This window comes from Coffea eugenioides, chromosome 9 (genome assembly GCF_003713205.1).
Source record: "Coffea eugenioides isolate CCC68of chromosome 9, Ceug_1.0, whole genome shotgun sequence".
NCBI classification, from domain to species: domain Eukaryota; kingdom Viridiplantae; phylum Streptophyta; class Magnoliopsida; order Gentianales; family Rubiaceae; genus Coffea; species Coffea eugenioides.
The window spans coordinates 42715065-42787153 of NC_040043.1; the positions used below are offsets into that span (position 1 = coordinate 42715065).

Consider the following 72089-nt stretch of genomic DNA (forward strand, 5'->3'; position numbering starts at 1 on the left):
TAACACGCTACGAGGGTTATTTAAATTAGATTGCACATTCCCCTAATGTGTAAACACACCAGTTGCCACTAATATTAATCAATCAAACAGTTACGGATTTAATTGACTAAATTGGCACGAGATTAATAAATCAAATTGAACATCGGGCCCTTGACATCCAATTAATAAAATAATCCCATGAAAATTAAATCGGACAACATGCAAATATTAATAGATAAAGGAACACGTGAAAACTAATTAGATCTCACAGATTTTCGGGACTGCGCCGTCGAGTTGACCCTTGACTAGATGAAAGACTTAGCCACGCCGCATAATTAAATCACCACATGAGTTAATAAATTGCGAAGGCATTGTTTTGTACTAAAAAGTAAGGAATGAAGGAGGTTTTCCCCGTTGGGGAATATTGTCAAACACCTGGCGTGTGTCAGAGGCCAGTCCCAGGAAAAAGAAAGAAAAACTAAACTAAAGACTAGGCTAAGAAGCTGAACTAAAAAACGGTCCCCTGCCTCCGTACGTTAGTTGCCTTTAAAAAGAAACAAAAGAAAGATATCCAGCGGTCCCCACCGATTGGTCACAAGCTGCCGCCTTTCTTCTTAGTCCTCTTAGGCTTTTGTACGTTGCTTTTTTCTTCAAGAACCAAAGGACCAAAGCCTTTTTTCCTTTCCTCCGTGGTCCCCACCGAAGTCAAAGGCCCAAGCCTTCAAGTTCTCTCTGCCAAAGTCTCCCAAATTTGCATCCAAAAGTCCCTCTTTTTGTATTTATCTGCTCCACTCCTGGAATTGGGTCCAAATACCAAATATGAGTGAATATCAGCAATTAACACAATATTTGTCCGGGATAGAAGGAAAAATTAATAATAAAATTACTAACAAATTATACCCTATCAATTCCCCCCACACCTAAATCATGCTTGCCCTCAAGCATGGGAAAAGTGGACAGACCCCAAAAATCATATATCGATCATCACTCTAATCTACCACATTGCCAAGGGATTCAAGAGAAAATCATATATCGGGCACTAGTAGTTAAAATCCGAGAAACATCCCCCCAGTTAGCCTCTACCGCAAACTCCTTCAGTTTCCAAATTAACTAGTCTAAGGAAAAGGAATGACACACAACATGTATCAGCTAATGGTCCAAATATTCACACAAGTCCCCATATTGAGTCCATAAACCAGCAAGCTCCCCTATTATGTATTCTCTCTTTTTTTCGCCCCCTTTTTTTTTTTTTTTATACACATAATAACATTCGACACACGAAGACTTAGTCTCTAGCCGCCGGAGCCTTTTGACGCGAACTCCGACATTTTAGATGAAGGAGCCCGGTTACTCAGCTCCTACCGCTATACAACCACGTACTCATATAAAGTGCCACCTTTTGACGCGAGAATCGACACTTTTAGGTGCAGATTCCCGGTTACTCGGTAGTAGCCAATAGAGGAGTACAGTCAAGCTTATTCACAGCTAATCAAAGCAGGAACGCGAAATAACAGCACTAACAACTAAACATAGGGGCAGCTCGCCTCATTATTGCCAAACATGGAGAACTGGAGTCAATATTGGACCAGTTCACATTAAAATGCCAGCAGTCATTCCCAATGCCTAGAAGAGTTAACACAGAAATCAAAAGAACCAAGCAGGCCGATATTCACCAAGGAGACATCTCGAATCCAACCACACTTAATCCGATACATTATATTTAAGAAGAACTTGGCAAAAGTAGAACTAGAGTCAATAAAAAAAAATTTTTTTTTTTGTTTTTTTTTGTTTTTTTTTGTTTTTAACATCCACCAACAAGATTGGAAGAGAGCGAGCAAAATAAAATAAAAAAAAACGAAAGACGACTAACTAAAACTACTAAGAACTAAAAACACTAAAAACTACTAAAATGAAAAGCTGAAAAGCACAACTTAAGATCCCCCCCCACACCTATAGGACACATTGTCCCCAATGTGACAAATAAAAAACAAAAGTGAGAGGGAAATGGACCGAACTTCCCTGAAACCGGGTGATAGCGGAGGGCGAGGTGGGAATGGAGGTGCAAAGCCTGTATGCATCAGGAACTGTGCCAAATTCTGTGCTATGCCGGCGACATTAGCGTCGACGTTGGTCATTCGGGCCTGCAAATCCTGAACCTGCTCTCGGAGTTGCTGCCATTCAGAAGTCCCACGGCGTGGAGGTGGTGCAGAAGATGACGGCCCAGCAGTGTCCTCGGCCGACCCATGAAAGGAAGAGGGTCCTGGTCGGGGCGTAGGGCGTGCACCCGGAGGTCTAGGTGGTCCAGGAGGGATGAACTGGTAGGAACCATCAGGCAGGCGCTCGATGACTCCCATCCTCTCCAAGCAGTCTGCGTCCAAGAGCTCCATCTCGCACGCCAAATGTAGGTCGTGGTCCTCCAGGTCAAGAACCCCCAACTGTATCGCCAAGTGAGTGATGTATGACCCAAGGATGAGGGGTTTGTTCTTCTTGGCCAAGACGGTCTTGAACTGTGCGGCCAACCAACACCCCAAGTTCACCTTGACATCGTTCTTCATACTCCAGAGGAAGAAGAATTCAGGGCGAGAGAGTATGCCAGAGCTGTCCTTGCGCCCCGAGTAGCTGTAGGCTAAGAACCGCTGAACATAGCGGGCACTAGGGTCCTTAAGAAAGGAGCTCCTAGATCGGGAAGGATCGTAACGCTGCTGGTCGACGGACATTTCTTCCCACACGTCATGGTAGTGGGAGAGGAACGGCTCTATGTAGTCACAAGCACTCTCGGCAAACTCCCTACTCCCAGCATACTCTCTAGTGGCAAACCCAAATGCCCGATTGAATTGGGTAATGGAGAAATTGAACTCTCGACCCATGAGCCGGAAATGAATGACCTGTGGTGTGTCAACGGTGTATCTCGTAGGTAACTCGAACTCAAAGGTGGAGTAAAACTCCCGAGTCAGCTCGACAAAGGCGGGGCATAAGACATCTAGATATGAGCGCCACCCGATGGCTGTAAACAGTTGCTCGACTTTCTCTCGTATGCCTAGACCCATGACGGTTAATTTTTCCCAAGTCTTACTTGGTGTAATACGCCGCTCGCAGACCTTAGCCTACCTCTGCTGATCGGCGGGTCTAGTGAAGGTTAGGTGCCCCCCAAAGTGAGTAGGGGTATCTACCTGAGCACCCCTACCCCTACCCAACCGGGTCCGAGCACCAGAAGAGGAAGGTAGGTTGATAGGTGTATTCACAGGGATGGAGGCTTGTGGAGCAGGCTGAGAACGAGGGGTCCTAGACCTAGAGGAGGATTTCGGTCTCACCATTTCACCCACAGTCAGTTGGAACAACAAGATACAGAATTGCCCACAAATTTTTTTACCAATTTACCAACAAGGGCACCCAATGACCACAGGTTGCCCAACTATCACCCACAACTAGCAACTGGCAAAGGTTATTTAATAAGCAATGAGATTATCCAAGTCACCCAGTAATCAAGCAAACGTTATCTATCCAAAAATTCCAACAAGCAGCCCAATTAATGAAACAGTTATAAAAGATCAGAACAGATGCTACCCACGGCCCTCAATGCAGCAATCACAGTAGAGTATGCAATTCCAAGTTGACAAAGTAAGTCAAACTGCACAGGATTTCAACCCAATATGCAATATCAGAGGTAAATGAAGCAAAACCCCCTCCCCCCCCAACGAAACCTCAACAACTCCTCCAGCAATGTAAGCAAAATAGGCCTCCCACGTTAACAATCGTCTGCAGTTTTTCAGCTCAACCCAAAATTTAATAAGTGGCACCAGATGGCCAATCAAAAGCACAATTGCACCCAACCTAAAAGAATTAGCAATACCAAGCAAAAATAATCCAACCAGTACCACTGGTGGAACTCACACAATCGAGGACAGGACCTTCACAGGGCTAACTCTTGACTAGCCCAGATAGTACCAATTGATTTGGAGAAATTTTGGGAGCAAAGTTCAAATACCTCCACTGGGACTACCCCAGGCGGCAGTCAGAGTAGCGGCGTTGAAGCTGGTGGTGGGCGGCTGCTTTCGTGCGCCGAGCGTGGCTGGTAGTCGACGTACAGGCGCGGAGGGGGAAGCAAAGAGGGAGGCGTGCTCCTCGCTGGTTGAAGCGGCAGTGGCGATTCGGATGGCGGACGCGGGAGCGGCGGCGCGCAGCGGCAGCTTGGGTCGCTGTCTGTCGCCGGCCTGCGCGCGAGCTAGTGGCGGCGCGCAGCTTTAGCAACGATGGCGGCGACTTGGCAGAGCGCGGTGGCGCGGCGTAGGCTGCTGGCGGCGGCGAGCTGGGGTGTAGATCTGGCGGTGGCTGCGCTGCTCGGCGAAGGACTGGGCAGCGGCGGCGCGCAGCAGCAGCTTGGGCCGCGACTGGCTGGGGTCGCGGGCGGCAGTGGGTAGCGGACAGCGGAGGCGCTGTCTGGCGGGCGGCGATGTGGGCTGGTGGATGTCCGCTCGACGATGGTGAAGGGCTGCAGTGGAGGCGGCGGCGACAATCGCGGCGTGCGATTTGAAGCGGCGGCCAAAAGGGGAAAGGAGACGCAGCGGAGAAGGAAGAAAGAATAGAGAAAGAAAGAAGAAAGAAAGAAAGAAAAGAAAGAAAGAAAGAAGAAAGAAAAGGAGAAAAAGAAAAAGAGAGAAGTTGCTCTTTGAAATAAATTTTTTTCTTTTTTTTTTTTGAAATAATCTTTCTTCTTCTCTCAATGAAAGGCATAATAATAAAAATAATAATACTAACAATAATAAAAATGACATATTGTTTTCAAATCCTTACCTTTCCCGCGAACGTGACGCGGGCACGTCATAAGGCCAAGAGAGCTCCCAGAAGTTTCAGAATTTTCTGATCGTGAGCATCCGCACATCACCACGCGGGCACGTCATGATGGCAGGAGAGCTCCCAGAAGTTTCAGAATTTCCTGATCGTGAGCATCCTGCACATCACCACGCGGGCACGTCATAACTGAAGGTCGCCTACAAACCAGCAAAAACGAAAACTAACACCCAAAATCAGTCAAGTTGAAGGAAAACAGATTCAAACAATGACAGGAAACCAATAAACAATTAAAAGAAACAATTGGGTTGCCTCCCAATGAGCGCTTTTCTTTAATGTCTTTGGCTAGACATTGTCCAAAAATTTCCTTAAACTAAGCAAGTAGGATCCTCCAAGTGCATCACCTCCACCCGTTCAGTTGGAGCCCCTTCATAATACGGTTTGAGACGATGACCATTCACTACAAATTTCTTCTCAGCTTTCAAACTTTGGATCTCGACTGCACCATAATGGAAGACATTAGTCACAACAAAAGGGCCAATCCAACGAGAACGTAATTTACCTGGAAATAACTGCAATTTGGAGTGGTATAGCAGAACTTTTTGCCCACACTCGAAAGTCTTCCTTGAGATCTGTTGGTCATGAAAAATTTTATTTTTCTCCTTATAAATTACCGCATTCTCATAAGCTTCATTGCGAATCTCCTCCAACTCCTGTAATTGTAACTTCCTGTGGATTCCGCCCTCCTCAATATCCATATTGCATTGCTTAACTGCCCAAAATGCTTTATGCTCGAACTCTACTGGAAGATGACACGGCTTACCAAATACCAACCTATAGGGAGACATCCCTATAGGTGTCTTGTATGCCGTCCGATAGGCCCAAAGTGCGTCCTCCAACCTGTGGCTCCAATCTTTCCTATCAGGGCGCACCATTTTCTCCAAGATGGACTTAATCTCCCGATTCGACACCTCCGCTTGACCATTGGTCTGAGGGTGGTATGACGTTGAGACCCTGTGGAGTACACCATACTTGCGAAACAACGCAGCTATGGTTTTGTTGCAAAAGTGCGTTCCCCTGTCACTGACAATAGCTCTTGGCATTCCAAATCGCACAAAAATATTAGACCTGATAAAATCTGCAACCACTTTCGAGTCATTAGTTCGAGTGGCCTTAGCCTCCACCCATTTAGACACATAATCAACTGCCAGCAAAATATACAGAAAACCAAATGAAGTAGGAAAAGGCCCCATGAAATCTATACCCCAGACATCAAAAATTTCTACAAAAACCATCGGGACTTGGGGCATATGATCTTTACGGGCTATATTACCTACCCTTTGACAGCGATCACATGACTTACAAAACACATAGGCATCCTTAAACAATGAAGGCCAATAAAATCCACTTTCTAAAACCTTATGAGCAGTTCTCTTGGGTCCAAAATGACCTCCACAGGCAAAAGTATGACAAAAAGTTAAAATCGATTGAAATTCCATTTCACTTACACATCTCCTCATCACCTGATCTGCACATCTCTTCCATAAGTATGGGTCATCCCAGATGAAATACTTGGCGTCGCTCTTCAATTTATCCCTCTTCGATTTTTGCCAACCTGCAGGAAAATTACCAGTTACCAAATAATTGACTAAATCAGCATACCAAGGCAACTGAGAATTTAAAGAAAATAAGTGCTCTTCAGGGAATGCATCCCTCAATGGTTCATTATCATCTCCAACGGGTATACGACTCAGATGGTCAGCTACTAAATTCTCTGAGCCTCTTTTATCCCTTATTTCCAGGTCAAATTCCTGTAGTAGCAATATCCACCTGATGAGCCTCGGTTTTGCATCTTTCTTGGTCATCAGGTACCTTAATGCTGCATGATCAGAAAATACAATCACTTTAGCACCTAACAGATATGACCTGAACTTTTCTAGAGCAAAAATTACTGCAAGAAGCTCCTTCTCAGTGGTGGAGTAATTCAACTGGGCTCCATTCAATGCTCGGGATGCATAGTAGATGACGTGAGCTGCCTTCCCTACTCTTTGCCCCAGTACAGCCCCAACAGCATGATCACTGGCATCGCACATGATCTCAAATGGCAACCTCCAATCGGGGGGCTGGATGATTGGGGGTGAAGTCAACAATTCCTTCAGCTTGTCAAAGGCTCTCTCACACTTGTCATCAAACTCGAAGGCTACATCCTTTTGCAAGAGTTGGAACAACGGGGCCCCAATTTTTGAAAAATCCTTGATGAACCTTCGATAAAAACCTGCATGCCCAAGAAAAGAACGCACCTCCCGCACATTTGCGGGGTAAGGTAATGCAGAAATAACGTCTATTTTAGCTCTGTCAACTTCAATGCCCTTAGATGATACAATATGACCCAGGACTATCCCGTGTTCAACCATAAAATGACATTTTTCCCAATTAAGCACGAGATTAGTCTCTATACACCTTATCAGGATCAATTTCAGGTTATCTAGACACGTATCAAAACTATCACCATATACACTGAAATCATCCATGAAAACTTCAATAATTTTCTCCACATATTCAGAAAAAATACTTACCATACATCGTTGGAAAGTCGCAGGTGCATTGCACAACCCAAATGGCATTCGTCTGTAGGCAAAGGTCCCGAACGGGCACGTGAAGGTTGTCTTCTCTTGATCCTCTGGGGCAATTGCTATCTGAAAGTATCCTGAAAATCCATCCAAAAAGCAATAATAAGCCTTACCAGCTAAACGTTCAACCATTTGGTCAATGAAAGGGAGAGGGAAGTGGTCCTTTTTAGTGACGGCGTTCAGCCTACGGTAGTCTATACACTGCCTCCATCCAGTGGGTTTGCGCACTGGCACGAGCTCACCCGTTTGGTTGGCTTCTACCGTTACTCCTGCCTTCTTCGGGACTACCTGAACCGGACTCACCCAAGGGCTATCAGATATTGCAAAGATGATCCCCACATCTAGCAGTTTTAGAATCTCTTTCTTTACAACTTCCATCATGAGGGGGTTGAGCCTTCTTTGAGCCTGCCTAACAGGTTTGGCATCGTCTTCTAGCCTAATCCGGTGCATACAGATGGCCGGGCTTATCCCCTTAATGTCTGCGATTGTCCAGCCTATCGCCTCTTTATGCTCCCGAAGGACCCGGATCAATTTCTCTTCCTGGATTTTTGACAGTGCCGACGAGATAATCACCGGGAGTGTCTCATTATCACCCAAATATGCATATCTCAGGTGCTCTGGTAGAGGTTTCAACTCCAGTACAGGTGCCTGCACCACAGATGGCAATACCCTCTGATGAGGCTCGGGAGTAAAAATAGGTAAGACTTCATACCTTTTCCTGGTGGTCTGCAATGAGTGTAATGCACCTATTGTGCATTTTAAATCCTCACTCCACTCCACCTGAGGAGTTGTCTCCAACTCGAGGTGCTTGGTTAAAGCCACCTCCAACTCATCCCTGCCATCAGTTTCAAACACTTCCTGCACTACAGGATCAATAGCACTCACAGAGAAAACTGAGCTAAAGTTGGAGTTCGAGGGGTATTTCATAGTATCAAAAATATTAAAATGCACAATTTCCCCATCAAACTCCATGGACAAGGTACCCTTATTAACATCAATTTTCGTCTGTGCAGTGCTCATAAAAGGTCTACCCAATAACAAAGGTGAGGGATCAGGGGAGTGATCATCATCCATATCCAGTACATAAAAATCAGCTGGAAACACCAAATCATTAACTTTTACCAATACATCTTCAACCAACCCATCAGGATATGCATTAGTTCGGTCAGCTAATTGAATGATAATTCCAGTTTCTTTTAATGGACCTAATTTTAGAGAAGCATAGATAGACTTAGGCATGACATTAATTGATACTCCCAGATCCAACATGGCCCTTCTGATCACAGTATTACCTATCCTACAGGGAATAGTAAACATACCTAGGTCCCCGCACTTCGGTGGGAGCTTTCTCTGCAGGACCGCTGACACATTCTCCCCAACAATAACCCGTTCATCCCCCCTCAATCGCCTTCGGTTGACACACAAGTCCCTTAGGAACTTGGCATATTTTGGTACTTGTTTGATGGCGTCTAAGAGGGGGATATTTATCTCAACCTTGCGAAAAACCTCCAAGATTTCCTTCTCCTTATCCTGCTTCTTTGATTTTTCCAACCTGCTAGGAAAAGGAGGCGGGTTAGTCTTAACTGTAATCATTGGGTCAGGAAGTACCTTTGGATCCGCACCATTGCTGTCCTCTTTCTCTAGCTCATTCTCGATCTTCTCCTCGTCCTTGTCCTTGGGGATCACAAGCTCAGGCCCTTGAACCTCCTTGCCACTCCTCAGGGTCATGGCACTCACATTCTTCGAATTTAATTCAGGCTGAGATGGCAATTTACCTTGGTTCTGGGAGTCCAAACGGTTGATTGTTGTGGCCATTTGACTTATCTGATTCCTTATATCCTGTATTTCGGAGTCTGTCCTTTGCTGATATTGCATAATGGTTGCCTCCGTCTTTTGCTGATGTTGCATAATGGTTGCCTCCGTCCTTTGCTGATTTTTCGCCATGTCTGTCATCACTTGTTTCATCATCTCCTCCAAAGATGGACTAGCGCTTGGGGCCGGAGGCGGTCGGGGTTGGTATTGCTGCTGGTACCCTGGTGGCTTATTTGGCACAAAGTTAGACTGTCTGTTCGGTGTAAAGTTGGGTTGCCTATTCCCTCCATAACTGAGGTTGGGATGATCTCTCCACCCGGGGTTGTAGGTGCTTGAGTAAGGGTCGTACTGCTTCCTTGGCGCGGGCGCGTGGTCAGCCATGTTCACCTGTTCTGCAGTTTCTTCCTGAATCATTGGGCACATGTCTGCAGAGTGGCCTATACCGGTGCAAATCCCGCATACCCTGGCTTGTGATGCATTTCTCACAGCCTGTTGCCTAACAAAAGCAGTCAACTCATTTAGCTGCTGCTGCACAGAGGGTGTCTCTATCTCATTCACCCTACGTATTGGAACATCCTCTCTTGTACTGAATTGCTGTGAGTTCTCTGCCATCCCCTCTATTAACTCCCGTGCTTCCTGAGGGGTTTTGTTCACCAGTGCCCCTCCACTTGCAGCATCAATGATGCTCCTGTCTCTAAAAATGAGCCCCTCATAAAAAAATATGTATGATCAACTGCTCACTTATTTGGTGTTGGGGGCACCTGCGCAACAAGTTATTATACCGTTCCCAATATTCGTAAAGTGACTCCCCTGGATGCTGTTTGATCCCACAAATTTCCTTCCTTAGACTTGCAGCCCTGGACGCAGGAAAATATTTATCCAGAAATTTTTTCATCAATTGGCCCCACGTGGTGATGCTACCTGGTGACAGGTAGTAAAGCCAATCCTTCGCAGAATCTTTCAAGGAGAAGGGGAATGCCCTCATTTTTATCTGCTCCTCTGTGATTCCCGGGGGTTTCATACTATTGCACACGACATCAAACTCCTGCAGATGCTTATACGGCTCTTCACCTGGTAAACCATGAAAAGAGGGTAAAAGCTGGATCAGACCAGATTTTAGTTCAAATGGAATATTGTCATTTAAAGCGGGGAAAGTAATGCATAAAGGTTGCTAAATTAAATCAGGAGCAGCCAACTCCCTTAATGTCTGTGCATTAGCCATTGTTCCTTCCTCCTGGTCAGAGTCACTTGAAGTGTCACCAAACGAATCTGTTGGGTCAACTCCTGGTTCAGAACTCTCAGATGCAGCACTGTAGTGCTCCTCTCTGAGCTGTCTGGTCTCCTTTCTCGTTCTACGCGCGGTCTTCTCTACCTCAGGGTCAAAAACCAAATCACCTGTGCGAGAAGATCGAGGCATACACTAGAAGAAAACCAGAAAATTAGGACACAAAATGAATTTAAAAAGAAACAAACAATAACGCCAGTCCCCGGCAACGGCGCCAAAAATTGACAGGTCGTCAGCCTGCGCATTAATAATAATAAAAATGGAACCTAGTTACCACTAAAAGCAGTCAATAATTAATCCTAGGTACTGGAGCAGGGACTCTAGGTGTGCAATGGGTTACTTGATTCACCCTGTTCCCGAAGAGTTTGCTTGACCCGATATACCAGAATTAATTAATTGACAAAAATTACTAAATAGTAGACAGTGGCAAGTAGGGTCGTCTCCTCAGGGACTGGAGATATCTATCTCTTTCAAAGTCCAATTGATAAAGGGGAATTTCACCGGAATGCAACTAAAAACAATTAAACAGTTTAACTAAAAATGAATAAATAACTAGCGCAAATATAGCAGGAATTTAATCAGGAATAAATAAATTCTAGCCAAGGATACAACTACTCAGGCACAGTCCATTCATCCGATCATTGATGCAAGAGAGGTTCACTTAATTTATTAATAGACTAGTTATAGCCATCGAGAAACTCTAATGACCAATTTTTCCTTAATTTATAGGTGACCAAGGTACGACCATTAATCACCCCTAACCAGAAAAGCAATGTTTTCAGAACCGGACCGGACCGGCCGGTTCGACCGGTTGGACCGCGAACCGGCCATGTCACCGGTTCGGTCTAATGCTAAAGCCGGAAGTTCATGGAGAACCGTTGAAACCCGGACGAACCGGAAGAACCGTGTGAACCGTTAAGAACCGTGAACCGGCGATTTTTTAAATTCTTCAACAAAATATCAAGAATGGTGTAGCTAAGATTCGAACCTGGGTCTCCAAGTTTAAATATGACAATCTTACCGCTAGACTGTACTTAAGTTTGTTGAGAATTCTACTTGACTAAAAAATATATTAAAACATCAAGTTCTTCTCTTATTTTTTTTTTCAATTTTTTCTTCTTAACCATTTTTAACCCAAATATCCACAACAAGATTTTCTCAAGTCTTCACCATTATTATCAGGTTATTATCTTTAGCAGATTGTAAACAAGTTGAAAATTTCAACTTTTCTTGTTTTCCAACATTTTAGTAAGTTTAATTTTTTTCTTTTCAAGGTTTTTTTCTATATTATTATCTTTAGTTGATTTTTTGCATTTTCTTCTTTTTCCCCTCAATTTTCATATGTTTCCCTCATTTTTGTTTTATTTTTATTCGATTAATTAAGGATGAAATTTTTGCAAAAGTAGTGCACATCCGTGTAGGAATTGGGTAGGAATTACAAATAATAACATTGGGTTGGTCAAAAATATGGTAGTTGGCACATAATCGAAGCTATTGATAATTGAATTTAAAATAATTAATGGTATAGGATCATTGAATTTAATATAACATGTTAATTAGTAATGTTTAGTAGCAATTAATTTTTTATGTGTTTAACTGTATATTTGTTTTTCAAAAATTTTTAGTTTTTTTTAGTTTGAGCAATTAGATTTATATTTTTATAATAAAATTTTAACTTTTTCAGCTTAAGTTGATGAAATTGTGAAGGTGGTGTGGTTGCTTATCATGCCACTGATAAAAGTTTGCTATTCAAATAGTTTGTCTTAACTTGAACTCTTTTATGGATTTTTTTAAGGGTTGTAAAAGAATTTCAATATTTAATTTATTTATTTTTTGTGTTTTTATTTGTGATAATTGGTGCACATTTGGATTGTATCTATTTATGTTTATAATGAATTTATGAAAACTTGTGGTGAATTATGATATTTTAATTATATTTATCATTCCATGTTTTGTGTATAACTTTTAGAAAATTTATTATTATCATAACTTAAATTAAGTTATGTTGGTAAAGTTCAAGTGTAGAATGAAACCTGCTTAGTACTTAACACTAAAAAAAAAAAAAAAAAAAAAACAGTGAACCTTTGAACCGGCCGGTTGGACCGGTCGGACCGGTCGAACCGCGAACCGGCCATCTCTCCGGTTCACTGACCGGTCCGAGTTTAAAAACATTGCAGAAAAGTACTCCTAGGTACGACCATAGGAATTAATTTTCTAATTGCATTAATAACCAGAAAAACCTACCCCTAATCAATAACACGCTACGAGGGTTATTTAAATTAGATTGCACATTCCCCTAATGTGTAAACACACCAGTTGCCACTAATATTAATCAATCAAACAGTTACGGATTTAATTGACTAAATTGGCACGAGATTAATAAATCAAATTGAACATCGGGCCCTTGACATCCAATTAATAAAATAATCCCATGAAAATTAAATCGGACAACATGCAAATATTAATAGATAAAGGAACACGTGAAAACTAATTAGATCTCACAGATTTTCGGGACTGCGCCGTCGAGTTGACCCTTGACTAGATGAAAGACTTAGCCACGCCGCATAATTAAATCACCACATGAGTTAATAAATTGCGAAGGCATTGTTTTGTACTAAAAAGTAAGGAATGAAGGAGGTTTTCCCCGTTGGGGAATATTGTCAAACACCTGGCGTGTGTCAGAGGCCAGTCCCAGGAAAAAGAAAGAAAAACTACACTAAAGACTAGGCTAAGAAGCTGAACTAAAAAACGGTCCCCTGCCTCCGTACGTTAGTTGCCTTTAAAAAGAAACAAAAGAAAGATATCCAGCGGTCCCCACCGATTGGTCACAAGCTGCCGCCTTTCTTCTTAGTCCTCTTAGGCTTTTGTACGTTGCTTTTTTCTTCAAGAACCAAAGGACCAAAGCCTTTTTTCCTTTCCTCCGTGGTCCCCACCGAAGTCAAAGGCCCAAGCCTTCAAGTTCTCTCTGCCAAAGTCTCCCAAATTTGCATCCAAAAGTCCCTCTTTTTGTATTTATCTGCTCCACTCCTGGAATTGGGTCCAAATACCAAATATGAGTGAATATCAGCAATTAACACAATATTTGTCCGGGATAGAAGGGGAAATTAATAATAAAATTACTAACAAATTATACCCTATCACCTGACCAATCTACGATACTTGGACTTGAGCTTAAATAATTTTTCAGGAATTCAAATTCCCACATTTCTTGGATTGCTCAAAGACTTGAGATACCTCAATCTCTCGTCTGCAGGGTTTGTTGGTGAAATTCCCCATCATTTAGGAAATCTCTCGCATTTACGGTACTTAGATATTGGTTTTCCAAGTCTAGATAACATCCCAATATATAATAACTTGATGAGTAATGATCTGGGATGGGTCACTAAGCTCTCTTCTCTTGAAACCTTGTCACTAAGTAGAGTAGACCTTTCAAATGCTCGAGATGGGTTCGTAGCAGTTAGCATGCTTCCTTCGTTAAAAACACTAGATTTGGAGAATTGTAGCCTTATAGTTCCTCATCTTTTATACGTGAATTTCACATCTCTTTCCTCCCTTGAACTCAGTTTCAATCAATTTCTCAACCACACCCTGCCTCCTTGGCTGCATAACTTAACCAGCCTCCAAGATCTTGGTCTTTCCTATAATAATTTGGATGACAGGGTTCATGATACATTTAGGCAAATGACCTCTCTAGTTAACCTGGATCTGGGAGGAAATCACTTTGATACTTCAACATTGAGATCCATTTGCAACATTAGCAGTCTTACTAGTTTAGATGTGAGTGATAATGAGTTGCAAGGGTCAATACCAAGTGAAATAGGCCAGTTTCCACAACTAACTGTACTAAAACTGTCCAATAATAGGTTAAATGATACCATCCCCTCCAGCCTTTGGCAACTCACCAAGTTACAAGCATTATACATAGGTACAAATGCATTAACCGGTGTACTATCTGAACACCATTTTGCAAAACTCAAAGAGCTAAAGAGGTTGGACATCTCTCTTAACTTACTCTCTCTGCACGTGAGCTCCTCTTGGGTTCCTCCTTTTCAACTACAATATATTTGGATGGGATCTGTCAAAATAGGGCCCCGGTTCCCGAATTGGCTACGCACGCAAAAGGAGATTGAAAAGTTAAACATGGCGAATGCCGGCATTTCAGATGCCATACCCGGCTGGTTCGGAGTGCTTTCTAATGATTTTAGAGGCATAATTCTCTCCGGTAACAAATTGGAGGGATCTCTCAACTCATTTATTTCAGGTATTTAAAATTTGGATCTTTTTGAAGTTCATTTACAGTACATAGTACAGTGGATGACGTTGTTGTTTTTCTTTCTTCTTTTTTTTTTATTTTTATTTTTATGCGACAGTGGCTGATGTTGATAAAAAGGTTGTACAAATGTTGTATCTCGTCCTCAATCACAACCATTTCACTGGCAGTATCCCGGAAGACTTGTGCAAGTTGAAAACTTTAGAATATTTAGATCTGTCCAACAACCATTTGTCTGGAAGAATTCCTTTATGCTTGGGAAACTTGCGAAATTTGAGGATCCTACATTTGGGAAGTAACAGCCTATATGGTCAGATTCCAGGTTCACTGGGTAACTTGGGTGAACTTATTATTCTGCAATTGAGTAAAAATAGATTTGACGGGAAGCTCCCTCCTTCAATGCAGAATCTGAAAAGATTGCAGTCCCTGGATCTGGGAGAAAATAGAATAGCCGATACTATACCAGCGTGGATTGGGGAAAGGTTATCAGACTTGGAGTTTCTGACACTTCAATCGAATAATTTCCACGGAGGTATCTCTAATACACTCTGCCAACTCCCATATCTTCAAGTGCTCAACCTAGCACATAATGATTTATCTGGATCTATTCCTCACTGCTTTAAAAACTTCACCGCGATGGAATCAACTGAACCAGGAACATTTCAGTACTCAAACTATACTTATCATGATCCCGTACTTCATAACTTTAAGGCAGGAATAGAGCTTGAGTACTCAAAAAACATGGAGTCTGTTAAATCCATTAGCCTCTCAGGAAATAATTTGGTCGGTGAAATCCCGGATGAGATAATGGGTCTCGTTGGGTTGCAAACTTTGAACCTTTCAAAAAACCATCTAAATGGAAGGATCCCCAAGAACATTGGCAATTTGAAGCAACTTGAAACACTTGATTTATCGATGAATGAACTCAGAGGTGAAATCCCTCCAAGCTTGTCAAGTATATACTCATTGAGCTCTCTGAATTTGTCATACAACAAGCTATCAGGGCCGATACCATCTGGAAATCAACTTCAGACCTTGAATGATCCATCCATCTATGAGGGAAACATTGGACTCTGTGGGAAGCCACTCCTGAACAGCTGCCCTGCAGGCAAATCGCCAACAGAAAATGGGCCTGTTCTTGACGATAAAGGTCACAGCGAGTCTGATTTCTCATGGTTTTATGCCGGTTTTGGACCTGGATTCAGTGTTGGTGTAGTGGGAGTTGTGGGAATCCTTCAATTCAAGAAGTCATGGCGCGATGCATTCTTCAGATTTTTGGAAAATGCCTATGACAGAATTTGGGTTATGATCGCATCGAAGACTGCTCGGCTACGGAGGAATTTCCATTGAGTAAGTATATGTACAAAAGCACTTAATATTCTGTTTTTTCTTATTCTGCAATAAGGCACCACAATTCAATTGGATGATTATCCATAATTACTTGCACCTATGTTTTTAGGATTATTTACACTATAAATAATCCGATATGAACAAATGAATCCGTGTTACAATGTTCTGTATTTTGTCGTGTTACAATGTGTTAGGCCTATAACCATTCAAGCTGTCGGTGCTGCTATGGAGACTTTCTTCTAGGTGCCTTGAGAAGGAAGATTACTAGTTTTATTGTGTCTTTATGTAGCTACATTTTGAGTATGGTAACTCCAGATGTAAATGTAATACAAGGATTAGTCACCCCCCCCCCCCCCGGCGGTAATCTCCGAGTTCTACATCAATAAAAATGTTTATATTTTCTGTGTGGTTTTAATTAATAAAATTGTTTATATGTACGCACAAAAAATATTGCAGTAATTTGTTTATGCAGATTAATTTAAGCACTGGACTACATGTAATCTTAACAGGGTAATCAATCACGATTTCGCTTTGGTATTACAAGAATGAATTTTTGTAAAAATTACCTAGGTGAGAGGAGAAAGAAGATAGTAAAAGAATGCCATGGATTATCACTTGCAAGTAGCAATTGTATTTTTTTTTTTTGTGTTGAATAATTAAACTGTTATTGTAAAACATGGTTCAATTTTGGAGTTACAATATCTAAATTTAAAGAACCTGCATCGCTTGCACAATGACACAAAAATTGACACCTGCATCGCTTTAAAAATTTTGTGGTATACTACTCAACAATGATTACAGCTCAATGAAAAATATTTTCACACAGGCAAATATAATTTGTGTCCTATAATTAATTCTTAATAAAATTTTGTAGACTAAATTTCGACCTTAAATTTTCAGAACTAAGTCGAAATTTGTTCATACAATCAACAGCTTTATGCTATTTCTGTAAAAAGACTTTGTTGATTTTTTTTTTTTATGGAAATTGCATAAAGATTGATCGAAATACTAATGCTGCAGTTTCTTTCAACTTTCATTCATTCATTCCTGAGGAACATTTTAACCACAAGTCATAAATGGGATTGCCTTTGCCGTCAACTTTGTTAGGCACCCAACAGCTCAACTTAATAAATTAGCATACATTACGTGACTACAGAACGTTTCCAATATGTGATTTTTATGCATTCTTTTCTTTGATCATCAGTTGAGAATTGTACAAAGGTTATCACTCCTTTGTCTCTGACAGAAGGAAAGGAGCAGGATGGCTTATGCCTCTCTAGCAATTCTTCTATACACCCTTGACCAGTTCTCTACTCCTAACAAAGATTTGATTCTTGCAAAAAAATGACCAGATTGAGTTGATACTTTAATCCAAATTATGAGGGGGTTACATATAACTTTTGAAATCACAGGAGAATTATATGAAAAATCGCTAATAATTTGAAGTCCTTGCAAGACCATCTACAAGATTCCACCAAAGAATCCATAATCACAAAGACAGTACTGATGAAAAATCCTGAAGGACAGATCAGAGATGTTGCATACAAGGCACAACCGCACAAGATCCGATTGAACACTGTGTATCTAGTCATGCTTGTCAGTAGAACAGATCGTTATATATTGGGTAAAATACATTTTACTTTTCTATGATTTGATGATTTTTGATAGGTTGCAATTTTATCATTTATTTTATTATTAATTTCCCCTATTACCTGACTTGATGTGGATTAATTATTAGATTATACTCACTTTTCGTAATTTACATTTATTTCAGGGAGTAGAACAAAAATATTACAATCAAGGCTAATTTGATAGTCATTGAGAAAGAGTTCAAGTAGAAGATGTCCAGAGGTATTTTTGGAATATTACAATGCGACCCTCTCTGATAATTTGCGAAATACAACATAAAAGGAGAAGAAGGAACACAGGGCTAGGCGTTCTTTCCTTTGGGAGGCTTCTTCCTCTTCGGAAGGAGAGCCGCCGCACGGTGGCCAGTAACTAGATAGAATAGAAAATTGTGCAGAGAGATGCACGGCTGGAGCTTAGCTTTTGATTTCTCCTCTTTTAGTTTAGTCTTGCTTTTGACTTTTCCTTGGGAGAATCTCTTTTTGGTTGTTTGTCCTGCGTAGGTCAGGGGAGATTAAACAACTTTGACTTTTCCATTTTCCATCCTTGCGTAGTTTTCTCCCGTATGCCTGGACAAGTAAAAATCATAGAATCAGTTGCTGCAACTTTGCTTTTCTTTATTCCTTTGACGAATTGAATTTTTCCAATTCTTGGAAACAATGGCCACAATTGTTGCTGCAATTTTGTTTGGGTCTTTCTTATCCGGAATGAACTAAATCTCCTTTTCTAGTCAAGAAACAACGGAGGCCTTGGTTCGCCTAAAACTGTGAGATCGATTTAATTTTATTTTTTCCTTTATTTATTGGTATTCGCATATTCCTTGATTATAGTGCTTATGATTATTTAATTAATTGATTGTCTTGGATCCGGATAGTTAGTTAATTTGGTAATCTATTATCAATTGGGACGTTAAATCCGTAATTATTTAATTGTCTCAAAATAGTGATAACTGACATAATTGGATTTGTGTCAGGGGAATACGCAGGCTAACCTAAAATAACCCTGATAGTGTGTTATTTGATTAGAATAGAGCTCCTCTAATACGTAAGGCAATTGGGGAATTAAATCTTACGGGCGTACCTAAGATTATTTCTCAATTAGAGTAGTGATTAACGGGCGTACCTTAATCATCGACACAGTAAGGAGGTGTTGACTGTCATCGCTTGTTTGGCAGTTATAACCTATTTATTAGTAAATAATTGAAATTGCCTTTGTTTCGATGATCAATTGCGTGAACCATTGTTGAAGTTATTCCTTGGCTAGATTCTTAATTATCACTCGTTTGATTTTTGTAAATTGTTATTTAATTTCTAGTTGGCTATTTTATTTTTATTATTTTACTTTTAGTTGAATTGCTTAGATTATCACCCCTGATATAAAAACACCCCCCTTGTCACTGTGAATTTGAAAAGGAACAATTACTCCCAGTCCCTGTGGATTCGACCCTGCTTACTGCTATCTACAGAAATTACTTTTAGTTTGAGCAGGTTTTTATTATTGCACAGGCTAACAACCTGTCAATTTTTCATATAATTCTTCCGTAGTTTCAAAAGTATACATAATTTGTCACCTTTTCCACCAAATTTTTAGAACCGTGCTTAACAATTCTGTCATAATGTTACAGCTTTCCACGAAGACTTCAAGTCGTCTCATCAATTTGTCACCTTTACCACCAAATTTTTAGAACCATGCTTAATAATTCTGTCATGATGTTACAGGTTTCCACCAAGACTTCGAAGTCATCTCGTCGATTTGTCTCCTTTGCCAGCAAACAATTGGTTGATGGTTTTCCTTGAAGACTTTCTACTAAACAGGTTTAGAACCGTCACTGGGCTTTTTATCAAAGACCGATACCAAAGAAACCCAATGCTGCATCTTCTAAGTACTACTTGATAATTAACGATATTCCTACTTTATGTACTACTTGATAAACCGTCATGGGACTTCCTACTTTATGTACCATTCCCTATCTCAAACATCTATTATAATACAATATTCCATTTTAATTTTTTTCTTATTCCTTTGAATTCCAACAATTATTTTTTGGGTAGACTATAAAATACAATAGACTACATAATCATATAATACAAAAAATTATTAAAAAATCCATTTTTTAGTCAAAATTTGCTTTTTTTAGTCTGTTAGTAATGTTAGAACTCAAAGGGACAAGAAAAAAAATTAAAATGAAATGTTCATAAAGCATACATAGCCATTTAATAGATGGTGGAACAGGGAATGATACATGAAGTGGAGTAAAAGATCCTTTACGAATGTTTGGGCGGGTAGTCATGGTATCAATTTGTGTTGGAATACATTACTTTTTTTTTTTTTGGGAAAATGACCTGTTTCATCCCTCACATTTCACAAAAATATTCTTTTCATCCCTCACTTTTAAAATGAAGCAATTTCATCCCTGACATTTAAAAATTAAAGCTTTTACATCCTTGAATCCAATTTTCAATCTGAATCAAACCACCTATCAACCTGATTACAAATTTTGGAGGTATAATTGGTAGATTACTTGGTTAACTCAACTTGAATATAACTCAACTTGAATTCCTACACTGTCATTGTATACACTGATGGTTTTATGTACCTATCATATCATTTCAATTTAAATTTAAATACCAAATTTTGTATTTATGATACACTTCTAGACTCGTAAGCGAATATATTAACGGTGCATGAAAAGATTTACCCAAAAGAAAAACCCTATTATTCCAAGACAAATAATGGCCTTTATGTTATAATATTTATTTTTGTGGTTTGATAAATGTTATCTGAATATGATGAAATTGACCGAGTGACCTATCAATTCTATCTCCAAAATTTATTACTGAGTTATTGGATGGTTTGATTCAGATTGAAAATTAGGTTCAGGGATGTAATAGCTTTAATTTTTAAATGTCAGGGATGAAATTGCTTCATTTTAAAAGTGAGGGACGAAAAGAATATTTTTGTGAAATGTGAGGGATGAAATAGGTCATTTTCCCTTTTTTTTTTTTTTAAAAGAGTGACTCATCCTTATCAATTGAATCAATTTATGTTGGTAAAATATATAATAATTAATAAAGCGGGACGTCCTGATCCAAGTTCTCTACCACTAGTTTAATGTCAACGATGTACATCACCTCTAACAATATCCTGAATTGCAAATTGAACCATCTTGGTTACTGAATTTTCCGAATGAAAAACCACTTGATTTCCATGTCCACCGCACCCAGTCTAGTACGAAGTCAACCAGAACATGAAAAGAAAATTGGTGTAATCTAGTAAAAATGATAGAGAAATGTTAATTGCACTCTCTTTTATTAGTCTTACTCTCACTATCATTTTTGTATGATAAAATAAATAATCGAAGTGTGATTAACATTATGATAGATATATATATATATATATATATATTGTCTGAATAACTTCAAGCTGACTTAGTCAGCCATCATGGCGCGGAAATGAAACCAAAGGCAATATTGACTTTTATCACCCGCATGGTCTTCAAGAATCATCAGTTACCAACTCCATTGACCAAACCATCAGTTATCACCTCCATTGACCAAAGGCACACAAATTTGCCTTGTTATCAAGGGGCGAAAACAAGCCTGCTATGTTTGAATTTTATACGTGGGGAAGGTAATATCATATAGTTAAAAAAACTAATTTCTTGTTGATAGCTGTGTCAAAATCTTCTTTCTGCTTTGATTCATTGCAGTTTTTGCTTTCTCAATATCCTCCCAACCCCCAACAAAAACCAAAAAAAAAAAGTTTAAACAGAAAAAAGTTTAAACATCCCTTTGTTCCTTGTTACACATGGAATTCTCATCAATTTGGTACTTCTCCTTCTGGTCTGTGGTCAGCCTGGTTTTCTCAACAGCCGGAATATATGCTTTACGCAGAGCAATCATCCCGGTATCTGATTTGGTTGAGTATTGGATTGGTGGATTGTTGGAGTGTTGGATTGTTTTATCAGTTAGTTGTTCAGCTACTTATGCATTCCTTTGTCGACCTCTATTGGAGCATGATCATACACTTAAAACTTCTCAAAGTAACAAAATTTTCCTGAACTTTAATGGAGGTTTCACGACAGTTCATACTCCTTTAACTTCTTTGGCATTTTTGGCATACTTTACAAATTCAGAAAACAGATGGAACACAGCAATGGCAGCTGCGGTGCTAGTCTCTGCTGTATTATGGCTGCTAGTGGGCTCAAAACCAATTACTCAGGGACTCAAATATTCTCAGGCCATGGGAAACTTCTTAACCGGTTTTGCTGGTCCTTTAAGGATGTATCCTCGTCATACAATTTTCTGGTTTTTCATTCAAGCTCTAGTGCTATCAACTTTATCTGTTCTTAAATCGCCAAGGTTGTGGGATTCACTTTTGAGCATGATATTGGTTCATGCATCCATTCCAAGTTCCCTATTACGGTTAGCTTCTACGTTGAAGAAATTAGAGGGATCATCATCTATGGCAGCACACGTTTATAAACATCGAAAAATCTTCGAAATTATACTGGGATGTTTGGGAACTGTTTTTGTCCAATACTACTTCAAAGCCAAATCTATCCCTCTCATGTTATCTTTCTTGTCTTTGGCTATTGCCTGGCTGGGGAATCTCGCGAACGTCCAGCGCTGCACTGATTTTGGGATTTTTCATTTCCTTGTTACTGCAAGCTTGGAATGTGCTGTGAGTCTATTTGGTCTCCATTTTCATACTTTCCTCGTCGTTGCGGCTGGAATTTTCTTGATGGTCTTGAGGTTGAAGATCGTGGAGGTCGAATTCGTATCATTGAGGTATGATGGCATGCAAGAAAGCGTCCTGAAGGATTTGAAACGTTTGGAGGAATTGTATGACTCCACCATCCAAACGCAGCAGTTGGAGCAACCCAACAATGTTGTCTAAACTTGAAGATGCCATGGGATAAGATGCTTAATAGATGGGTTATATTCTCATGAATTACAGTTGATTATGTTGATTTAGCAAAGGAAACGTTTGTTCTTAATTACTTGTTCTAGGATTAAATACCAAAATGATTTGTGGTCAAAGGGATGCTCATATAAACTCTCTGTAAATTAAAAATCTAACTCTCTGAAATGTTTAAATTTCTCTATCAAGATTTTTTTTTTTTTTGTAGGAGAAAATTCTTACATTAGCGCACAAGACATTAAATATTTGGTTGGAATAGTCAATGATGATTGCTGACAAATACTGTTGGATTTTGTAAAATTAAACGGTAACAGGAGTGATATTACTGCATCAGGATCACTAGGATGATTATGAACCACACACACTATACCATACAATACATGCATGGCAGAATACCAATTTACCTATTTGATAGTTCAATTTTCATCAATTACAGTCCTAGGCATAGTTGTCAAAATCGCGATCCGGATCGTAGGATCGTACGATCCTACGATCCGGATAACCAAAATCGATCCGGATCATATGCACAGTCGCAAATCATATTAATTTTGTACGATCATACGATCCGGATAACCAAAATCGATCCGGATCGTATGCACAGTTGCAAATCATATTAATTTTTGCAGGATCGCATAGAATCGTAGCAGGATCGTATAGGATCGTGTAGGATCGTAGGATCGTAGAATCGGTAGGATCGTACAATCCTACATTTTTTTTTGTAAATTTGTGAAATACGAAGCTCCATTTTGCAAATAAATGAAAATATTTGTGGTATATTTGTAATTTATCAAAGAATTGCAACCTTTAATTGCAATAAAGAGCTTTTGGTAGGATCTTACGATTCTACGATCCGATCCTACGATCCGATCCTGTGAAACTAAAATCGATCCTACGTAGGATCCCGATTTTACAAACCTTGGTCCTAGGTACGATACTAATTCAATCCAATTAGAAAAATTCTTACATTTGCAAAATCGACTAGTGACCCAGCCGCCTGGAGGGTCCCAGTCCAGTGTCCACAAAGCTACTCAAGCGATCCATTTGCTTGCTTCCCTACAAAAGAGAGAACCTCCATGTACCCTCCCCACAATGTACCTACCCTCTCGTCTGAATTGAATTCTCTTCCATTCTTCTGCATTTGCCGATCAGGAGAACTTGAGGAGCAGAATAAACAAGAACTGCATACTCCTATTCCTCAAAAGTTAATAATAATGTCAATCCTACGATTTCAATCGGATCATGCTGGAGCAGCATGGAGATCATGCATAGCTTCAGCCTTCCGAACAGCCTTAGCTTGCACAATTATTGGTTGCATCACCCTCTTTGACCCGCCTTCATTTAAGCATCACATAGCATTTCCCTCTTTCTCCTACGTGACAGCAATTCTTCTTGTCACAGATGCCACGGTGGAGGACACCTTCCGTGGCTGTTGGCATGCCTTGTATGCTTCCGTCTTTGGTGTCTGTCCTGCCATCCTTAGCTTATGGTTAATGGGGCCAGCCCAGCTAACCATTTGCACCACCCCCGTTGCGGTGGCGCTTAGCGCATTTGTGGTGGTGCTGCCTGAAAACAGCCACCTGATATCAAAGCGTATAGCACTCGGCCAGATTGTATGGTGGCCATGACCCCGCCATCCAAACGCAGCAGTTGGAGCAACCCAACAGTATTGTCTAAACTTGAAGATGCCATAGGATAAAATGCATAATAGATTCTCATGAATTACATTGATTTAGCAAAGGAAACGTTTGTTCTTAATTACATGTTCTAGGATTAAATACCAAAATGATTTGTGGTCAAAGGGATGCTCATATAAACTCTCTGTAGTTTTATCTCTTTATGGTATTAACTAGAGTGAAATGTTTAAATTTCTCTCGTACTTCGCAGTCATAAAACTGATAAAAGTTAGATTGGTAATTTAGTTATCACTTATTAAGTGAAAATGTATTGATTCAATTTTCTTCAAGGACTAAAGTTGCAATTTTAAAAGATGGTCATCTTTTTCCCCGGGAAGGCCTTTGCCGTTTGTCTTTTCCAACCATATTACAACCTGGCCAAATTAGAACTACCTGGACTTCAAAAAGGAAAATGGCCAATTTCGTCTTTGAACTTTTTTTATTGGTACCAATTTAATCTCTAACTTTTATTTCTGATCAATTTGATATTTGAATTTATTTTGCAGTTTTAATTAAAGACCTTCGTGGTAGCACCACTATCTAGAATCGATCTGGCTCCTAATTGACAAGAATATTATGGGAACGTCAATCATGAAATTGCAGTAAAACAAATAAATCGTGTAAAAATTATCAGATAAAACATTTAAACTGTGTAAAAAATCACTAGATAAAACTTTTTTAAAGTTTCACCTCGTGAAATTTTATACAATTTACTTGATTTGTTATTATCCTATGAGTCACGTTCCCAAAATACCTTTATTAAATTGATCAAGTAGGAGTCAGATTGATTTAAGACAATGGCACTGCCACGGAGGTCTTTAATTGAAATCGCAAAATAAGTTCACGTATCTAATTAGTTAGGAATAAAAGTTAGAGACTAAATCAGTACTAGTAAAAAAATTTACGGATAAAATTGTCCATTTGTCCGAACAAAAGCTCACATATAAAACAAATGCACGCTGCCACGACTATTGTTCAAGCATATATATGGTCATAGTCATCAGAAAATCGAAAGGGTTTTAGGTATTCATATTGAAACTCCATAAAGCTTTCATGCCATTTGCAAATCAAGAAAAATGGTGTTTGTTGAAATTAAAGCTAACGATAGGAAGGAATTTTCCAATGCTATTCTAATGATGCTTAGCATTGATGGTATTGGGTTCCAGTAGCATCGAGTCCTCTATTTCTCTGAAATTTGATGGTAAATTAAGTAGGAAAAGAGAAGGAAGATCGTGGCTGTTTTGGCCTGATTTTGGCTCTCCAATTGTTTTTGGATAAATTATCTCAATGTACACGAAATCCGGATTCCGAGTATAATTTTGATGCAATTCTGCTACCCAATGGCGTTAGCGCAAGAACAACCATCCCAGCACATGGTAGAGCGGCATCCTGCACCACCACCAGAGTCAGCTGTCGAGGAAAGACTGCAGCTGGAGAGAACCTTTTGCGTTACCTTTTATTTTTTGCCCTAAAATCTTTCTAAAATTATAGTTTGACCACGAACTTTCTTTACAACTTCATTTCAACCTTGGTTTGAAGGGCAATTCAATAGTTTTACATCTCATTTAAAAAGCTTGACTTACTCTTTTTGACGGTTATAGTATTTTAATAGTCTTGGGGTAGGGAGGCGGAGATTGCCCGTCCTCTCCTCAATCTGGTTCCACCATTGCCTATGATTCTTAATGATAAAATCCCCATCGATGGGCAGTTAATAAGGTATATCGCTTTGGGATGGAACATCTCTTTGTGAGAACATATTGACTGCACTATAAATTTTTTTTTATAAGTTAGTAGACAATAGATAATTAGCACTCCAATATCTTAATTTGGATAATTAATTATTTGAAATAATTTTTATTTTATTTCCTAAACATATTTCCAAATCACTTTTCTTGATTAACTAATAAATTACAAACTCTATTAAAAGAAAATCTCAAACTTTGTTTGATAGCACTAACCTTGTTTAAAATCTTTTGTTAAACATCAATTATATGATTAGCGGGCTAATTGTGCCACTTTGCCTCCCATTAGGTGCCCAAAATTCACGCCTAAAAGGTACTATTTTCTACGCAGCCAATGTTTGTGGAGATTAATATTATTCCTTGAAGTTTTCAATTGGAACCTTATGCCTGATTTTTTGCTCATCATATAGAGCAAATTGTACAATACATACATACATATATAAGGTCAAAGTGTAATATACCAATATGCTTATGATATCGTCCCTTTTTGGTAGGCCTAATATCCTCCCTTCTCTTATACCTAGTTTTTTTAAAAAAAAAAATTTAAAAGCCCAACTTCCATCTTTTTAGTTTGTTTTTGCATGACAGAATTATTTTCTTTTTATTAACGGATAATATTGTAAACATGTACATACGGTGGACACCGGCGTCGTAGTAACATAGAACGGAACCCACGTAACCTACAAGCAAGGCTTGGGATGTTTCAATAGCGTTAATTATGATGTGTCATCCTATTCTTGGCCCTTAAGAAAATGGATCAAAAATTTGGTTGGCACTAATATAAGTTAACTCAGTTGCTGGGCGATCTGTAAAAAAGCGACTCATGATTCTAAAGATATGTCTAATATGTAGTGGTGATCGAAATCGAATTTATCCAAACATTTTTTTTATAAAAATAATAAAAAAGGTTGGTTGGGCGTTATGTTGTCTATACTCAATTTATGTTCATCCAATGATTTAGGGGCTATAATATTAAACTATTGCAACCATCAATCATTTTGACATGTTCATCCAATGATTTAGGGGCATATAAGAGAAAAAGCTAATTACAATTTAGTCATTTATCATGTACGTGTAAACTAAGGCTTTGTTTGGACAGCAATTTTTTAAAATTGCTACGTTTTTCGTAAACACATTTTTCAATCACCTTTTTACCTCACATATATTAACTCACTACAGTAATTTTTCTACAAAAAATTTAGAAAAATGCAATCCAAACAAGGTAACTTAGCTTTCGAGTTTTTCCAGAAACTACTATCCCCTCTTATTTCTTTGATTTTATAATTTCCCTGGGAACCAATCAAGTTCTTTACCTTTTCTTTTTTTTTTTTTTAATTTCAACCTTTCAGGTTTAGCATACTTGACAAATATATAATTTTGGTGATCTTCTTGTCAAACATTTTCCCATTAATCTAGACGGCAAAAGTGAGGACCAAAACTGATTTTTATGGCGATGTGAACATGTTCAAAATTTCAAATGACGATCTGAATTAACTCACCCAAATTGTCACCGGAACTACTAACGCTGCTGCATTGAGAAAGGCACCCCATTTCGGCCCATTAGGCAAAAGTTAAGATGATGGGCTGGGCTAAAATTTCCCTCAAATTTTGCTTCCTCCATGTGTATTAAAGGCGGAAGACCTCTGCTTTGACTTGGGGAATTTCAGCCATTAATCTAGCACCAAATGTATTCAAGTGATCCACACGTCTAATCATTAAAGTTGAGATTCTAGAAGTTCTGGATTTTAACCTTCGTTCTCTCTCACTTCTTAAATTCGATTCTTTTTTGTATTAGAAAAAATATAAAAAGGTAAAAAAAAAAAATTATCAGCAGTGGAAGGTCCCGTTGAAGAAGAAGATTACTTCGACTGGGAACTAAATAATTTGAGGGAAGGTCCCGTTGAACATGTTTTAGATCTTTTGTGAAATAATTTGAGGGAAGAGAGCAATTTTGAAAAGCTTAGGACGTCCGAGAGTGGGCAATTAATTGCAAACAACGTTCGGAGATTTGGAAGTTTTTCCTTTACAAGTTTGTATAGTTTTCAAGAGTTCGAGGAGAGGATGGCGTTGTTCACCTCAGCTCAAAGTTTGTATAGCTTTTGCTTTGGGATGAAACAGATTTTCGCAAAAATATTTATTCCTCCACATGTTGTATTTGGAGGATATCTTGAACTTTTTAACAGAAACCTTACGTCCATGAGGCAAATCGTATGTCTTGAGTTCAAGGGGACAAACGATTACTCACCCCCCAAGTTCAAGAAGATAAAGTGGAACTAACTTTTTCTTGTACCTACAAGTGGAACTAACTTTTTTAAAATTTTTAATAAGAGGCTTCAAACCTTACACCGGAGGATCAGTTGGCCCATGCCAAATTCTGATATCAAATTTGCTAACAACTTTTCAATTTGAGAATTGTCAGGTCTGCAGTGGTGTGGACGGTCCACTTTCAAAAAGACATAAAAAAAGTTTTTGGGGTTTTATTTTCAACAATCAATTGCACGCAACCGCTGTTGATGCTTGATCACTTGTATAAATAATACCACCCATCTGACCTCCTTTCATCAAATAACCAATGTACCAAAGAAATCCAATGGGGCATCTGAATTTTCTTGATACTACTCCGTCATTACCATTCTTGTTCTTATTCATAACTATTTTGGTCGCCAGCCAAATTCCATTTGGCTGCACTAGACAAGCCCATTCTTCAAATTTCACCTGCATTGAAAGTGAACGACAAGCTCTTCTTCAATTCAGAGATAGCTTGGCAGATGAATCAAATCGTCTATCTTCATGGATTGGAGAAGACTGCTGTTCTTGGGATGGAATTAGTTGCCACAAAACAACCGGCCATGTGGTGACACTTGATCTACGTAATTTGGAGCAAACCGAATTATATGAAGTACTTCTCGATCCTTCATATCATTGCAGGTCTTGCCTAGCATGTGACCAGTTAAGTCCATCTTTGGTCAATCTGACCAATCTACGATACTTGGACTTGAGTTTAAATAATTTTTCAGGAATTCAAATTCCCACATTTCTTGGATTGCTGAAAGACTTGAGATACCTCAATCTCTCACATGCAGGATTTGTTGGTGAAGTTCCCCATCATTTAGGAAATCTCTCGCATTTAAGGTACTTAGATATGGGTTTTGGAAGTACAAATAACATACATAATGACTTGAGGAGTAATGATGTGGGATGGGTCGCTAGGCTCTCTTCTCTTGAGTACCTGTTCCTAAGAGGAGTAAACCTTTCAAATGCTCGAGATGGGTTCCGCATAATTAATGTGCTTTCTTCGCTAAAAACACTAGATTTGGAGTATTGTGAACTTGTAGTTCCTCATCTTTTACACGTCAATTTCACACATCTTTCTTCCCTTAGACTTGGTTCCAATCAATTTCTCAACCCCACCCTGCCTCCTTGGCTGCGTAACTTAACCGGCCTCCAAGATCTTGGTCTTTTTTATAATAATTTAGATGACAAGGTTCATGATACATTTAGGCAAATGACCTCTCTAGTTAACCTCGAGCTGGAAGGAAACCACTTTGATACTTCAACATTGAGATCCATTTGCAACATTAGTGGTCTTACTAGTTTACATATGAGTTATAATGAGTTGCAAGGGTCAATACCAAGTGAAATAGGCCAGTTTCCACAACTAACTCAACTAGGACTGTCCAATAATAGGTTAAATGACACCATCCCCTCCAGCCTTTGGCAACTCACCAAGTTACAAGCATTATACATTGCTGCAAATGCATTAACCGGTGAACTATCCGAACACAATTTTGCAAAACTCAGAGATCTAAAGGTGTTGGACATTTCTGATAACTTATTCTCTCTGCACGTGAATTCCTCTTGGGTTCCTCCTTTTCAACTACAATATATTGGGATGGGATCTGTCAAAATAGGGCCCCGGTTTCCAAATTGGCTACGCACGCAAAAGGAGATTGCAGGGCTACATATGTATAATGCGAGCATTTCAGATGCCATACCCAGCTGGTTCGGAGTGCTTTCTAATGATACTAGACGCATAATTCTCTCCGGTAACAAATTGGAGGGATCTCTCAACTCAGTTATTTCAGGTATTTAAAATTTGGATCTTTTTCAAAGTTCATTTACAGGACATAGTACAGTGGATGACGTTGTTGTTCTATTTTTTTTAATTAAATTTTTATGCAACAGCGGCTGATGCTGATAAAAAGGTTGTACAAATGTTGATTCTCCTCCTCAATCACAACCATTTCACTGGTAGTATCCCGGAAGACTTGTGCAAGTTGAGAACTTTAATAGTTTTAGATCTATCCGACAACCATTTGTCCGGAAGAATTCCTTTATGCTTGGGAAACTTGCGAAATTTGCTGTTCCTACGGTTGGCAAATAACAGCCTATATGGTCAGATCCCAGGTTCACTGGGTAACTTGGGTGAACTTATTATTCTGCAATTGAGTAAAAATAGATTTGATGGGAAGCTCCCTCCTTCAATGCAGAATCTGAAAAGTTTGCAGTTCCTGGATCTCGGAGAAAATAGAATAGCGGATACTATGCCAGCGTGGATTGGGGAAAGGTTATCAGACTTGGAGTTTCTGACACTTCAGTCGAATAATTTCCACGGAGGTATCTCTAATACACTCTGCCAACTCCCTTATCTTCAAGTGCTCAACCTGGAACATAATGATTTATCTGGATCTATTCCTCAATGCTTTAAAAACTTCACCGCGATGGAATCAACTGAACCAGGAACATTTGAGGTCTCAAACAATTCTTATTTTGTTCCCGTACTTCGAAACTTTAAGGCAGGAATAGAGCTTGAGTACTCAAAAAACATGGAGTCTGTTAAATCCATTAGCCTCTCAGGAAATAATTTGGTCGGTGAAATCCCTGATGAGATAATGGGTCTCGTTGGGTTGCAAACTTTGAACCTTTCAAAAAACCATCTAAATGGAAGGATCCCCAGGAACATTGGCAATTTGAAGCAACTTGAAACACTTGATTTATCGATGAATGAACTCAGCGGTGAAATCCCTCCAAGCTTGTCTAGTATATACACTTTGAGCTCCCTGAATTTGTCATACAATAAGCTATCAGGGCCAATACCATCAGGAAATCAACTTCAGACCTTGAATGATTCATCCATCATCTATGAGGGAAACATTGGACTCTGTGGGAAGCCACTCCTGAACAGCTGCCCTGCAGGCGAATCGCCAACAGAAAATGGGCCTGTTCTCGACGACAAAGGTCACAGCGAGTCTGATTTCTCATGGTTTTATGCCGGTTTTGGACCTGGATTCAGTGTTGGTGTAGTGGGAGTTGTGGGAATCCTTCAATGCAAGCAATCATGGCGCTATGCAGTCTTCAAATGTTTGGAAAATGCCCATGACAGAATTTGGGTTATGATCGCATTGAAGACTTCTCGGCTACGGAGGAATTTCCATTGAGTAAGTATACGTACAAAAGCACTTAATATTCTGTTTTTTCTTATTCTGCAATAAGGCACCACATACGTACAAAGGCACTTAATATAGAAGTTATTAAACTTAAATACTTACTAATTATGCTTAGAGAACACTTACTCACATTTGTATTTTGTTGTGTTACAATGTGTTAGGCCTATAACCATTCAAGCTGTTGGTGCTGCTATGGATCTGGTTTTAGAATGGAGACTTTCTTCAAGTATGGTAACTCCAGATGTAAATGTAATACAAGGATTAGTCATCCCCCCTGTAATCTCCGAGTTCTACCTCAATAAAAATGTTTATATTTTCTGTGTGGTTTTAATTAAAAAATTTTTTTATACGTACGCACAAAAAATATTGCATTAATTTGTTTATGCAGATTAATTTAAGCACTGACTCCACGTAATCCTAACAGGGTAATTAATCATGATTTCACTTTGGTATTACAAGAATTAACTTTTGTAAAAATTACCTAGGTGAGAGGAGAAAGAAGAAAGTAAAAGAATGCCATGGATTATCACTTGCAAGTAGCAATTACCGTAAAAGATTACCTAATTGAAGCATTGCTTCCTTGTATGCTGCATAGGAGTTTCTCAAAAAGATGTTGAGATCCCTGTACAAATACTAGTCAAGTTCTTGAAAGCTGAGAGATTTTCCTTGTCTCTTACCCACAGAAATTCCCCAATTGTATTTTTTTTTGTGTTGAATAATTAAACTTTTATTGTAAAACATGGTTCAATTTTGGAGTTACAATATCTAAATTTAAAGAACCTTCTATTTATAGTTTCGTAGATATTTCATTACTTGCACAATGACACAAAAATTGACACTGCATTGCTTTAAAAATTTTGTGGTATACTACTCAACAATGATTACAGCTCAATGAAAAAGATTTAAATTTTTATTTGCCAAAAAGTTGTGAATTATTGCACCACAAAAAAAAAAAAACAAAGGGATTGTGAATTATGCTTTCTCTCTACAAACAATGACGACTTATTTTGAATAATTAGTTATTATATACTACTAATAAATGTACTCACTAGAGTCTAATGAAAACTCATTTAATGTCTCGTGCATCTTTGCTTGCTCAAAAGCAAATGTTCTATATAATCAGTTAAATATTATTTTCACACAAGCAAATATAATTTGTGTCCTATAATTAATTCTTAATAAAATTTTGTAGACTAAATTTCTACCTTAAATTTTCAGAACTAAGTCGAAATTTGTTCATGCAATCAACAGCTTTATGCAATTTCTGTAAAAAGACTTTGTTGATTTTTTTTTATGGAAATTGCATAAAGATTGATCGAAATACTAATGCTGCAGTTTCTTTCAACTTTCATTCATTCATTTCCTGAGGAACATTTTAACCACAAGTCATAAATGGGATTGCCTTTGCCGTCAACTTTGTTAGGCACCCAACAGCTCAACTTAATAAAGTAGCATCCATTACGTGACTACAGAACGTTTCCAATATGTGATTTTTATGCATTCTTTTCTTTGATCATCAGTTGAGAATTGTACAAAGGTTATCACTCCTTTGTCTCTGACAGAAGGAAAGGAGCAGGAGGGCTTATGCCTCTCTAGCAATTCTTCTGTAGACCCTTGACCAGTTCTCTACTCCTAACAAACATTTGATTCTTGCAAAAAATGACCAGATTGAGTCTCTCTTTGATAATCGGGCAAAATACACTTTACCCCATGTGGTTAGCATTTTTCATATAATCCTCCTATGGTTTTAAAAGTTATATATAATCCCATCATAGTTTGAATTAAAGTATCAAAATGACGGAATTTGCATTCATAACAGAGTCAACTAAAATATTAATGTACCCCTATATAAAGTTCAAAATTATTTATTAACAACAGGGGGTTGTGTATATATTTTGTAAACTATAAAGAGGTTAAATGGTAAAACACTAAACCATAAGAGGGTTATATGGTAAAACATAAAATCATATGGAGTTATAATATCGTGCATATTATGTTTATATTTTTTAGTTATTTCAGCCATTTTAGTTTTTAAATAAGGGTAATTTCGACATTTTCGCTGGTTCCGTTATAAATGGATATTTTTGTCATTTTGACACTTTAATCCAAATTATGAGAGGGTTACATATGACTTTGAAATCATAGGAGGATTATATGAAAAATCGCTAAACCTCAGAGGGTAAAGTGTATTTTACCCTTGATAACTTGAAGTCCTTGCAAGACTATATCTACAAGATTCCACCAAAGAATCCAGTAATCACAAAGACGGTACTGATGAAAAATCCTGAAGGACAGATCAGAGATGTTGCATACAAGGCACAACCGCACAAGATTCGATTGAACAGTATGTATCTAGTCATGCTTGTTGGTAGAAGAGATCGTTATATATTGGGTAAAATACACTTTACTCTTATGTGGTTTCATGATTTTTCATATAATCCTTCCGTAGTTTCAAAAAATATACATAACCTCTTTAATTTGTCATCTTTTCCATCAAATTTTTAGAACCGTGCTTAACAATTCTGTCATAATGTTACAGGTTTCAACAAAGAGTCGTCTCATCAATTTGCCACCTTTTTGGGCAAACATTTAGAACCACAATTAACAATTCTGTCGTAATGTTACAGGCGTCGGCGAAGACTCATCAATTTGCCACCTTTTTGAGCAAACATTTAGAACCATGCTTAACAATTCTGTCATAATGTTACAGGTTTCCACGAAGACTTCAGGTCGTCTCATCAATTTGCCACCTTTTTGGGCAAACATTTAGAACCATAATTAACAATTCTGTCGTGATGTTACAGGCTTCGATGAAGACTCATCAATTTGCCACCTTTTGGGCAAGTATTTAGAACCATAATTAACAATTTTGTCGTAATGTTACAGGCGTCGACGAAGACTCATCAATTTGCGACCTTTTTGGGCAAACTTTTAGAACCGTGCTTAAACAATTATGTCATAATGTTACAGGTTTCAACGAAGACTTCCGGTCGTCTCATCAATTTGCGACCTTTTTGGGCAAACATTTAGAACCACAATTAACAATTCTGTCGTAATGTTACAGGCGTCGACGAAGACTCATCAATTTGCCACCTTTTTGAGCAAACATTTAGAACCATGCTTAACAATTCTGTCATAATGGTACAGGTTTCAACGAAGACTTCAGGTCGTCTCATCAATTTGCCACCTTTTTGGGCAAACATTTAGAACCACAATTAACAATTCTGTCGTAATGGTACAGGCGTCGACGAAGACTCGTCAATTCTGTTACAGACTTACAGGTTTCGACCAAGACTTCCAAGTCGTCTCGTCGATTTGTCTCCTTTTCCACCAAACATTTGGTTGATGGTTTTCTACTAGTTTCCACGAAGACTTTCTACTAAACAGGTTTAGAGCCGTTACTGGGGCTTTGTATCAAAGACCGATACAAAAAAACCCAATGCTGCATCTTCTAAGTACTAGATAATTAACGATATTCCTACTTTATGTACTACTTGATAAACCGTCACTGGGACTTCCTACTTTATGTACCATTCCCTATCTCAACACCTATTAAAATACAATATTCTATTTTAATTTTTTTCTTATTCCTTTGAATTCCAACAATTATTTATTGGGTAGGCTATAAAATACAATAGGCTACATAATAATAGATAATACAAAAATAACAAAAAATTATTAAAAAATCCATTTTTTTAGTCAAAATTTGCTTTTTTTAGTCTGTTAGTAATGTTAGAACTCAAAGGGACAAGAAAAAAAATTAAAATGAAATGTTCAAAAAGCATACATAGCCATTTAATAGATGGTGGAATAGGAAATGATATATGAAGTGGAGTAGAAGATCCTTTATGGAATGTTTTGGCAGGTAGTCATTGCATCAACATCATGATTGGAACACATCACTTTTTTTTTTATTTAAAAAAAGACTCGTTCTTATCAATTGAACCAATTTGTATTGACAAAATGTATAATAATTAGTAAAGCGGGACGTCTTGATCCAAGTTCTCTACCGCTAGTTTAATGTCAACGATGTACATCACCTCTAACAATATCCTGAATTGCAAATTGAACCATCTTGGTTACTGAATTTTCCGAATGAAAAACTACTTGATTCCAGTCTAATACGAAATCAACCAGAACAAGAAAAGAAAAATGATAGAGAAATGTTAATTGCACTCTCTTTTATTAATCTTACTCTCACTATCATTTTTATAATATGATTTTTATTTATTAAATTGTATGATAAAATAAATAATTGAAGTGTGATTAACATTATGATATATATATATATATATATATATATATATATATATATACCGTCTGAATAACTTCAGGCTGACTTAGTCAGCCATCATGACGCGGAAATGAAACCAAAGGCAATATTGACTTTTTCACCCGCATGGTCTTCAAGAATCATCAGTTACCAACTCCATTGACCAAACCATCAGTTATCACCTCCATTGACCAAAGGGACACAAATATGCCGTGTTATCAAGGGCAATGTTTTCAGAACCGGACCGGACCGGCCGGTTCGACCGATTGGACCGCGAACCGGCCATGTCACCGGTCCGGTCTAATGCTAAAGCCGGAAGTTCATGGGGAACCGTTGAAACCCGGACGAACTGTGTGAACCGTTAAGAACCGTGAACCGGCGATTTTTTAAATTTTTCAACAAAATATCAAGAATGGTATAGCTATGATTTGAACCGTGAACCGGCAGTTTTTTAAATTTTTCAACAAAATATCAAGAATGGTGTAGCTAAGATTCGAACCTGGGTCTCCAAGTTTAAATATGACAATCTTACCGCTAGACTGTAGTTAAGTTTGTTGAGAATTCTACTTGACTAAAAAATATATTAAAACATCAAGTTCTTCTCTTATTTTTTTTTCAATTTTTTCTTCTTAACCATTTTTAACCCAAATATCCACAACAAGATTTTCTCAAGTCTTCACCATTATTATCAGGTTATTATCTTTAGCAGATTGTAAACAAGTTGAAAATTTCAACTTTTGTTGTTTTCCAACATCTTGGTAAGTTTAATTTTTTTCTTTTCAAGGTTTTTTCTTCTATATTATTATCTTTAGTTGATTTTTTTGCATTTTCTTCTTTTTCCCCTCAATTTTCATATGTTTCCCTCATTTTTGTTTTATTTTTATTTGATTAATTAAGGATGAAATTTTTGCAAAAGTAGTGCACATCCGTGTAGGAATTGGGTAGGAATTACAAAAAATAACATTGGGCTGGTCAAAAATATGGTAGTTGACACATAATCGAAACTATTGATAATTGAATTTAAAATAATTAATGGTATAGGATCATTGAATTTAATATAACATGTTAATTAGTAATGTTTAGTAGCAATTAATTTTTTATGTGTTTAACTATATATTTGTTTTTCAAAAAATTTTAGTTTTTTTTTAGTTTGAGCAATTAGATTTATATTTTTATAATAAAATTTTAACTTTTTCAGCTTAAGTTGATGAAATTGTGAAGGTGGTGTGGTTGTTTATCATGCCACTGATAAAAGTTTGCTATTCAAATGGTTTGTCTTAACTTAAACTCTTTCATGGATTTTTTTAAGGGTTGTAAAAGAATTTCAATATTTAATTTATTTATTTTTTGTGTTTTTATTTGTGATAATTGGCGAACATTTGGATTGTATCTATTTATGTTTATAATGAATTTATGAAAACTTGTGGTGAATTATGATATTTTAATTATATTTATCATTCCATGTTTTATGTATAACTTTTAAGAAATTTATTATTATCATAACTTAAATTAAGTTATGTTGGTAAAGTTCAAGTGTAGAATGAAACTTGCTTAGTACTTAACACCAAAAAAAAAAAAAAAAAAAAAAAAACAGTGGACCTTTGAACCGGTCGGACCGGTCAGACCGCATACCGGCCGCCTCTCCGGTTCACTGACCGGTCCGAGTTTAAAAACATTGATCAAGGGGCGAAAACAAGCCTGCTATGTTTGAATTTTACACCTGGGGAAATTGCTAAAATGGTCCCCATGACAAACCCTATCTGAGTCTTTCACTGTATTAACAGTTATACACCTAATGCTTAATCATGTAGACATTTTATCCTTTTGGAGGCAATATTTAAACTGTGTATGCTCAAAATCTTTTCTATTCTAACAAGAGTTATATATAGAATAGTTTTCTGCTTCAAACTTAACCAAAGAATCTCTCAAAACTTCATGGAATTAGCATTTGGTGCCAAAAATGACTTAGTTTGAAATTTGGGTTCAGAATGTTATGCAAGCCCTATCCCACTGAGAATATAATGTTGGCTGGTGTTAATGCCGTGCCACAAGTTTAATTTGATTTTCACAACAAATTTTGGATAATATGCCAAACTTGCCGTTCTGAAGTCCAAATGTAATTTGGACTCAAAAGGGGTAAATTTTGTTATTTTAACAAAAATTATTGTGGAATAACATTTCGCTTGTGGCAATGCCAATTGATTTTTGTGAATTTTTTTAGCGAGAATTTAAAAAACTTATCCACTACATTTTCATATTTGTTATTAAAACTTAGAGATACTTTTCTTTTTTGTGGAATTTTAGTTTTTGACCCCATACAATTTTAGCTTCCACCAGGCCTTCTTAGTCCGAAGGTAATATCATATAGTTAAAAAACTAATTTCTTGCTGATAGCTGCGTCAAAATCTTCTCTGTTTTGATTCATTGCAGTTTTTGCTTTCTCAATATCCTCCCCCACCACCCCCACCCCCAACAAAAACCAAAAAAAAAAAAAGAAAAGAAAGTGTAAACAGAAAAGAGATCTGTACCTAAACATCCCTTTGTTCCTTGTTACACATGGGATTCTCATCAATTTGGTACTTTTCCTTCTGGTTTGTGGTCAGCCTGGTTTTCTCAACAACCGGAATATATGCTTTACGCAGAGCAATCATCCCGGTATCTGATTTGGTTGAGTATTGGATTGGATTGTTGGAGGGTTGGATTGTTTTATCAGTTAGCTGTTCAGCTACTTATGCATTCCTTTGTCGACCTCTATTGGAGCATGATCATACGCTTAAAACTTCTCAAAGTAACAAAATTTTCCTGAACTTTAATGGAGGTTTCACGACAGTTCATACTCCTTTAACTTCTTTGGCATTTTTGGCATACTTTACAACTTCAGGACACAGATGGAACACAGCAATGGCAGCTGCGGTGCTAGTCTCTGCTGTATTATGGCTGTTACTGGGCTCAAAACCAATTACTCAGGGATTCAAATATTCTCAGGCCATGGGAAACTTCTTAACCGGTTTTGCTGGTCCTTTAAGGGTGTATCCTCGTCATACAATTTTCTGGTTTTTCATTCAAGCTCTAGTGCTATCAACTTTATCCGTTCTTATATCTCCAAGTTTCTGGGGTTCACATTTGAGTTTGATATTGGTTCATGCATCCATTCCAAGTTCCCTATTACTGTTAGATTCTACGTTGAAGAAATTAGAGGGATCATCATCTATGGCAGCATACGCTTATAAACATCGAAAAATCCTCTAAATTATACTGGGATGTTTGGGAACTGCTTTTGTCCAATACTACTTCAAAGCCAAATCTATCCCTCTCATGTTATCTTTCTTGTCTTTGGCTATTGCCTGGCTGGGGAATCTCGCGAACGTCCAGCGCTGCACTGATTTTGGGATTTTTCATTTCCTTGTTACTGCAAGCTTGGAATGTGCTGTGAGTCTATTTGGTCTCCCTTTTCATACTTTCCTCGTCGTTGCGGCTGGAATTTTCTTGATGGTCTTGAGGTGGAAGATCGTGGAGGTCGAATTCATATCATTGAGGTATGATGGCATGCAAGAAAGCGTGCTGAAGGATTTGAAACGTTTGGAGGAATTGTATGGTGGCCATGATCCCGCCATCCAAACGCAGCAGTTGGAGCAACCCAACAGTATTGTCTAAACTTGAAGATGCCATAGGATAAGATGCATAATAGATGGGTTATATTCTCATGAATTACATTGATTTAGCAAAGGAAACGTTTGTTCTTAATTACATGTTCTAGGATTAAATACCAAAATGATTTGTGGTCAAAGGGATGCTCATATAAACTCTCTGTAGTTTAAAAACTACTTTTTATCTCTTTATGGTATTAAGTTAGAGTGAAATATTTAAATTTCTCTCGTACTTCGCAGTCATAAAAGTTAGATTGGTAATTTAGTTATCACTTATTAAGTGAAAATGTATTGATGCAATTTTCTTCAAGGACTAAAGTTGCAATTTTAGAAGATGGTCATCTTTTTCCTCGAGAATGCCTTTGCCGTTTGTCTTTTCCAACCATATTACGACCCTGGCCAAATTAGAACTACCTGGATTTCAAAAAGGAAAATGGCCAATTTCATTTTTGAACTTTTTGTTGGTACCGCTTTAATTCCAAACTTTTATCTCTGATCAATTTGATATTTAAATTTATTTTGTAGTTTTAATTAAGGACCATCGTGGTAGCACCACTATCTAGAATCGATCTGACTCCTAATTAACTAATTAAACAAGAACATTATGGGAGCGTCACTCATGAAATTGTAATAAAACAAGTAAATCGTGTAAAAAATCACCAGATAAAACTTTTAAATTGTGTAAAAAATCACCTGATAAAACTTTTTTAGAGTTTAATCTTGTGAAATTTAAAAGTTTAATCTTGTGAAATAGTAGTATGTATCTAGTCATGCTTGTCAGTAGAAGAGGTCATTATATATTGGGTAAAATACACTTTACTCTTCTATGATTTAATGATTTTTTATACAACCCTTCCATAGTTTCAAAAGGCATATATAACCTCCTTAATTTGTCACCTTTTCCACCAAACTTTTAGAACCGTGCTTAACATTTCTGTCATAATGTTACAGGTTTCAACGAAGACTTCAGGTCGTCTCAATTTGCCACCTTTTTGGGCAAACATTTAGAACCACAATTAACAATTCTGTCAAATGTTACAGGCGTCAACGAAGACTCATCAATTTGTCACCTTTTTGGGCAAACATTTAGAACCATGCTTAACAATTCTGTCGTAATGTTACAGCTTTCCACGAAGACTTCAAGTCGTCTCATCAATTTGCCACCTTTTTGGGCAAACATTTAGAACCACAATTAACAATTCTGTCATGATGTTACAGGCATCAACAAAGACTCATCAATTTGTCACCTTTTTGGGCAAACATTTAGAACCATGCTTAACAATTCTATCATAATGTTACAGGTTTCCACGAAGACTTCAAGTCGTCTCATCAATTTGCCACCATTTTGGGCAAACATTTAGAACCATGCTTAACAATTCTGTCGTAATGTTACAGGTTTCCACGAAGACTTCAAGTCGTCTCATCAATTTGCCTCCTTTTTGGGCAAACATTTAGAACCATGCTTAACAATTCTGTCATGATGTTACAGGTTTCCACCAAGACTTCCAAGTCGTCTCGTCGATTTGTCTCCTTTTCCACCAAACATTTGGTTGATGGTTTTCTACTAGTTTCCACGAAGACTTTCTACTAAACAGGTTTAGAACCGTCACTGGGGCTTTGTATCAAAGACCGATACCAAAGAAACCCAATGCTGCGTCTTCTAAGTACTACTTGATAATTAACGATAACGTTCTCATTATTAAGTATTAGGTATTCATGGCATAAACTTGCCCAATTCAATCTGGCAATTAATTGGACATATTGAAGCCAGCCTTGGTATGGTTACAGGATCAAAGGATACGTTTATACAACTCAATGGCCGAAAGTCTCATTTAAATATTTTGATAATCAAAATAAGAATTTTTCTTTGGCAAATTAATTCAAGATCCATTTTCACGAGCTCCAATTCAAATTGTCTTCCTCTTTAGCAATTGAAATATCAAAACTCACCGACATGTATCAACTAATAGACTCAAGGTGCGTTTGATAAACATGTATTAACTCGTATCAACCAAAATCTGAGGTCTAAAATTTGAAATTTGAAATTTATTAAGTTACTGAACTATTAAATCTGAATTTGATATGACTTATTATTTGAAAACACTGAATATAGTAAGCCTATTGTATAGTTATAGACAACTGAATATTGAATTTTATATAATTTATAAAATTGACCTTATGTTGATTTATTCATTAATGATGTTATTAAAATGTTATATTTATTGGTAATATATATGATTTAATTTTTTTGAGCATAGATATTTAAAAATAAAACAAGAATGAACCACAAAAATAAATATAAAAATACAATATAAAAAATTTGTCTAAGAAAAACAAATTTATTTGAGAAAAAGAAATAAATTTTAGCACAATCTTCAATAGCTTCTTTTGCTCCCTTGTTAACATCTGTGGATACGATAAAAGAATTATTTTAACATAACAAAAGTACAAAAAAAATTCTTGCATTTTAACACAACTTATCACTTTTTTGTTTGGAGTATGTTTTGTCTAGACAATTTAGAACCACTTAATTAATTAATTAAGAAGTTCTAATTATCTTGAACTTGGGGGACAAACAATTACTCAGCCCCAAGTTCAAGAAGGTAAAGTGGAAATAACTTTTTCTTGTACCTATACTTTAATAAAATTTTAAACGCAGAACTTCCATCTTTCAGGTACGTTTTTGTATGACAAAATTGTTTTATGTTTGCTCTTTTATTTTTATGGATAATTCTATATACATATGGTGGATATTAGGGTGGTGTGCTTATAGCATAGAACCGAGCATGTATAACCTATAATCCAAGCTTTGTGCTTTGGGGGTAATTGGGATGGGTTCTTTTATTCTTAGCCCATAGGACAATGGATAAAAAAAGCCCGCCAGGAAATATTTTGTCTACAAAAATTGTACATTTAATGCAAAGGCACAATCAAGGGTGGCTGATAATACAAGTGTCTTGTAATGGGCTCACCCTTCTTTTTTGGGTTACTTATCCTGTGTCTTAGTGCATGGAAAAAGGGGGAAAAAAAGCTAATTACAATTTTTAAATTGTTTTAATAAGAGGCTCCAAACCTTACATCGGAGGAGGAGGGAAAGGAAAGAGTTTAAGACTCAAATCAATGATCTCATAGTTATGTAAATAATGCCCCGTATCACCTAATTTACATTTTCAACAAAGCTAATCATAATTTTGTCATTTATTATATAAGTTTTCGAGTTTTCCCAAAACACTACAACCATCCCTCATTTCTTTGATTTTGTAATTCCCATTTTTTTGGTTAATTTCAGCCTTTCAAGTTTAGGATATTTGACAGATATTGATTAATTTGATGATTTTCTTGTTAAACATTCTCATATTAATCTAAACTGTAAAAGTGAGGAACAAAACTGATTTTCTTTTAATAATGAAGTGAATCACCAGGTCAATTCTAACACCAAATTGATATCCTACCTACTAAATTGTGTGGCATGTATGTCACGACTGCCTTCCATTCACGGCAGAACAGCACGCCCGCATATTTTCAAGATATCATGACAATGTATGTAGGACTTCCTTCTTTCTCTTGTTTTGGAATGCAGACTTGAAATTGTCCATTTCTCGTCGTTTTTCTTCTAACCTCCACTTTTTGATGGTTGAAAGGCAACTCAGATGTTTTAGTTACATAAAAAAGTTTATTATGATGTTAAATGATGTTTTCATTGGAGGAAAAACAATACAGATCTGCATCAATTTATTTGGGCTAACAAAGATAGCACATTTCTCAAGAATTTGCAGGAAACAAAGAAATAAAAATCATATTCTGTTTTACTCCCCCTTAAATGTTGGGGGAACCTTTGGTTGATTAATCCAAGCTCATCATAAATCAGTTGGTCCATGCCATTGCCAAATTCGGATATTAAAATTTTCTAACAACTTTTCATTCTGGAAATTGTCAGCATCAGAAAAGAGAAAGTGCTCAACAGCTGTGAGACTTTCGCAACGGCTGTTGTGTGGTTTTATCACCTTCTTACGAACATTAACAGCCGCAGCTGATGCTTTATCACTCGTATAAATGGTACCACCCATCTGACCTTGTTTCATCAAATAACCAATGTACCAAAGAAATCCAATGAGGCATCCGAATTTTCTTGATACTACTTCTTCATTGTTGTCCTTGTTCTTATTCATAACTATTTTGGTCACCAGCCAAATTCCACTTGGCTTCACTGGACAAGCTCACTCTTCAAATTTCACCTGCATTGAAAGTGAACGACAAGCTCTTCTTCAGTTCAGAGATAGCTTGACAGATGAATCAAATCGTCTATCGTCATGGATTGGAGAAAACTATTGTTCATGGGATGGAATCAGTTGCAACAAAGTAACTGGCCATGTGGTGAAACTCGATCTATGCAATTCGGAGCAACCTGGATTCGAAATTTATAGTCATTGGTATCATTGCAGATCTTGCCTGGCAGGTCATCAGTTAAGCCCATCTTTGGTCAATTTGACCAATCTGCGGCACTTGGACCTGAGCTTGAATAATTTTTCGGGAATCCGGATTCCCACATTTCTTGGATTGCTCAAAGAATTGAGATACCTCAATCTCTCGGATGCAGGGTTTGTTGGTGAAGTTCCCCATCATTTGGGAAATCTCTCGCATTTAAGGTACTTAGATATTGGTGTTGTTTTAGGTGGAATTATTCAGAATAAATTGACAAGTAATGATCTTGAATGGGTCGCTAGGCTCTCTTCTCTTGAAACCCTGTCCCTAAACAGTGTAGACCTTTCGGGTGCTCAAGATGTGTTCAACGCAATTAACATGCTTCCTTTGCTAAAAGCACTAGATTTAGAGGGTTGTAGACTTACCATTCCTCATCTTTTACATGTCAATTCCACATCTCTTTCTTCCTTGGATCTCAGTGCCAATCAATTTATCAACCCCACCATCGCTCCTTGGCTGGGTAACCTTACGGGCCTCCAAGATCTTAATCTTCGTTTTTGTTATCTAGGTGGTGAGGTTCATGATACATTTGAGCAAATGGGATCTCTAGTTAAACTCAATCTGTATGGAAACTGCTTTGATACTTCAACATTGAAATCCATTTGCAACATTAGCAGTCTTACTAGTTTGCAGATGACTGAAAATAACTTGCAAGGGTCAATACCAAATGAAATAGGTCAGCTTCGGAAACTAACTGGACTATATTTGTTCTTTAATGAGTTAAATGGGACGATTCCTTCAAGTCTTTGGGAACTCACCAAGTTACAAACATTAGGGGTCTGTTTGGTTGGAAGTAAAATGTTTTCCTTGGGAAAATATTTTCCGCGGAAGTAATTTTCCATGAAAATCATTTCCCTTTCATCATTTTCAGGTGTTTGGTTAGCTTATTAAAAATATTTCTTACTTTATTTTTCTGGTGCTTGTTTAACTTTTGAAATATTTTCACTTTTATCTCTATCTTTACTTTCTACACATTATAACTACATACTTCTTCCCATGCAAAATAAGAAAATTTATCTCATTGTTTAACTTTAAAAAATCTTGGAGAGAAATGTATATATGAATAAAAAATATCTCCTTAAACAATAAACAAATTGCTGGCCATTTAGTGTCAAATATCAATCACATGCAATGCTTATTGTGACATATATCTTGCACTCTCACTGCTGAAAATTTCTCTAGAAAAGAATGTCCCTATTATACATAATTAATTACTAGCATAGGATGAGCAGGATGAGGTTTTTTTTTATTTTGAATATACTGGGGGAGGGTTGGGTGGTACGGGGGAGGGAGTGTAAGGAAGATGTCATGGGTTCGAGTCCTTCTGTTTACACTAAAAAAAAAAGAACATACTATAAGATGTTTTCAGTAAGTTTGGAACATACTACTGGCGGGATGCATGCATTTCGGAAAACAACTTCAGTAAGTTTGGAAGGGAAGTTGTTTTCCATAAGATGAGTGAAAATATTTTACATAGGAAAATGTTTTCAGTAACTTTTGTGCAACCAAACACGGGAAATTAGGAAAATATTTTCACCCGAAACAAACGGACCCTAGAAGTAGATAGAAATTCATTAACTGGTGTACTATCTGAACACCATTTTGTGAAACTCAGAGAGCTAAATAGTTTGTACATTTCTTATAACTTCCTCTCTCTGCACGTGAGCTCCTCTTGGGTTCCTCCTTTCCAACTAAGGCACATTACGATGGATTCTATCGAAACAGGGCCCCAGTTTCCAAATTGGCTCCGGACCTAAAAGGAGATTGAAGTGTTATTCATGCAAAATGTGAGCATTTCGGATGCCATACCCAGCTGGTTTGGACTGCATTTTAATTATCTTAAAGCCTTAGATATCTGCCGTAACAATTTGGAAGGATCTCTAAAGTCATTTGCAACAGGTATTTTGAATTTGGATCTTTCACGAAGTGCATTTGCAGGAAATAGTAGCTGATTATTATTATTATTATTTTATGCAGCAGTTGCCGATGTTGATAAAGAGGCTATAAAAATAGAGTCTCTTTACCTCGGTCACAACCGTTTCATAGGTAGTATCCCAGAAGACTTGTGCAGGTTGAAAACTTTAATGGTTTTAGATCTATCCAACAACCATTTGTCTGGAAGCATTCCTTTGTGCTTGGGTAACTTGCGACATTTGGTCGCCCTAAGTTTGTTAGATAACAACCTATGTGGTCAGATCCCAAGTTCACTAGGTAACTTGGAGGAACTTGGTACTCTGCATTTGAGTGGAAATAAATTTGATGGGAAGCTTCCATCTTCAATGCAAAACCTGATAAGATTGCAAACCCTTGATCTCGGAGAAAATCGAATACAGGATATTATACCAGTGTGGATTGGGGAAAGGTTATCGGACTTGAAGTTTCTGAGACTCGAGTCAAATAATTTCCATGGAGGTATTCCTGATAAATTCTGCCAACTCTTACATCTTCAGGTGCTCAACCTAGCACACAATAATTTATCAGGATCTATTCCTCACTGCTTTAATAACTTCACAATGATGGTGTCAAGAGAAGCAGCATCAGCTGACTTGCTAATGAGAAATTATTTTGAATTAATACTTCTAAACTTGAAGGGAGGAAGAGAACTTGAGTATTCAAATAACTTATTGTCTGTTAAATCGATTATCCTCTCAGCAAATAATTTAGTTGGTGAAATCCCTGATGAGATAATGGATCTCGTTGGGTTGCAAATTTTGAACCTTTCAATAAACCATCTAAATGGGAGGATCCCCCAGAAGATTGGCAATTTGAAGCAACTTGAAACACTTGATGTATCGACGAATGAACTCAACGGGGAAATCCCTCCAAGCTTGTCTGGTTTAAACTCATTAAGCTCCCTGAATTTGTCATACAATAAGCTATCAGGACCAATACCATCTGGAAATCAACTTCAGACCTTGACTGATCCATCCATCTATGAGGGAAATATTGGACTCTGTGGGAAGCCACTCAATAGCTGCCCTGCAGACGAATTGCCGACAGAAAATGGACCTATTCTTGATAGTAAAGGTCACAGCGAGTCTGATTTTTCATGGTTTTATGCCGGTTTTGGACCGGGATTCAGTGTTGATGTCGTGGGAGTTTTGGGAATCCTTCAATTCAAGAAGTCTGACAGGTGTCGAGCCTGTGCAATAATAATTACCTACTTGAGAAAAATACAGATTTTGTATATAGCGGTGAGTAGGGTCGAATCCACAGGGACTGTGGATAACTTATTTCTTTTAGAGTCCGAAGTATGGGGGGTTTCTGGATAATATGAAATAACTAATTAACTAACTAATAAAGCAACCAATAGAAATAAATAGAAAGTAATCAATAACCAATACGACTCTAGCCAAAGGTACAACTTTTCAGACACTGTCCATTCAACTGATCATCGATGCAAAGATAATTCAATTACTCATTACTAGATTGGTTATAGTTATCAACAAGCTCTGACAACCAATTCTTCCTTACTTTTTCAACAGTCAAGGTACGACCATTGACTGCTTCTCTAACCAGAAAACAACCCTAGATACGACCGTAGAAATTTAATTATCCAGTTGCATTAAAACTAGAAGAACCCAACCCTAACCAATAAACACGCTAAGAAGGTTTAGTTAAGCCAGATCTTACGTTTCCCCAACATAAAACCAATTATGGTGGTTGCCACTAGTTGTCAACTAAACGAACAATTACGGATTCAATTTAATTAACGTGGCAGTAGGCTATTATATTAAATTAAATATCTGGCCGTTGATACTCAATTAATAAAATACCCATGAGCAATTAATTCAGAAAATGCATGAATAGTAATGAATTAAAAGAAATAATGAAAATTCGATTAGATCTCATAGATATTATGGACCGCGCCTTCGCGTCGACCTTTGGGTAGAGGAGAAAACTAGCCGCTCTTCATCATATCACTCTCCCGTGATTTAATTGATATCATCCAATTATTTACCAATAATCTAGGAGAGGCGGAATAACAACGGACCCGAAGAAAAATTCTATCTTCACTTTGTTTCGTGTTTGTACCAAAAGCAAAAGGTAAAAGCTCCTGTCTCACGACAGGCGTCTGAGATAAACGAAACAAAGACGACAGACTTCAATTCGTCTTCCAGGGTTCGCAAACGAAAGCTACTCCCCAATTGTCTAAAGCTAGTGCGAAAAGTCCAAAGAAAAAGAAGACGTCTGACCCTAAAAAGCAAAAACTAAAAGTTAATCTATTAATTAAAATGTGAATCTCGCTTTCTTTTGGTTTTTGGCCTTTTGTAGCCACCAGGAGCAATTCACAAAGAGTCCCTGCAAAGCTTTGCTTTTTTGGGGTTTTAATCCCATGCGTCTGGTCCACGTGGACCCAACCTCCTAATTGCCCACTTTGCGCTGCAACCAATCTCGCGGGTCTGGCTTTTAGGTGTACCTCTTCAGTTTCTGGCGTGGACACGCCATGAAATAGAGAGTCTTCTGGATATTTGCCTCGTGAAAACACTTTTTACACCAACCACCTATAATTCATACAAATATGAAATATAGCAAAACCTCAATACTTAGCACAGTAAGTAGCCAAAATTATGACAAAATAACAGTGCAAAATGTGCCCAATAATTGCTCTATCAAATCCCCCCACACCTAACAATGCTTGCCCTCAAGCATTTCGGAGCTCAGAAGTACAACCAAGAGAGCAAAGGTCATGTAGTAATTTATACTAACACAAACATCTCAGATCCCTGACAATGTTGCCAAAATTAGAGCACACCGGACAAGTGGTAATTCAAAGAAAATATATGAATACTAGAAACGCTCAAATCAACATTCCGGAATGGCATTACCATAGGCTTGCACATTTATCACATCTCCACCACTCGCAAGTGAACTAAATACACAAATCAAAGGGATTTTAATAAAGTTGTCATGGGGTTTAGGTAAAAGGCGGGATAAGAAGGTAAAAATAGGGTGTAGTGTGTCAAGAGAATGTCTAATATCCACCACATCACCACAACGCTTCATCACAGAAATTTCACGAGCAAGGCATTTTCATTTGCCATTTTCACTGTGCAAGTATCGAAACTCTTCCCCTTTTCTTTTTTTTTTCTTTTGTTTTTTTTTTGAACAAGCGGCTTGCAAGGCGTGGGCACGCCTTGTAGGCCGGAGTCTTCTGCTCACGAGTTTTTTTTTTCTTTTTTTTTTAATGGAGCAGATGTCTTGCAAGGCGTGGGCACGCCTTGCAGGTTGGAGTCTTCTGCCTACCAGCTCATTGCCGACTTCTCCCCCTTCCTTTTTTTTTTTATCTCAGATGCACAGAACACCATACAACTTCTATTCCGACAACACTTGTCACCTTAGATTCATTTGCCTTGCACAAACAACGGAATTCAAACATCTCTTGACGACACAAGATTAAACAAGAAAGTCTAAAAAGGTCATGGGTTATCAAACACGACTAATCAAACAATAGCGAAGGATAAAAACTCAAATAGATTCACTACGGGGAGACAAGATGAAGGCATGGTTTTTAGAAAGTCAAAGAAGGTTAAATCCTAAATGCCCTTATCATTTCAAATGCATCCAATTCAACAAAATGTGGTCTTGACATGTACAAAATAGCAAGTTCTAGAATGCCGATACCATGCATGATACCCACTCAATTAAACAAAAATAGAGCAAACAAGAATAATGTGCTCATATAAGGCTCAAAAGCTCCCAAAAGTTTCAAAAATGGGTCAAGTCCAGTATATTCAACACTCAACAACACTGCCAAGGGAAAACAAAATGCATAGCTAGTATATTTACCCACATACTCATGCACATTGATTGTGTCATTCATCACAGCAACATGCTCCAGCATTAACAAGCATAGAAATAAACAAAAAGCCGACTAACTACAATGTTTTCATTTTTTTTTTCATTTTTTCCAATTTTTTGTTTTTTGTTTTTTTCTTTTTTAGAGTAACAAAGCAAAAAGAAATAATGGAAGCCACTCCCCCACACCTAAAACCTACATTGTCCTCAATGTAGAAAAGATAAATGAAGTATTAGGAGAAAAGAAGAGAAACATCCCTGACCACCGGGGAGGGAAAGCGAGACACTAAGGTGGAGGAGGGTGAGGCGGCTGCATGCACAAGGTGGAGTGGCGGAGGCGGACGCAAGGCGGAGTGGCGGCGACGGACGCAACACGAACAGGAAGGAGAAGACTGAAGCTAAAACAAAGTGAAAAGGGATTAGACAAGACAGGATAAAGAAGAAAAAAAATTAGAAAAGTGGGGCTAGGAAATATTTTTTTTCTTTTTGACTTTCGTTATCGGAAGGGTTGGAAGGCGTGGGCACGCCTTGGAAATTATAGTCTTCTGACCGTCAATTCCAAAACTTCATTTCTTAGGTGTGACGACCTAGCGTGGGCATGTCTAACTGCCAGCTTCTTGCCACAAAATAACAACCCACTAAATGACACTAATACTTAACAAAAACTTCAAAAATATAAGAAAATTAAAACAAAAGAAGCCTTGGGTTGCCTCCCAAGCAACGCCTTTCTTTAATGTTTTTGGCTAAACATCATCATGTTTATTCACGGAGGATAAAATCATGTGGCTCGTCTCAATGCTTCATCTTCTATGTATCTCTGATATCTCTCGTAAATAGAGTAATCCTTGAGCACATGAGGTATGGTCTTCCCTGGATTAGTAGCTGGCTCTAAACAAGTCGATAAGAATATTAGTTCTTCACTTACTCCTCCATCACGAACACTTATTAGTTCGAGATATTTTTTCATCGTAACTCTTAACTTATTCCTGTCATGAAACCCAAAATCTTCTGGTATAATAAAATCGATTTCACTAACAGGAATTCAAGAATAAGAGTTAGGTAAATATTGATTAAGGACTGGAGGAAATGTCACCGCATTTGGAGATTGTTCACTGGATTCATCCACTTGAACCATTTGATGTTGGGGTCTCAATTCTTGCACTTCAACTTTCTTTTCAACTGCATCTTTAGTTTCTTCTTCTTGAAACTCTTGCAGTACCATGTCATTTGTCAGGATAATTGCACTCTCATCCTCTTCAAGGTCGATGTTAGTCTGGGAGAGCAATTCTGACATCGACAATGGCTGTTGCTGTTGATATTGATGTTGAAAATCGGTTGGCTCTGGTGCATAATTAAAATTGGAGTTGTCACACCATCTTTGATCATACCTATTTGAATAAGGGTCATGCCACGTTCGAGATTGGGGTGAAAAACTTTCAAACTTATTGAGATAGGCATTCAGGTAATCTTGATATTCAAAACAAATACTGGTTGAATGATCTGTGGCATAACAAATCCCACAAGTTGCAGCAGCCATTTTGTCTATAAGAAAGCTTAGTGAATCTGAATATTGATCATCAGAACAAACACAAGCCTCATTTCCTTTCGTAGAAATAAAATTCAGTCTATCACCAAAATACGAAATGTCAGCAACCATAAAAAAAATAAAAATAAAAAAAATAAAAACAAGATAAACTCAAAAAGAAACAAATTAATCAGGCACCAGTCCCCGGCAACGGCGCCAAAAATTGGTAGGTGTCGAGCCTGTGCAATAATAATTACCTACTTGAGAAAAATACAGATTTTGTATATAGCGGTGAGTAGGGTCGAATCCACAGGGATTGTGGATAACTTATTTCTTTTAGAATCCGAAGTATGGGGGGTTTCTAGATAATATGAAATAACTAATTAACTAACTAATAAAGCAACTAATAGAAATAAATAGAAAGTAATCAATAACCAATACGACTCTAGCCAAAGGTACAACTTTTCAGACACGGTCCATTCAACTGATCATCGATGCAAAGATAATTCAATTACTTATTACTAGATTGGTTATAGTTATCAACAAACTCTGGCAACCAGTTCTTCCTTACTTTTTCGACAGTCAAGGTACGACCATTGACTGCTTCTCTAACCAGAAAACAACCCTAGGTACGACCGTAGAAATTTAATTATCCAGTTGCATTAAAACTAGAAGAACCCAACCCTAACCAATAAACACGCTAAGAGGGTTTAGTTAAGCCAGATCTTACGTTTTCCCAACATAAAACCAATTATGATGGTTGCCACTAGTTATCAACTAAACGAACAATTACGGATTCAATTTAATTAACGTGGCAGTAAGCTATTATATTAAATTAAATATCTGGCCGTTGATACTCAATTAATAAAATACTCATGAGCAATTAATCTAGGAAACGCATGAATAATAATGAATTGAAAGAAATAATAAAAATTCGATTGGATCTCACAGATGTTATGAACCGCGCCCTCGCGTCGACCTTTGGGTAGAGGAGAAAACTAGCCGCTTCTCATCATATCACTCTACCGTGATTTAATTGATATCATCCAATTATTTATCAATAATCTGGGAGAGACGGAATAACAACGGACCCGAAGAAAAATTTTAGCTTCACTTTGTTTCGTGTTTGTACCAAAGCAAAAGGTAAAAGCCCCTGTCTCACGACAGGCATCTCAGATAAATGAAACAAAGACGGCAGACTTCAATTCGTCTTCCAGGGTTCACAAACGAAAACTACTCCCCAATTGTCTAAAGCTAGTGCGAAAAGTCCAAAGAAAAAGAAGACGTCTGACCCTAAAAAGCAAAAGCTAACAGCTAATCTATCAATTAAAATGTGAATCTCGCTTTCTTTTTGTTTTTGGCCTTTTGTAGCCGCCAGGAGCAATTCACAAAGAGTCGCTGCAAAGCTTTGCCTTTTTTGGGTTTTATTCCCATGCGTCTGTGACAGGTGTCGAACCTGTGCAATAATAATAAATAAAACCTAACTACCACCTGAAACAGTCAATAATCAATTCTAGTACTGGAGCAGGGACTCTAGGTGTGCAATGGGTTACTTGATTCACCATGTTCCCGAAGAGTTTGCTTAATCCGATATATTTGAATTAATTATTTAACTGAATTCACTAGCTAGTAGACAGTGGTAAGCAGGGTCGTCTCCTCAGGAACTAGCGAGAAAATTTATTTCTTTTCGAGTCAGGACAAATGGGGATTTTCAAGATTAAATGCTAACTAAATGAATTAAATGCAGAAAAGTAATTAATTAAAAAAAATAATTAGGAGAGTTCTAGCCAAGGGTACATTTCAGAAATGGTTCATGCACTGATCATTGATGCAAAAATAGTTCCAACATTTATTAACAGATCAATTATAGTTGTCATGCACGCGATAAACAACCAACCCTTCCTTAATTTATCGATAGTCAAGGTACGACCATTAACTATTTTCCTAACCCAAAAACAACCCTAGGTACGACCGTATGATTTAATTTCTGGTTTGCATTAATAATTAGAAAGACCCAATCCTAACTAACAAACACGCTACGAGGATTTGTTTAAGCTAGATCGTATGTTCTCCTGACATAAACCCAATTACGCCAGTTGCTACTGAGATAGGGATAACGAACAATTACGGATTCCATTACCCCTAACTAGCAAAATAGCCTATATGAAGAATTAATTATTGCACACTAATCAATCATTCACACGAGCTATAGTAATTAAAAGCAGGGAATATATAAATATCAACAAATGAGGAAGCGATTAAAGTAAATTCGATCTCACAGTAATTGCAGAACCAAATCTTCAGTTGTCCCTTGACTAGAATTAGGAGGTTAGTCCTCCATTAATGGAGAACAGCCATGCGAAAAAGCTATCTGAATCTTACCAAATTGTTCCTGGCCAAATCGGCCAAGGAAGAAAAGTAAAAGACGAAAATCAAAATCAAAGCAATTGTCCTCCCCTCGGCTAAAAAGGAAAAGTACAAAGACCTAAGTCCCAGCCGAATTGTTCCTCCCGAATTTGTTGCTGCCTTCCACTCTTAATCACGCGGGATCCGGCCTTCTCCTTTTCCCAAAGAGTCACGGCTCTTTTTCTTGTTTTTTTGGCTGAAGTCCTAATCAAACGGGAATCTGGCTTCCCTTATTATTTTTTGTTTCCTAATTGAAGTCTACTAGCAAATAAAACTAATCTCCTAAATAGGAAAAGAAACCATAAAAGAAAATATTCCAAGTTTTCTAATCCAATATTAAAACTAATAATGAAGATTAAAATCTTCAAAATCTTCCTTCAAAAATTGCTTTGAATTCGACTCGGACTTGGAAACCAACCCCAAACGTGCCGCCATCCAATGAATTGGAAAATTGCCACTTTTAATCACGTTTTGCTCTTTTTCCTACAATTGGCACCATTAATCAAATATAAGTAGAATCCGACAATTAAAACAATATTTGGCTAAAATCAAGGGAAAAAATAATTATAAATGTAGTAACAAATTATAACCTATCAGTCTGGTTCACGTGGACCCAACCTCCTAATTGCCCACTTTGCGCTGCAACCAATCTCGCGTGTCCGGTTTTTAGGTGTAACTCTTCAGTTTCTGGCATGGGCACGCCATGAAATAGAGAGTCTTCTGGATATTTGCCTCGTGAAAACACTTTTTACACCAATCACCTATAATTCATACAAATATGAAATATTAGCAAAATCTCAATATTTAGCACAGTAAGTAGCCAAAATTATGACAAAATAACAGTGCAAAATGTGCCCAATAATTGCTCTATCAAAGTCATGGCGCGATGCATTCTTCAGATTTTTGGAAAATGCCTATGACAGAATTTGGGTTATGATCGCATTGAAGACTGCTCGGCTACGGAGGAATTTCCATTGAGTAAGTATATGTACAAAAGCACTTATATTCTGTTTTTTCTTATTCTGCAATAAGGTACCACAACTCAATTAGCTGGTTATCCATAATTACTTGCATTTGATAATAAGCACATAAGTGCTCAAAACTAAGCATGTAGGTTTAGTTATGCTATAATCCTCTATGAACAAATGAATCCGAGTGCTTAAATAGAAAATCAGGATTGAATATTATTATCTATAGTTTCTTGATCTAAGATATCAAAATTTCTATAGAAATAGTAAGATAGTGGATATAATCATATAAATTTTTTTGTTAATATTTCTTGCAAGTCCAAACATTATTTTTTTCTAATACTAGCATATTCGGATACATACCACATAACCTCCATTCAAATAAAAAATTCTACTTCTACATCCCTGTCAAGCATCAAAATAAATTTTCATAGCAACAATGTTTGAAATGTCAATTCTAATTTTTTTCTTTGCTGCGAAAGACATAATTATATACTTGAACCAATTTGTCTTACATAAATTAAATGTAAGTAACTCCTAATCATGCGTTCATGTTTTTTTTTTTTTTCATACCATAATATGTACAGAAACAAAAATATTCTGAGTCTTTGGAAAGTGTTTATTCTGCATCCAATGAGCAATGGAGGATGAAAGGGGTTTTCTTTTTCCTTAGAGAACACTTACTAACATTTGTATTTTGTTGTGTTTCAGTGTGCTATGCCTATAACCATTCAAGTTGTTAGTGCTATTATGGGATGTGGTTTTAGAAAGGAGACTTTCTTCCAGGTGTTTTGAGAAGGAATATTACTAGTTTTTGAAAAGGTTTCAGCGGAAGAAGTTTTCATTCCTGTTTCTTACGCATTCGTCAAGGATATATATACATACAGCCCAAACCGTGGATATCGCTACCGATAGCTACTGATCCTATTTGAATACAAGTATAGCTAAGGATAACACCTAATCAGCTAGATATCTCTTTACCAATTCAAACTGATAACCAACTCTGTTACAGAGATATACATTAACTCTGTTACAGAGATATACATTATCCCTAATACCCCCCCTCAAGTTGGAGCGTGAGGATTACGAACGCCCAATTTGCGAAGAAGAAACTCAAACTGATCTCGACCCAAAGCTTTGGTTAGAATGTCTGCTAACTGGTCATGACTTCGAACATAAACCGTTTTGATCATACCTTTCTGGATTTCATCGCGAACAAAATGGCAATCAACTTCGATGTGTTTGGTGCGTTCATGAAAGACAGGATTTGCAGCTATATGCATCGCAGCTTGGCTATCACAAAATACTCCAGCAGATTGATCATGATGCACTCCCAAAGACAATAACAAACCCTTTAGCCATTTCAATTCACAGACCGTGGCGGCCAAGGAGCGATATTCCGCTTCAGCAGAAGAGCGAGAAACCGTATGTTGTTTCTTGGTCTTCCATGAAATCAGAGAGGTCCCAAGAAAGATGAAATAACCTGTAAGTGATCTCCGAGTTAATGGACAACCTCCCCAATCCGAATCGCAATAAGCTTTCAGTTCAAGATTGCAATCAGCTTTGAGTAAAATGCCTTGTCCTGGACTACCTTTCAAGTATCTGACTATGCGCAAGGCTGCCTCCCAATGCTCTTTCCGTGGCTGGTGCATAAATTGTGCCAAAATATGCACACCATAGGACAGCTCAGGCCGAGTTAAGCTCAAGTAAATCAAACGTCCTACCAGCCTTCGGTATTGATCAGGATCCTGCAGCAAATCACCTTTGGCTAAAGCGAGAGAATGATTCTGCTCCATAGGAAACTTCGAAGGTTTAGCACCCAACAATCCTGCTTCATTAATGATATCTAAAGCATATTTCCGTTGACACAAGAAAATCCCGTCAGCATTTCGAGCTACTTCAACGCCCAAAAAATACTTCAAAACACCTAAATCTTTCATGTGAAAACACTTGCGCAAGTATGATTTGAATGCATTGATCAAATGCGTTTTGTTTCCAGCTATAATAAGGTCATCCACATACACTAACACAGCCAACTGGATCCCATCTCGTATCAAGGTAAACAAGGAATAATCAGACTGTGACTGAAGAAAACCATACCGTTTTAGAGCTTCAGCCAATTTTGCAAACCAACAACGTGGTGCTTGTCGTAAACCGTAAAGGGACCTTCTCAAGCGACACACCTTCCCGGGTTGGTCAGTGTGGAATCCAGGAGGTAGCTTCATGTAAACCTCTTCGGCTAAGTCTCCATGGAGAAAGGCATTATGAACATCCATTTGATGAAGTCCCCATCCTTTAGCTGCTGCCACAGAGAGAAATGTACGGACCGTAACCATTTTTGCTACTGGTGCAAAGGTTTCATTGTAGTCAATCCCTTCAACCTGGTTGTTGCCAAGAATTACCAATCGCGCCTTGTATCGTTCAATGGTCCCATCAGAATTATACTTAATTTTGTACACCCATTTGCTTCCTATTGCTTTCTTCCCTGGTGGTAAGTCAACAAGAGTCCATGTGCCATTTTGTTTGAGTGCATCAATCTCCTTTTGCATAGCTTCTCTCCATCGGACATCTTTAACCGCTTGATGATAAAATCTTGGCTCAAAATTGGTTGTGATGGCTGCCAAGAAAGCTTGATGACCTGGTGAGAACTTTGTGTAATCAACATATTGAGCTAAGTCATAAGACGTACCTGAGAATGATGATGGATTGGCTGAACTTGCAGAGGGGCTTGCACTTTGAACTGCATAAGTCACACAATCCTTCAGCCGTGTAGAGACTTTCTTGGAACGAAGGCCACGACCAAGTGCTGTCACACCTTCTACTGTCTCTACGTTCTCCATTCGAGGTTCAATTGTTACACCTCCCTGCCTTACGTTGGCATTGTCATGCGGCACACAATCTAAACGCTCATGAGTTTCACGAACATGAGCAGGCTGCTCCTTTTCCTTGTCTCTTGTCTGACCTACTACCTCCTCTTCAAGGTAATCATCTATGGAATTATCCGTACAGGTTCGAACATGATCAGGTGTGTGGTCAACTGCACATGGAAACTCATCTTCACAAAATACAACATCCCGAGACACAAAATACTTTCGTGTTTCTAAATCATACAGCCGCCAACCTTTCTGTCCAAACGGATAACCCACAAAGATACACTTCCGGCTTCGAGGAGCAAATTTATCCTTCGTACGACTCAAACTCTGTGCATAACACAAGCAACCAAATGTACGAATTGACCGATAATCAGGCAAGTGACCATATAGCACTTCATAAGGTGTTTTTCCTCCTAGTAATTGAGAAAGGGGTACGATTAATCAGATATCCAGCAGTTAACACACATTCTCCCCAAAATCTGATTGGTAAGTTGGCCTGAAATCGTAAAGCTCTAGCCACATTCAGTATATGTCGATGCTTTCTTTCCACTCGTCCATTTTGTTGGGGCGTTCCCACACATGACGTTTGATGGATTATCCCTTTAGCAGAGAAATATCCCTTCAAACTGACGAACTCACTGCCATTATCACTACGAACTATCTTAACATTCTTAACAAATTGTCGTTGAACCATAGCAACAAAATTTGGCAAAATATGGCCAACTTCAGTTTTATCTATCATCAAATATATCCACACACATCTCGAAAAATCATCAACAATCGTAAGAAAATAAGATGCATTACAAGAACTCGAGACTCGATATGGTCCCCACAAGTCACAATGAATCAATTCAAATGTTTCACTAGCTCTACTATCACTAGAACAAAATACTTCTCTCGTTTGCTTAGCTTTGAAACAAGCATCACAAGTTTCATTTGAACCTAATTGAATCTTAACCCCAGAAATTAAACCTACGACCTTTGAAGACGGGTGCCCCATTCTCCGATGCCAAAGATCACATGAATCCAACGTCCGAGTTTGAAGTGCTTGGACTGGCGTCTCCTTCTTGAAGTAATAAAGCTCCTTGCATCGTTCACCCGCTCCAATCACCATCCTCGAAGTGCGGTCCTGTATCAAACAAAGCTTATCAGTGAACAACACATTACATTTTGAGTCATCAACCAATTGTGATACTGAGATTAAATTGCAATGTAATCCCGGAGCATGAAGAACATTGTCTAATTGAATATTTTGTCCCATCCGAATCGACCCTTTTTGCAATGCCAGCACCTGTTCTCTATTAGGCAAGCCAATGGGGCAGCCTAATATCTGGTTCAAGCTAGATAGACAGCTCGAATTTCCTGTCATATGTTGTGTAGCGCCAGAATCAATTATCCAGATAAAGTTTTCCTTACCAGTCATCTTCTCATTACTCCCTGATTCTGAGTTGCAAGCGTTCAACAAACTCACAACTGCTGCCCATTGTTCATTTGTCAGTCCTTTAAGAGTAGCAAAATCCTTTGTTGCAGCAGTGGATTCTTCAATTACTTGAGCTGCATTAACTCGTGCCCCATTTCGTCCTCTTCCTGACATCTTGCCACGTCCTCTTCCTCCAGTCTGTCTTCCTCGACCCGAACCAGATATTTTAGGTCGATCACCCCACCAATCGGGATATCCAATCAGCTGAAAACATCCGTCAGCATCATGCCCTTCGCGATTGCAGTATTTACAAACGGCACTCCTATCCTTGATTCCTGTTTTGGCCTGAACCATAAAGCTAGCCGCTTCGTTGTTAATCTCTTTTTCCCTGGAGATATTTCGAACCCTTTCTTCTTGGCACATCAAGGAATACGCCTTGCTCACACCAGGCATTGGAGTTGTGCTCAAAATGTTTGATCTCACTGTTCTATATGCATCATCTAACCCCATCAGAAATTGATGAAGTTTTTCTTCTTCTCGTTTCTTTGTTAATTCAGTTGCCACATTACACGTACAACCCCCACACTTGCACGTAAAGATTGCATCATAATTCACCAGTTCTTCCCACAGTCGCTTCAATTTAGCATAGTAACTCATAAGGGAGAGTCCTTGCTGTTTGCAATTTGCTAATTCTGTCTTCAGTTGCTGCACTCGTGCACCATCAGTCACTGAGAAACATTCTTTAATGTCTTCCCACAAGTTCTTTGCAATCTCCCTGTGTGTCAAAGTAGATCGCACCGTTGGCTCAATCGTATTCATCATCCACGATATAAGCATGGAATTCACTGTCCACCAGTCTTCTAATTCATCGGAATCTTCATCTGGCTGTGCTATGGTTCCATCAATGAATCCGAATTTCTTCTTGGCTCTGAGAGCAGTTCGGATTGCTCTAGCCCATTCATCATAATTATCCTCCTTCAACTGTACCTGGGTGATTATATTTCCAGGATTATCATTGGCATACAAGGTGTATGGCGACACTATTTTCTTTCCATCTCCTTCCATGTTTTTTCAATTGACAGAAGGTTCTTGCTCTGATACCATGAAAAGGTTTCAGCGGAAGAAGTTTTCATTCCTGTTTCTTACGCATTCGTCAAGGATATATACATACAGCCCAAGCCGTGGATCTCGCTACCGATAGCTACTGATCCTATTTGAATACAAGTACAGCTAAGGATAACGCCTAATCAGCTAGATATCTATTTACCAATTCAAACTGATAACCAACTCTGTTACAGAGATATACATTAACTCTGTTACAGAGATATACATTATCCCTAATAGTTTTATTGTGTCTTTTTGTGCCTACATTTCGAAATATGGTATCTCCAAATGTAAATGTAATCTGAGGATTAGTCCTCCTCCTGTAAGCTCCGAGTTCTACATCAATAAAAAGTTTATATGTATTCACAAAAAATAAATTGCAGTATTAATTTGTTGGATTAATCCTCTATACACTGACAGTCTATACACTTTTACCATTGGATACATGACACATAATTTAAATTTGAATTTGAAACCTAAATTTTGCATATGTGTCATACATCCAACCGTGATAGTGTATACACTATCAGTGTATATAAAATTTACTCTAATTTATTTATGCATATTAATTTAAGTACTTGACTCCATGTAATCTTAACAGGTAATTAATCATGATTTCACTTTGGCATTAGAAGTAAAAATTTTTGTAAAAATTACATAAGTGACAAGAGAGAGAAGATAGTAGAAGAATGCCACGGATTATCACTTGCAAGTAGCAATCCCTGTGCAAATACTAGTCAAGCTCTGGAAAGTTAAGAGATTTTCCTCGTCTCTTATCCATAAAAACTTGGTAATGGATGGACAAGTTAAAAAATGTTTCTCTTTTGTACAATGGTATAGTACTTTTATTTACAGGAGCAAGCTAGTTTAATTTTTTTTTTCTATATCTCATGCAAGATTTGTGGACTAAATTGCTACCCAATAACCCTTAAATATTTAGAATCAAATCTACATTATTTCTCTTTAACTATTTTTGTTTTAATTTTGATTGAAACTGCATACAGATTAATCCCAATATTAATGCTGCAAATTCTTTGAACTTCCAATGATTTCCTCTGGAAATATATCCAAAAGTCGCAAATAGGCTTGCCATTTAAGTCAACTTTGTTAGGCACCCAAAGGCTTTAACTTGATGAAGTAGCTTCCGTCGTATGACTACACAGCTTTTCCAATAGGGCAAATTACATTTTATCCCCAGTTTAACATTTTTTTTATATAACCCCCTTATAATTTCAAAAACTATACATAATCCCCTCATGATTTGGATTAAAGTGTCAAAGTGACGAAAATAGTCATTCGTAGTGGAACTTTTAAAATGTCAAAATTACCGTTATAAATACATGACACACTAACCTCGTATGATTTTTATGTTTTACCATATAACCCCCTTATGATTTTCAAAATATACACATAACCCCCCTTGATTAATAAATAATTTTTAACTTTACATAAGGGTATTTTTGATATTTTAGACGATTCCATTACGAATGATCATTTTCGTTATTTTGACACTTTAATTCAAATCATGAGGGCTTTTGAAACAATAGGGGGTTATGTAAAAAAAATACTAAACCAGAGGGAGATAAATTGAAATTTGCCCTTTCCAATATCTACACAGCTTCATACGTGAATAATTTTCCACAATGTAAGACCATGTCAATGCAATTGTGTTTTTATTGTACTGAATAAGTTGGTAATAGAAAACATGGTTTAATTTTGGAGTTACAGTATCTAGATTTAAAGAACTTTATATTTGATATTTTGTAGGTATTTCGTACCTTGCACGATGACACAAAAATTGACACTTGTATTGCTTTAAAAAATTTAAGGATAAATTACATATAACCCCTGTGATTATTATTGGTTCTCTCCAGCTTTGGTTCGAGATCTTTTGTCTCTTAGGTTCTATATTGGCTCTTCTGTAATTAATCCAGCCACCTGTCTTGGTTTTTCTTGTTAACAAAAGTTTCGCTTTTTCCTTTTTCCAATTTTTTCATCGCTACCTCTCCCCTGCAGGACTTCAATTGGGATTTTACTGATTTGGCAAGGAGGGCATACATGGAAGAAGAAGGGATATCAAAATTGCCAGAAGAAATTATACAACACATACTTTGCAATTTCCTCTCAGCTAAAGAAGCAGCCCAAGCAAGATTATTGTCTAAGGCATGGTTGACTGGATGGCAAACATGTCCAGTTCTAACTTTCGAGCAACCTTACTTCGAAAGAGAGTTTGTAACTCCTGATGAACGAAAACGTAAACAACATATGTTCCGGGTTTTTGTGGACAAGGTTTTGCTAAATTACCAGGAAAAGAAGATTGGGATACATACATTCAAGCTTCGGATGAGGCTTGGGTATGACTCATCTGACAATGAATCTGTGAATGAATGGATGAAAGTTGCTGCTGGAAATGGCCTGAAAAAGCTTCATCTCTCTGTTGTGTTTTCTTCGTACATATTGCCTCCGACAATTCTTGAGACAAAGTCCCTTGAAGATTTGTTTCTGCAAGGGTGCATCTTTGAGCACCAACTTAGAGGAGGTGTAATGTGTAGCAACCTTCGGGCGACTGGTTCTCAAGTATGTAAATCTAAGTGATGAAATGCTGCAGAAGATCCTTTCAAGCTGCAGACAGATGGAATTTATGAATATTTTCCGATGTTTGAAGTTAAGAACGATTCAGCTGAACAATCTTGCAAAACTCAAAGAATTGTCTGTCTACTATAATCAAGAGCAGAGTGTTGAATTGATGTGCCGAATTTGGAATCCTTGACTCGTGAGGGTGTTGGATATCTTCATGACAACATGCCCCGAATGAGTAAATTCACTAATCTTAAGCTTTTAGTTTTCGATCATATTGGCATCAGTGACAATTTTTTTGATCATTTTAGGACTAAGTTGCCACACGTTGAGGATTTAAAGATTACTTCTTGTGATCTATTAAACACTGTCAAAATTTCTAGCGAGTCTCTGAAACTCATTCAGTTGAAGTTTAACAAAAAATTGGAGGAGTTGCAGGTTGATGCTCCAAATATTGTTCGTTTTGCATGTATGGGCGCCAGCATCCCCCGTGTAGGTTTACTGCTTCCTCAAGTAATTGGGAATCGAGAATTCATCTGTTTGTTCCCACTTAACAACCAGATTGACAATTCATGGTTTGCCAAATTGAGAGATAAGTTAACGAATTTGATCCATTCAAAAATTTATCTAGACATGTGGGTCCCAGTTCTGTAACCTGATATTAGAGGTGAAGCAGTAAAACCGGGACCTGAAATTGAAATGTTATCCATAGAAGCTCCAGCACTAGGAATTGAAGCTCGTGCGGGTCCAGCACTTGTAGATGGATGCTTTTGGAGTTGCCGTCCTAAAGTTATCTGGCAAAGGTGTTGTCATAATAAAACTATTCAGTTCACAGATTTTGTCTACTATCTACTGTTGGAGAGATCGATTCATTGGCGAGAAATTAAGTTTTGGTACAACCATCTAAAGGATGTCAAAGTTGTGATCATGAAGAGGACTGGAACAAAGTGGCAACCTGAGATTTTTGGTTGGAAGTCTTTATTGGACGTAGAACCCAACAATAGTAGTGGTGTTCAAAGAGCAATTAGCTTCAATTTAGAATGGTGAGCGTCTCTACAACTACGTTGGCCGTTGATGCTACGACAGAAAATGTCATTATTCAGTTTTGAATCCATGAAAAAGAAGGAACCTTGACATTATTTATGAATATATTGAGACTAAGAAGCTTTCATTATTGGGATTCTGGCTTTTTCTTAACAAAGATATGTAGTAAATCTTAGACCCGTTATTGTTCGCAGAGGCCTGAATGTGGTTCATGAAGTGGTCTTTTAAGTAGAGCTCACTTTATGTTGAAGTTTAATTTCTTACTGCAATAAGTTGAAAGTAGTGGCTTAACTTGTAATGGTGAAGCTTTTGTTGTTGTTGATTGATGCTGAAAAAAAGCCAAAAACTGTCAATATTTTCAGCTATGTTTCCAAGAAATAGAATGATAGTCGATGATGCCTTAGATGGGATTTAAGTGTGATGGCCTATATTCCAAAGTTGAAAAGTGTCAAATATTTACCTGCTACTACATACCACATCTCACATCCTCTTTTAATCAGACTCTTCTATAGTAGGATTAACTTTCCCTCTGCCAAAGTTTCCAAGGATGCTAAACTAGAGATACTGATTCGTCTGATCTCGATAAAGCTGCAGCAGTTCAGGATCATATAATGATTCACTTCTAATTATGTGAATTTGCCATCTTTTATCTTGGAGGTAAAGGTGTCATCAGTTAAATGTATGGTATGAAACTCAAGTCAATTAGATGTTTTCTACCGTAACAAACACACCTTAAAAATGGAAGAATTTTCCACTGTAACAAAACTTGTATCACATCCCAAAAATGAGATGTGTGACACCAAAAACAAATGATAGCAGAGAGTAGATACAAGGGATTGATCCACGTCTTGGATAGTTTGGTGCAGTTAGGATTTGGGGTTTGCCGAAGGAAAATAAACACGCACAATAAAGAGAATTACTAGTAAATTGCACGTGTGTGTTATAATGTAATGTGCATGAAAAGAAATTTCGAAGACTTCAGCTGTCCATGAAAAAAGAAATTGTCATCAAGTTGTGTAACAATTCTTGATATAATTATACAAGTTTATAAGATAAAGTAACTAAATAAGTTGTAGTAAGGGATAATTAAAAAACAGAATTCAAAGTAATGTGCATGAAAAGAAATTTCTTCAAACTATCTTCTTTTTGTTCTTTGGCTTTTTCAAAAGGTTGATAATTTTCTCATCATCATCAATGATCTCTAAATCTTCACGGTTGCGTTTTTTTGTGGATTTGTTTTGTTTTTGCTTTTTTGATCGCAACTTTCTCGCTTCCTTAGCATCTTTTTCCTTTGGAGTAACTTTTTCTATGGCCTCTGCAATGAGCTTTACGATTCCATTAGCAGACTCAACTCCTTGAATAAGAATTTGTACTCTGATTCATTGAACTTGGCCAACTCCAAGTTGATGTACGTAGTATTTTGATGTTGTGTTATCCTGTTAAATTATGTTGGATGCATTGTGTAAGATTCATGAAAGATGTAAATGGAGTAGATATTGTTGGTTTTTTGGGCGTAGCTTTTCCGTTGATTCCTTGTATTCTCTGGCTGGACATCCTACATAGACCTTTGCTGTATCTTCGAATGGGATAACTATTGCATGGTAGCTATCATTTCTGACATTTATGTTTAATCTATACCTATATTGTATGCAATCAAGAATTAGTAATATTTATTTAAATCATATAATACTATTTTAATATTAATTACTTGAGTATATCTTCAATGGCATGAGTTCCACAATTTCTGGCATTCTAGTCCGGTAGGCGTGTTAGTGATTGTCCTATAACACTTTGTGCATGCGTTGTACCAAGGATTAGAGATGTTTTCCACGTCATCAATTGCTGCTCTAAACCAATATAGTTTGTTCTGCAAGATTATAATGCTCTTTAGTGGTTAAATAGAATGAATTTAAGGGTAAAAAACAAAAAAAAAAGATTATAACGGATTTCGTCACCTTTACAATTTATTGGTCATGAGTATATTGTATACAACAATATTCATTTTGGTTTCGTTAGTTATCTTACTTATGACATGCTCTCCATAATTTTCTTAAATTATTATTACTACACAGGATGTTAAATCATAGATATATAGAAGGTAATACATTGACACAAACTAATTTAGACATAAAATAGTATTACCTCTTCATCCATGCATATCATTCTTCTTATTCCTTACTTGCTCTCATTCAAAGAACTTTGTACTATTCCATGACGCAAAACTGTCAATTTAAGTGTCGCAAATGTGGGTTTGTTGGTAATCTCCAAAGAATTGATTGTTGTTATTGTCTCCATGTAAATGATTATGAAAGATGTGAATATACATTGAGAGTAAATCACAAGTGTTTGACAAAATTCCAAAATAATTGATAAAGTACTTAATAATCGATGCAGAGTTAGTCCCATTCTTCTACTAATAGTGCTTATCATCGTATCTAGTTTCAATTTCACTATTATGTATCCAACATGTACCAATTATTTATTGTAAATGACTTGTAAAATAAGTGATTTAACATAATACAATTTTGTTACGAAAATAAAAATTTTATTATTAGTATTGTTGATGGTCAATATATGGATGAGTAACTGTTTGTAGATATTTATGTGATATATAAATTTTACATGGGTGTTTTGCAAAATTAGGAATAACATCGTTGTTTTTTACACCACACGAAAGTATCTATATCTATATAAATTTGGAAAGGGATTTTCAGCATCAATCCTCCACACATCGTCCCCGCTCTCAATTCCATTTTTCTTGCAATTCATATTTAATTTAATTTATAAAATATATTTTCTCAACTTCCGCATCTACTCTTCACATTTGAAATTGTTGGTTACTTTTTAAAATCATTTCATTACAAATTGTTAGTTAATGTGCATGTTATCCTATTTGAACTTCAACTCATCACGTTTTCAATTACCATGTGTTATTTATGATTCTACTCCAATTAAGACTTTTATAAGACCATAAAAAGAGATAACAAATATAACATCCTTTCATGCCTTCTTAATTTAAATAAGTAAGGGGAAATGTTATTTACACTTCCATTTTTTGTTATTCACACTTCAATAATCACTTTGATCATATAGTTTTCATTAATTAAACTTTATGATAAAACAAATGGTGGAATTGCAAATAATAAAAAATGGAGTGCAAATAACATTTTCCTAAATAAAAAGTGACTTTCATGCCTTTCTAATTTAAATAAGTAAGAAGTGACTCTACCTATATAGGAACTTGGTTTGAAGTTTATTAGTGGAAGGGTAAATAAAGAGAAAATATTGTCAAACTTAGTAAAAGTAAAAAAGTAAATGATAATATTTTATCTTTTAACTTAATAATCCTAAGTAAAAGGGCAAAATTAAATAGGAAACAAAAAGGAAATAGTGTCGCGCATTTAAAAAATCAAGAATGGTACCATTCATGAAATCTAAATTATAAAATCACTAAATAATTTAAGAGAAAGATATAGAACATTCGACCCTAAAATACTACTTAATTTGTATATATCTAACCCAAATTTGACCTTGAGTACCATTCATGAAATCACTAAATAATTTAAGAGAAAGATATAGAATATTCGACCCTAAAATACTACTTAATTTGTATATATCTAAGTCTAACCCAAATTTGACCTTGATTAGATTTGAATAAGAGGGCAAAACCCAAACACTAAGGATAACTTTTGGAAGATCAAAGTATTGAACAATAGCCTAATAATAGTAGAAGAACTCACCTTTTCTTTTATTTTGATATGCAAGTAACTAAGGTTTATGTAATTTTTCTTTGTCTATATTTTATTACTAAACTTGAGCTAAATGAAGCAAAAAGAACAGTTTCCAATTATGAACCTGAAGGAATATTCATACTAAACTTGAGGTGGTGTAGTTTGTTGGAGGAAACTCTCCTTTGCTTAATACTCTTGATTAGTAATATGAAAATTGAAGCATGGTAGAGGGATATGGTCATCTTTTAATGCGAGGCATAAAAACTCAATTTATAGTTGGAAACTGGAAATGTTTTTAATGAATAACAAAGGAGTTCGGATGTCCATTTCCTTTGTCATAATTTGTTTTACAATGAAAGGTATGATTAAAAAAACAGACAATGACGTTATGCCATGTCTTGAAAGATAGAAAGATAGATGATTGCAGATATTGGCAAATTAACCTTAAAAAACACAAAAAGAAAGGTTTGTACTTGACTGGAGCCACAATTAATCTCACCTATCCAAATTTGCATAAATCTTGTCCACACAGTTAATTTCCTCTCAGGTCAAGATTAGAACTTTTTTTTCCCTTTTTCCTTATTTTATATCATCATCAATACTATTACTATATAAAAAGTGTGATGAATCTTGGCAATAGAGAGTGTAAAGAGTGTAAACATATATTAATTTTAGTTTTTGTTATACCTAAATAAATTACCCTCATATTTTTTAATTAGAGTTATTGTATCTCAATCATGACATTAATAGGAAAAATAAACTGTTTTAATAAATTACATTTCAAAAATATTGATAATTAAAATTAAAATTGTCCATTTACAATTATATTCACCAACCATTTCCCTATTGCCATTGGAGGTTCTCAACCAATTAGCAGCTTCATATCCACACAAAAGCAAAGCTTGGTTTCCTCCCTGTTGTCTATGTTTGCAGAAAAGCTAATTTCTCTGCACTCTAGTTCTCCAATCCTTAACATGTGCCCTCTTATGACTCTGGTTCCTTCTCGTACCACTAATTTATGCAGTCAGAAGATTCTCACAGGAGGCAAATTGTTGAGGAGGTTGCTGGAGCCTGTATTTAATTACCATTTCCAATCCACACCGAAATTTAAAATTCATCGTCCATCTCCAGAATTTCTTTTATTAGCCCCAATTAAAAGTGAAAGAAATCCCAACAAGGGACTGGTCGTTCACTTCGCTATCTAAGGAATAATAATTTTGGTTATGCACCAAAATGTTCCTGGCTGTTGCAGTTGTACATACAGCGGGACACAAAAGGGATCAAAGGTTACCCCTAACTTACTTTTTTTTTTTGACACTCAAGTATTTGTCTACGCTATCCTATTCTAGAAGGGATCCAACTGAACCTATGGGAGCCGACGGGAACTGAACCACCATCGGATCAGACGGATACACTACACACCCATCTGGATTTGAAGAGCCACGTCTGTGGCAATTAGTGTAAGAATTTCCAACTCCTCTATTGGGAGTTGGTTACCCTAACTTACTTGATCCATCAAAATTTCCCCGAAGTGTAAGAAAAGGTTTTGTGCATAATCATTGGCAGCCGTGCTTAGTCCATTAAAAATTTTGCTTACCCTGTCGTGCTTCATCAACAGTGTAGGTATAGTATGGAGACACAAGTTTTCCGTGTAACAATTGACCAAATTTATTTTTTTTTTGCTATAATCTAAAGAATTAGCCCAATTATTGTTATGTGCTAAACAATTGACCAATTAACTATGTTTTATGTACACTTTGGTTTAGAAGAAAATTACGATTAATAAGAAGACAAAAGATTATAAATAGTTAATGAGAAAATAAAGGTTACATTGATGATTAAATTCACTATATTATGTCATACTGATTAGAAAACTCCAAAGAAAAAAGAGTAAATCTTATATACATTGACAGTATATACATTATCACCATTAAATCCATGACATTATGTGTAAAAGTTAGGTTTTAAATTCAAATTTTGCATAATTATTATTTATCCAAGACTGACACGGTATACACTATCAATATATATAAGATTACTCTTAGAAAATTATCAATAATTATAAAAAGGACAAATTACACTTTACCCTCTATGGTTTAGTTTTTTTTTTTTTTACACAACCTCCCTATAGTTTCAAAAGTTATACATAACCTCCTCATGATTTGGATTAAAGTGTCAAAGTGATAGAAATTATCATTCGTAACGGAACTTTTAAAAATGTCGAAATTATAATTTTGGAAAATATATTTTTGCACGTTGAGTTATTACTAGTATATATTATATTCTGGAGAAGAAAATGTTTAAGAGGACAGTTTAGGATGAGATAAAACTAAAGTCACTATATTCCCAGGTCAAGGCACTACCACCAACACACAAGGCGACTATAAATTACAGGACAAATTACATTTTATCCCCTATAGTTTAGTATTTTTGTATATATCCTTCGTATACTTTCAAAAGTTATACATAACTCCCTTATGATTTGAGTTAAAGTATCAAAGTGGTGGAATGATAATTCGTAACGAAACCTTTGAAAATATCAAAATTACCCTTGTTTAAAAATTAAAATAGTTGAAGTGACCAAAATATATAAACATAATATACATAACTCATTAATCCCGTATGGTTTTATGTTTTACCATATAACCTCTTTATAGTTTTTAAAATATACAGATAATCTCCTTGTAGTTAATAAATAATTTTCAACTTTACATAGGAATATTTTTGACATTTTAGGTGACTCCATTATGGATTGCAAATTTCGTTATTTTGACACTTTAATCCAAATCATGAGAGAGTTGTGTATAATTTTTGAAATCATAGGGGGATTATGTACAAAAAAATACTAAATCATAGGGTGGTAAAGTGTAATTTACCCTAAATCACAAGTCGCCTAACAATGATGCTTTAGTTCATAGCGCGTCACGAATCGGGTACATTCTGTGCACAACTCTTTCTTCTTCTTTTTTTTTTTCCTTTTTATTTGGGAACATTGGAGACCGCTTGTGTGGAATTTTGACTACTCTCTTCTTTACTTCCTTCCATCCTTGGTCCAATTTGACAGCAGATTCTGAAAGATATATTCATGGTGCGGACAAAAACTACTGAACCACTCGTGTGAAAGGAAGCAACAATATAGCACAGTACTACCATATTTCTGTTCCCTGACCCACGAGTCTAGAGTGCTGGTCTGATGATAAAAAGTGTTTGGATCTAAATAAGAAATACTAAATAAGCACTAAAAGGTAAAAACAAAATCTAGAGAAGACTTTGCTTCTTTGTGCTATACCCTCTGGAAATGTATCTATGTCCATGTACAAAGAGTGATGGCTTATGTTGCTATCACTTCCCTCAAGCAAACATTAGACCAACTCAAGATGAATTGCAAATTAGAATTCACATTTGATGAAGTAAAACAGTTCAAAGCTGTATCTGAAGAGATTTCTGTCATCCAAGAAATGCTTCAAGATTCTGCAGATAGGAGCTATGATCATACCATGATGAAACATCTGGAGAGATGCATAAGAGACATGGCGCATAAAGCGGAAGATTTTATTGAAGAATTTGTGTATATCAAAGCAGAGGCCCTGGATGATGCTGCTATCTTTGAGGAGGAGCTGAGTCTTCATCATCATATGATGGAGGTTTTGAGTGAGATAAATTCTATCAAGGATATGTTGACAAAGATTTACCAAGAATCAGGTGCAGCTGCAACCAAAGTTCCGCGAGCTAGGAATCATTCGGTGGAGCATGCATCAGGATGGTCTTCAACTCAAGAGGAAACTCTTGTCGTGGGAATAGACAATGATCTGTTAAAAGTCAAGGAGAAACTTACAGGACTGCCACATAAACTGGACATTCTTACAATTGTTGGAATGGGTGGAATAGGTAAGACAACCCTTGCTCGAAAGGTATTTAATGATCCTTTGATTGAGTATCATTTTTATGTACGTGCTTGGGTTACAGTATCACAGAAATATGTACTGAGAGACGTGTTACTAGGCCTTTTGTGTTCCCTCACCAGACTTGGTGATGAAATTTTCAAAGAAAAGAATGAGCAATTAGCTGAATTATTGTATAGAACTTTGAAGGGTCAGAGGTATCTTATAGTTTTTGACGCTGTATGGGATGGTAAGATCTTGTATGATCTCAGAAGATCTTTCCCAGATGACAGGAATGGAAGTCGAATAGTGTTGACTAGTCGACTAATAGATGTCAATATGTGTGTAAATCTGGACAGCCATCATCATCACATGAGTTTCCTGAGTCTAAATGACAGTTGGGAGCTGCTGCGTCACTAAGTGTTCTCGGAAGAAAGTTGCCCCCCAGAGCTAGAAGTTATTGGGAAAGAAATTGCTCAGAAATGCCAAGGATTACCATTGGGAATTCTAGCCGTAGCAGGTCATCTCTCCAGCATCAGAAAAACAAAAGATTGCTGGAAGACTGTTGCAGATGACATACGATCACCAGAGTCTAAAGATCAAGAGAATTGTTTAGACATTCTTGCCTTGAGTTATAAGTCTTTGCCTCATCACCTCAAAGCTTGCTTTCTATATTTGGGAGCTTTTCCCCAAGAGTTTGAGATCCCTGTCTGGAGATTGATCAGGCTTTGGGCGGCTGAAGGAATTCTCAGAGCAGAATGGCCAAAGACCCTCGAAGAAGTGGCAGAGATGTGCTTACAAGAGCTAATGAGTAGAAGTCTAGTTATGGTTAGG

The 72089-nt window shown here is 37.2% G+C and overlaps 6 protein-coding genes and 1 pseudogene across 6 annotated transcripts; all 7 read left to right on the forward strand.

Moving 5' to 3' along the window:
* The first annotated feature begins 13831 nt into the window (after positions 1 to 13831).
* On the forward strand, positions 13832 to 16344 carry LOC113782873 (receptor-like protein EIX2). Its single transcript, XM_027328815.1, has 3 exons — positions 13832 to 14755; positions 14865 to 16114; positions 16309 to 16344. The coding sequence occupies exons 1-2, from the start codon at positions 13852 to 13854 to the stop codon at positions 16112 to 16114; spliced, it is 2154 nt and encodes a 717-aa protein (XP_027184616.1). The 5' UTR covers positions 13832 to 13851; the 3' UTR covers positions 16309 to 16344.
* A 5344-nt stretch (positions 16345 to 21688) lies between these two features.
* LOC113782874 lies at positions 21689 to 24367 on the forward strand. Its single transcript, XM_027328816.1, has 2 exons — positions 21689 to 22581; positions 24271 to 24367. The coding sequence occupies exons 1-2, from the start codon at positions 21896 to 21898 to the stop codon at positions 24335 to 24337; spliced, it is 753 nt and encodes a 250-aa protein (XP_027184617.1). The 5' UTR covers positions 21689 to 21895; the 3' UTR covers positions 24338 to 24367.
* Positions 24368 to 28664: 4297 nt separating this feature from the next.
* Positions 28665 to 31852, forward strand: LOC113782872 (receptor-like protein EIX2). Its single transcript, XM_027328814.1, has 3 exons — positions 28665 to 30163; positions 30264 to 31516; positions 31687 to 31852. The coding sequence occupies exons 1-2, from the start codon at positions 28669 to 28671 to the stop codon at positions 31514 to 31516; spliced, it is 2748 nt and encodes a 915-aa protein (XP_027184615.1). The 5' UTR covers positions 28665 to 28668; the 3' UTR covers positions 31687 to 31852.
* An 11703-nt stretch (positions 31853 to 43555) lies between these two features.
* LOC113782637 (receptor-like protein EIX1) lies at positions 43556 to 45879 on the forward strand. Its single transcript, XM_027328512.1, has 2 exons — positions 43556 to 44603; positions 45773 to 45879. Exons 1-2 carry the CDS (start codon positions 43556 to 43558, stop codon positions 45877 to 45879), a joined length of 1155 nt encoding a protein of 384 aa, XP_027184313.1.
* Positions 45491 to 54826, forward strand: LOC113782639 (receptor-like protein EIX2). Its single transcript, XM_027328513.1, has 2 exons — positions 45491 to 47051; positions 54533 to 54826. The coding sequence occupies exons 1-2, from the start codon at positions 46012 to 46014 to the stop codon at positions 54633 to 54635; spliced, it is 1143 nt and encodes a 380-aa protein (XP_027184314.1). The 5' UTR covers positions 45491 to 46011; the 3' UTR covers positions 54636 to 54826.
* A 7254-nt stretch (positions 54827 to 62080) lies between these two features.
* LOC113782640 (F-box protein At3g59000-like) lies at positions 62081 to 68455 on the forward strand. Its single transcript, XM_027328514.1, has 4 exons — positions 62081 to 62599; positions 62688 to 62770; positions 62911 to 63112; positions 68399 to 68455. Exons 1-4 carry the CDS (start codon positions 62081 to 62083, stop codon positions 68453 to 68455), a joined length of 861 nt encoding a protein of 286 aa, XP_027184315.1.
* A 2171-nt stretch (positions 68456 to 70626) lies between these two features.
* LOC113782641 overlaps positions 70627 to 72089 on the forward strand; it is a 7699-nt pseudogene continuing 6236 nt past the window's right edge.

Coding starts and splice junctions, on each gene's coding strand:
- LOC113782873 (XM_027328815.1), top strand. CDS start 13,852: ATGAGTAATGATCTGGGATGGGTCACTAAGCTCTCTTCTCTTGAAACC. Junction 14,756..14,864: donor TCTCAACTCATTTATTTCAG/GTATTTAAAATT, acceptor TTTATGCGACAG/TGGCTGATGTTGATAAAAAG.
- LOC113782874 (XM_027328816.1), top strand. CDS start 21,896: ATGGCAGCTGCGGTGCTAGTCTCTGCTGTATTATGGCTGCTAGTGGGC. Junction 22,582..24,270: donor GATTTGAAACGTTTGGAGGA/ATTGTATGACTC, acceptor GCACTCGGCCAG/ATTGTATGGTGGCCATGACC.
- LOC113782872 (XM_027328814.1), top strand. CDS start 28,669: ATGGGGCATCTGAATTTTCTTGATACTACTCCGTCATTACCATTCTTG. Junction 30,164..30,263: donor TCTCAACTCAGTTATTTCAG/GTATTTAAAATT, acceptor TTTATGCAACAG/CGGCTGATGCTGATAAAAAG.
- LOC113782637 (XM_027328512.1), top strand. CDS start 43,556: ATGAGGCATCCGAATTTTCTTGATACTACTTCTTCATTGTTGTCCTTG. Junction 44,604..45,772: donor GTCAATACCAAATGAAATAG/GTCAGCTTCGGA, acceptor ATTATCTTAAAG/CCTTAGATATCTGCCGTAAC.
- LOC113782639 (XM_027328513.1), top strand. CDS start 46,012: ATGGTTTTAGATCTATCCAACAACCATTTGTCTGGAAGCATTCCTTTG. Junction 47,052..54,532: donor GGAATCCTTCAATTCAAGAA/GTCTGACAGGTG, acceptor TGCTCTATCAAA/GTCATGGCGCGATGCATTCT.
- LOC113782640 (XM_027328514.1), top strand. CDS start 62,081: ATGGAAGAAGAAGGGATATCAAAATTGCCAGAAGAAATTATACAACAC. Junction 62,771..62,910: donor GAGCAGAGTGTTGAATTGAT/GTGCCGAATTTG, acceptor TGATCATTTTAG/GACTAAGTTGCCACACGTTG. Junction 63,113..68,398: donor TAGGTTTACTGCTTCCTCAA/GTAATTGGGAAT, acceptor TAATTTATGCAG/TCAGAAGATTCTCACAGGAG.